The sequence below is a fragment of the Rutidosis leptorrhynchoides genome, chromosome 6 (assembly GCF_046630445.1).
Source record: "Rutidosis leptorrhynchoides isolate AG116_Rl617_1_P2 chromosome 6, CSIRO_AGI_Rlap_v1, whole genome shotgun sequence".
NCBI classification, from domain to species: domain Eukaryota; kingdom Viridiplantae; phylum Streptophyta; class Magnoliopsida; order Asterales; family Asteraceae; genus Rutidosis; species Rutidosis leptorrhynchoides.
Window position 1 is genome coordinate 83,340,726 of NC_092338.1, and position 72,089 is coordinate 83,412,814.

The 72,089-nt window shown below is 34.7% G+C and overlaps 3 protein-coding genes and 2 long non-coding RNA genes across 12 annotated transcripts; 3 read left to right on the plus strand and 2 right to left on the minus strand.

The window, feature by feature from the left end:
* Window positions 1-12,261: 12,261 nt before the first annotated feature.
* On the plus strand, window positions 12,262-16,853 carry LOC139851748 (importin subunit beta-1-like). Its single transcript, XM_071840910.1, has 3 exons — window positions 12,262-12,398; window positions 13,468-15,886; window positions 16,515-16,853. The coding sequence occupies exons 2-3, from the start codon at window positions 13,473-13,475 to the stop codon at window positions 16,717-16,719; spliced, it is 2,619 nt and encodes an 872-aa protein (XP_071697011.1). The 5' UTR covers window positions 12,262-12,398; window positions 13,468-13,472; the 3' UTR covers window positions 16,720-16,853.
* A 5,469-nt stretch (window positions 16,854-22,322) lies between these two features.
* Window positions 22,323-24,718, minus strand: LOC139855760 (uncharacterized). Its single transcript, XR_011761548.1, has 3 exons — window positions 24,299-24,718; window positions 23,228-23,311; window positions 22,323-23,137 (listed from the first exon to the last, which is right to left on the minus strand). It is a non-coding gene; the product is annotated as an uncharacterized lncRNA (long non-coding RNA).
* A 264-nt stretch (window positions 24,719-24,982) lies between these two features.
* On the plus strand, window positions 24,983-28,481 carry LOC139852518 (uncharacterized). Of its 6 annotated transcripts, XR_011761105.1 has the most exons (6): window positions 24,983-25,538; window positions 26,239-26,329; window positions 26,417-26,693; window positions 27,161-27,229; window positions 27,414-27,545; window positions 28,361-28,481. It is a non-coding gene; the product is annotated as an uncharacterized lncRNA (long non-coding RNA). The 6 variants fall into 6 exon arrangements; XR_011761104.1 differs by lacking the exon at window positions 26,417-26,693 and having other exon boundaries at window positions 26,239-26,355; XR_011761102.1 differs by having other exon boundaries at window positions 26,417-27,229.
* Window positions 28,482-30,262: 1,781 nt separating this feature from the next.
* On the plus strand, window positions 30,263-31,726 carry LOC139853826 (protein NODULATION SIGNALING PATHWAY 2-like). Its single transcript, XM_071843175.1, has one exon. It carries the CDS (start codon window positions 30,263-30,265, stop codon window positions 31,724-31,726), a length of 1,464 nt encoding a protein of 487 aa, XP_071699276.1.
* A 1,850-nt stretch (window positions 31,727-33,576) lies between these two features.
* LOC139851609 (ubiquitin-activating enzyme E1 1-like) lies at window positions 33,577-41,264 on the minus strand. Of its 3 annotated transcripts, none has more exons than XM_071840696.1 (7): window positions 41,142-41,264; window positions 40,292-40,638; window positions 39,959-40,176; window positions 38,473-39,267; window positions 37,107-37,975; window positions 35,184-35,616; window positions 33,577-34,363 (listed from the first exon to the last, which is right to left on the minus strand). In XM_071840696.1, exons 2-7 carry the CDS (start codon window positions 40,620-40,622, stop codon window positions 33,767-33,769), a joined length of 3,243 nt encoding a protein of 1,080 aa, XP_071696797.1. In that variant the 5' UTR covers window positions 40,623-40,638; window positions 41,142-41,264; the 3' UTR covers window positions 33,577-33,766. The 3 variants fall into 3 exon arrangements, with proteins under 3 accessions (XP_071696797.1, XP_071696798.1, XP_071696796.1); XM_071840697.1 differs by lacking the exon at window positions 41,142-41,264 and adding an exon at window positions 41,070-41,138; XM_071840695.1 differs by lacking the exon at window positions 41,142-41,264 and adding an exon at window positions 40,925-40,977.
* Window positions 41,265-72,089: the final 30,825 nt, after the last annotated feature.

Sequence of the window (72,089 nt, forward strand, 5' to 3'; positions counted from 1 at the left end):
TTTTATGGTTAAAGAAGGCATCGTTCTTGGTCATAAAATTTCAAAAGAAGGAATTGAAGTGGATAGAGCTAAAGTAGATGTAATTGCTAAACTTCCACATCCTACCAATGTTAGAGGAGTTAGGAGTTTTCTAGGGCATGCCGGTTTTTACCGACGTTTCATAAAAGATTTTTCTAAAATTGCCACTCATATGAATAAACTCCTAGAAAAGGATGCTCCATTCATCTTTTTAGATGAATGTATCAAATCTTTTAATATTCTTAAAGAGAAACTCACTAATGCGCCGATCATGATAACACCAAATTGGAATCTACCATTTGAACTAATGTGCGATGCAAGTGATTTTGCAATAGGAGCCGTTTTAGGACAAAGGATTGAAAAATGATTTCAACCTATATATTATGCTAGTAAGACGTTACAAGGAGCACAAATGAATTACACAACTACTGAAAAAGAACTCCTTGCTATTGTCTTTGCTTTTGACAAATTTCGATCATATCTCGTTCTAGCTAAAACGGTGGTCTATACCGATCATTCTGCTCTTAGATACCTATTTTCGAAACAAGATGCCAAACCAAGATTAATCCATTGGATCTTACTCTTACAAGAGTTTGATATTGAAATCCGAGATAAAAGAGGAGCAGAAAATCTCGCCGCTGATCATCTTTCTCGTCTTGAAAATCCCGAATTAGAAGTTCTAAATGAATCGGCCATACAAGACAACTTTCCTGATGAATATCTATTGAAGATAGATTATAATGAAATTCCATGGTTTGCAGACTATGCAAATTACTTAGTTTGTGGATTCCTTGAAAAAGGATTATCGTACCAAAAACGAAAGAAATTCTTCAGTGATATAAAACACTATTTCTGGGAAGATCCACATTTGTTTAAAAGTTGTCCAGATGGAATAATACGCCGATGTGTATTCGGAGATGAAGCTAGTAAAATTTTAAACCATTGTCACACAGGACCAACAGGAGGGCATTATGGGCCTCAACTAACAGCAAGAAAAGTTTATGATGCTGGATTCTATTGGCCTACAATTTACAAAGACGCACACCTTCTTTGCAAATCCTGTGATGCTTGTCAAAGGGCCGAAAAAATAAGTCAACGTGATGAAATGCCACAAAATGTCATCCAAGTATGTGAAGTATTTGACATTTGGGGTATTGACTTTATGGGTCCATTTCCAAAATCTCATAATAATCTCTATATTCTCGTAGCCATTGATTATGTATCTAAATGGGCGGAAGCACAAGCTCTCCCAACTAACGATGCACGAGTTGTAGTCAACTTTTTAAAACGTCTTTTTGCAAGGTTTGGAACACCGAAAGCTTTAATAAGTGATCGGGGAACTCATTTCTGTAATAATCAACTTGAGAAAGTTCTTAAAAGATATGGAGTAACTCATAAAATCTCCACCGCATATCATCCACAAATAAGTGGACAAGTTGAAAATACCAACCGAGCTTTAAAACGTATTCTAGAGAAAACCGTAGGATCAGATTCGAAGGAATGGTCCATTAAATTGGAGGATGCACTCTGGGCTTTTAGAACAGCCTACAAAACTCCAATTGGAACCACACCTTTTAGACTTGTTTATGGAAAAGCATGTCATCTTCCAATAGAAATTGAACACAAAGTATTTTGGGCTTTGAAGACATGTAATCTTGATTTACATGAAGCTGGACGTCTACGATTAAGTCAACTAAACGAATTAGAAGAATTAAGACATGAAGCATACGAAAATTCGTTAATCTATAAAGAAAGAACAAAGAAATGGCATGATAAAAGAATCAGAAGTTCAAAAGAATTTAAAGAAGGAGACAGAGTTCTTCTTTTCAATTCACGATTCAAGCTATTTCCTGGAAAATTGAAATCAAGATGGTCTGGACCATTCATAGTCAAAAGAGTTTTCTCATACGGAACGATAGAATTAATAAATTCAAATGGGATTGAATTTAAAGTTAATGGTCACAGAGTTAAACATTACATACATGGTCCGATGGAAGTTGACAATGAAGTTAATCATAATTTCACCACCAAAGAAAACCTTCAAAATGAAAACATAAATATGTTATCAACAACATATGAAAAATCAAAATTAGAATATAAGGAGGATTCAAATTTGAGTGATGAAGAAAAATTCTTATACAAACCTCCCATTCCAAGAAACGAAGAAAAATGTGAACAAGAAATTCAAATAGAAGTGAAAGAACCAAGGAAAGAATACCCGAAAAAGGTTTACAAACCAACTCGACTTACTAAAGCAGGAGACCCGGGTGAATTTATCATTTCTTGCTTACTTAATGATGGTGTTGTATATAATGGACTCGCAGATTTAGGAGCAAGTGCAAATATTATGCCTCTTTCCTTATACAAAAGATTAGGCATGGGTAAATTAAAACCAACCAAAATAGGTGTTCAATCATTTGACCAAACCATTAAACACCCGGTTGGAATAGCAAATAATTTACTTGTTAACGTGAGAAGTTTGACCTTTGTTGCAAACTTCATAGTGATTAATATGGAGGAAAACCTTGATATTCCTCTAATTCTAGGTCGCCCATTTTTAGCAACCACCGAGGCATTCATTGATGTAAGAGAAGGTAGAATGACACTTAGGGATGGTGATACATCGATCACCTTTGTTAACCGAAAGTTTAGATCTCCACCAACCAAAACTGTTAGACCAATAAAAACGCATAAGTGTGGGGAAGATGAAGAAACACTTAATGATGATCCAATCACAAAGAATGCCGTTGATGATACGAAATTAGATGAACCCATTTTTAACAGTTCAACGAAGAAACTTTATAAACGGATTCACGATGCTAAGATTAAAGGAAACTTTAAGTTATATAACCGATTAATATCCAATTTATCGTCAAAAGAAAAGGCGATGTTAGTTGAATTTGTGAAAGTTACGGAGGAAATCAACAAATGGATTGAAGTAAAAGTTAAAGATATACAAGTTGTTGATGATTCAATTGAAAATAATGTTAATCACAATTTCAACTAAGTATAGGGAGGTTTATGTATTTCTATTAGAGTTAGATTGTCTGTTTTCGTGTAGTTCTCGAAAATAGAACCCGAATGGTCTTTCCCTAGCAGACCCTAAAGAACTAGTCTTCTCCCCCCATTCTGAATTTTTATTTTTTTTAGGTTTTTACGAAATGAAGACTGCCTGTGAACTAAACCATGGTCTAATGCTACACGCTTTGATCACTAAACGTAATAATGACACACTTCTGAGTGAAATAGTATCAGTAATCAGAGAAAGATTGGACGGAGTAAGAAAAGAATCCAGATGCGAAGATAATAAGTCACAATTTGGTAAAGGAAAATCAAAATCCGCAGCGAAAAGAAGAGCACGACACCTAGAAAGATGTCACAAATGTGGAAAATGGTCACATGGAGGTAAATGTTCAAATAATCAAACCTATTCAAACACCGAATTTGTTACTTTATGCAGAGACGGACCGTTCATATGTTTAGAAGAAAAAACACTGAATGCTCGAGGTTACGCCTATGTAGCCATGAAAAACCAATTAAACCGACTATCTTATGAATGGAATAGATCGTATAACTAAGAATACTATCTCACAGGTAAGTCTGTACAGTTTTTTTTGTTTTTATTTTTATTTTTAACCTTTTGATAATAAACGCTAATTTGTTCGCTATAAAGTATTAAATTGGTATTGAATAAAATTAGGTTTGGCGACCGAAATTATTGATATCATTCAAAAATTTATTACATCACTGCGAAATTTAACGTTTATTTTTAAGGTATAAATATCTTTAATTAATCAACACAAAATATTTCAAAAATTCGTCATGAGTTAAATTAAGTCATGGAACCGAAATTACTTTACCGAAAAGAGGGGCGCATATTTTTGATAATATTTGATTGATTAAAGTGGGATAAAAAGCCAAAAAGATTTTTAATTTTATTTTTACCATGTTTTTAAAATTAATATATAAATCTTAAATTAATATTGTAAACTTTGTAAAAATAATATATTTAAAATTGTAAATATTTGAAAAATTAATATAAGTTTGGTGTGAATTTATAATATGAATTTTTAAATTAAGTTTGGTGTGAATTTTTAATTTTTAAAATATGAATTTTTAATTTTATGCATTTCAAATTTTAAGTTTAGTGTGAATTTTTAATATTAATTTTGAATTTTATGTATTTTTAATTTAAGTGGGTGTGAATTTAAAAACAAAAATTTACTTTATCTCATTAAGTTAAAAATATGATTTTTAAAATTCGTCGTAAGTTGAAGACTAGGTCGTTGAACCGAAATTGTTTTACCCAAGGGAGGGACGAGAACTTTTATTATCATTATTTTTAATCTTATTGAATTAAAGTATGCCAAAAACATTAAAAAAACCCAAAAATCTTAGCTTTTAAAACAATCGCTACAAAAAGACAAATTTTAAAATTTTGTCGAGGGACGGACTAGGACATCGATCCGAAACGACTTCGTCCTAAAACAAAGGAAAACAAAATTTTAAATTTATTTTATATTTGTTTTACAAGTTAAGGATTGTTTAAAAAAAAAAAAAAAAAAGGGCCGCGACTCGCGGAGTTTGAAGAGTCAAACACCGCGACTCGCGGAGCTTGCAAAATCCAGAAAAAATAAAAACGTAAAGAACAGCTCAGTTGCACACCACAACACAAAAATACTGCGAAACAAACCCGAAAAAACACTCCCAAATTCACAATTTTCGACCGTTAATCATCAAATCTTTTACTAAAATCATGTTAAGAAGGATGCTATCAAGGAATTACTCAAGAAAAACGGTAAATTTCTACACCTAAACACCATTTAATCCGAAAATTAGTGTTCTTGAGCAATTTTATACCCAATTTGATTTTGATACTTTTTAGTGTAATTATGCTTAAATTGTTTATGTATTATGCTTGTATAACCTAGATTGATGCTATTTAACATGATTAGAAGCCTTAAACTTCAAATTTTGAGTAATCTAGGGTTTGTGTTCTTGAGCAAATTTGGGGCTTTTTGATATAAACAGGTTATGGCCGATTTTTGTCATGAATTGTTGCTAAGTTAAGTAGTGTAACATGTTTAGGTAGTTAAATGATCCAAACTTTGAGCCTAAGCATGATTTTGAGAATTAAAGTGGACTTTTTCAAGTCTAAAATTAATGAACTTGATTTTTAAGAGATAATGTCATTTGAAACTTGTTTAATTGCTAGTAATGATTATTTTGACATGTTATTTGAGTTGAATGCTTATGAACTTGGTGAACATTTTTGTATATGCTTATTTGAAAAAGTGTAGATTTGATAAAAATGTGAAAATGAGCTTATGTTTGATATAAATTGAACATGTCATTGTAATTATTTTGATTGATGATTTTGCTGACACTAATGCATATTTGAATGCACAAAAATTGTGTTTGATGTGTTTTGCAGACTGAAAGGGGTGAATCTTCATCCCAAGCTCGCAATGCTCCTACTGAGAATACGGAACAACAGGAGGTGGATAACTACTACAAACAAGATATACCTCATCCAGTCATGACATTTTCTGATATGCACTTGGAAGATTTGCACCCGAACCTGAGATTTGACAGACTTTGGATAGATTATCCAAAATACCAAAGGGGTTTGCATACTCTTCATTCTAAAGCTGTTGAAGTACCTAGGGTCATAGAATGGGGACCATTAGAAGCTGTAGAATTGGCCTGGCCAATTAGAGAATTACTTGCACAGAGGTATGGTAATTATACTTTTAATGATTAGGTACGGTTATTCAACATGCGTAGACCTGTATATAAAGTATGGTGTGAAGAATTGTTGTGTAGTATAGAATTAAATGATCGGGTAGCTAGTTTAACCGATCGATATTTTATTAGATTTTTGTTAGGAGGTTCGATGCGCTACATGTCTTTACTAGACATGGCTCAGGCTTTACGTATATATACGCCTGAGGAGTTAGCATCTGCCAATTGTAGAGGGTTGATACTAAATGGTAGAAAGATAGACGAAAATTTTGATACGCATGGTGTATGGAGTCAAATGACTAGCCATCACCGATTTAAAGGGGGAAATTACTCTTATTTGGATATAGATAGAGCTGAATTAAGAGTAATTCATAGGTTTTTAGCCAATTCGATTACACAACGAGGTAAGAACAAGGAAAAGGTAAATGAACAGGATTTGTTTTACCACATGTGTATTCGAGACCCACAAAGCGCTGTAAGTATACCTTATTGTGTGGGTTATTATTTATCAGCTATGGTTAGGGGGATGAGACCGCATAGCATAATAGGAGGTGGTATATTTATTACTTTGATTGCTGAATATCTCGGTGTGGATATAAGTCGGGGAGGATTACTAATCGAAGAACCAGAACTCCGAGATACAATAGGTTTAAATGTATACCATGGTGCGAAAGTTTTGAAGAGGCGAAATAACGCCGCAGTACGATATAATGGTAGACATCCACAGGTTGAGAGAAACCAACAGCAAGGTAATGTAGGAGGGGGAAATGAAATGGTAGAAATGCAAAGGTTTATAGCTTCACAAGAGTATGAAAATGCTAGACATAGAGCATTTGAAGATTGGCAAGTTCATCAAAACCAAATCATAGCTTATTGCCAACATATAGGTAGAAACTATATTCCTACTCCATCGCCCATATTCCCTCCCTGGTCTATAGAGATCCAACCACCGTATCCTACGTATAACCCAGCCGAAGCATTTTATAGCACCTATGGTTATGCATGGAACCCCTACTGGTATCAGTATCATCCCTAGTCTACTTAGTTTTATTTATTTTATAATTTGTAATGTTGATACATTTAATACTTATGTTAATATTGTAATAGTTTTTATAATTTTCTAACTTTTATTATTAGATTTTAATAATTTTTGAATGTGGGGTAATATACCAAACTTCAAAAATATGTATATATGTTTGCAGTTTATCTTATGTACACAACAGGGTAAAACAACGCATTTTCAAAGACTGGCATTAAGTTCAGCAAAAGCAACTAATTTTGACGACAAGATGAAAAATAAATGTGATATAACAACAAGACGGAATGAACAAATGATATGCACCATTTATCATTCAGCAAACAAACGCCAATATGTTTGGAAAATTTGGTAAAATTTAATCATTTTCACACAAATCACCCTCAATAATTTAAATTGTTACTGATTTCTTGCAAATGAGGGCATTGCAAGATCTTAAGTGTGGGAAGGGGTTAAATTCTTTCGGATTTTAAAATTTTTACTTTATACACTTGGTTACCATTAGAAATACTAGTAAAGTAGTAGTTGTATTAGAATCTAGTGCTCTCTGATAATAAAGAACAGCCCTAGTCTTATATACTGACTACCCAATTCTAGTAAAATTTTTCAAAATTTTCAATGAACTCAAAATCATGTTTATACATATTTATGAACGATAAAACTAGGTTTTAACACCGAAATTATTGTTACCTCGGAAAGGACATAAATTGAGAAACAAACCATAATGTTAAAATTCATTTAAGAATGGAATAGAGGAGAACAAAAAGGAAGAATACAAGCCAAGTGTGGGAAAATTCTCCAATTTATTCAAAACATATGTCACATATTTTTGTACAAATAACTGAAAATACTTTTGCTTTGGACTAAACTAAAAAGTTTTACCTGATTTACTGTAAGAAAGATGGATCTACACGATGAATCAATTCCATCATTAAAAGGAAGTAAAGTCTTCCGAAAAAGAAACGCGCTTCTTGATTTAGGTCAGGGAGTTGTCGTCCAGACCAGCTGTAGGTTGACGAAAAATCTAGAAAAGTCATCACTAAAATCAGCAGGAAATCCACGGACCTCAGCATAAAACAGGGTCGCCAGGTGGTCAGATTTATCCTAACCATGAGAAGGATTTATCTCGTACAATGGGGGGCACCGTGCAAATTAGCTTGATAAGACTAATGAATCAGATCCCCAGAAAGGATAATCTCCTTAAAGATTAAAAATCAGCTTTTAAGCCTGATATTACTCAATCCTTGAGATTGACCTTAAAGATTGAGAATTACAAACTCATGGAATTCAATGATATCTAAACTCGAGCTTGAACGAGAAAATATTTTGATCAAATTATAAACCGATTTGTTTTCTGAAAACCCATTTTCAATGCGTTCATTACCATTGAACGTAAAATCCTAGGAATTCACCTGGAATTCATTAGGTCACCCGAACTAAATCGGGTGTCAACCGTAAGAACGGTGGTTGCATAGCATGGTCAAAGACAGGACCTTGTACCAGACCAGAAAATTATAAGGGTGAGCTTTACTATTGCTCCTACCAAGGATAGTAATTGCGTCCGACACATTATAGACCATAATTAAAAGCATGTCAGGGGACATTGCCTTAACAGTTGCTTGTTCAACGCTTTCCTTTACAACCGGACGGTAGTTTACCAAAAGGTAATATACGAGACAAGTAAACTGGACGTGTTGCTTTCCAAATACAAGGTTAGCAAGTGGGTAACACAAAACCGCAAGTTTTGAGCTAAAATTTTCAAATCTGAAACCCACCAAACCCACAAAAAGAATTTGCAAACACCGGTGAAGGGTTATTCCGGAAAACTTATCTAGGGTAAAAGCTAGATTTAATTTTCAAAAGATCAAATGTTTTCATAAAGATCCAATTTCTTTAAAGGATCTAAATTTTATAGTCATGTGGGACTGTAAACCATATCGTTACTACCATTGTTTATACCGCCGTATAGAAATCACTGATGTACAGAGTGTGAAGAATAAAGAAGTGATTCTAGTATTTCAAGACTATATTGCTTGAGGACAAGCAACGCTCAAGTGTGGGAATATTTGATAATGCTAAAAACGAACATATATTTCATAGCATTATTCCCCAAGAAAGACAAGCTTTTAGTTGCAATTGTTCTATTTACAAGTGATATTCGTTTAAATATTAAAAGGTGAAGACAAAAGACAGATTCGACGAATTGAAGACGCAAACGACCAAAAAGCTCAAAAGTACAAAATACAATCAAAGTGGTTCCAATTATTGATAAGAAACGTCTCGAAATTACAAGAGTATAAGATTCAAAACGCAAAGTACAAGATATTAAATTATTCGCAAGGACGTTCGAAAATCCGGAACCGGGACCAGAGCCAACTCTCAACGCTCGACGCAACGGACTAAAAATTACAAGTCAACTATGCACATAAATATAATATAATATTTAAATAATTCTTATAATTATTTATATATTATATATTATAAACCGTCGGAAAGAAAGGCTCCAAACTTGTGTGAGCTGTAAAAGCAAACTCCGCGAGTTGCGGAGTTTGCAGTGCAAAAATTACGCGAGTCGCGGAGACCCCCTGAACTCAATTCCCTATAAAAGCAAACGAATTATGATCATTTTAAATCATAATATATATCCATCCATCTATCTATACGTAATATTTATATTTTTAATTTTAATTTTAATTTTAATTCTAATAATAAGGGTATGTTAGCGAATGTTGTAAGGGTGTAAGTCGAAATTCTGTCCGTGTAACGCTACGCTATTTTTAATCATTGTAAGTTATGTTTAACCTTTTTAATTTAATGTCTCGTAGCTAAGTTATTATTATGCTTATTTAATCCGAAGTAATCATGATGTTGGGCTAATTGCTAAAATTGGGCAATTGGGCCTTGTACCATAATTGGGGTTTGGATAAAAGAACGACACTTGTGGAAATTAGACTATGGACTATTAATGGGTTTTATATTAACTAAACAATACCTTGTTAATTTAATATACAAACTTATAATTCGACGTATTTATATATAACCACATACGCTTGACTGGGTACGGTGGGCGGGATATCTATAAATACCAATAATTATTCATTTTACCGGACACGGAACTGGATTAATAGTTAATAGACTTGTTGAAACAGGGGTGAATTACATTCAAGGGTAATTGGTGTAATTGTTAACAAAGTAGTAAAACCTTGGTTTACACGCAGTCGATAACCTGGTGTATTCATTAAACAAAGTATTAAAACCTTGTTACAATTCGAATCCCCAATTAGTTGAAATATTTGACTTCGGGAATAAGAATAATTTGACGAAGGCTTTCGCTCTTTATATTTATGACTGATGGACTATTATGTACAAATCCGTATGGACATATTAAATAATCCAGGACAAAGGACAATTAACCCATGGGCATAAAACTAAAATCAACACGTCAAACATCATGATTACGGAAGTTTAAATAAGCATAATTCTTTTATTTCATGTTTAATTTCCTTTATTTTATATTTAATTGCACTTCTAATTATCTCATTTTTATTTATTGTTATTGTATTTAATTGCACTTTTAATTATCGTACTTTTTAATTATCGCAAGTTTATTTTATCGCACTTTTATTATTCGCAATTTCATTATCGTTATTTACTTTACGATTTAAATTAAGTCTTTTATTTAATATTTTACATTTGGTTTTAACTGCGACTAAAGAATTAAAATCGACAAACCGGTCATTAAATGGTAAAAACCCCCCTTTATAATAATAATATTACTTATATATATATTTGTATTTTTATAAAAGTAAACTAATATAGCGTTAAGCTTTGTTTAAAGATTTTCCCTGTGGAACGAACCGGACTTACTAAAAACTACACTACTGTACGATTAGGTACACTGCCTATAAGTGTTGTAGCAAGGTTTAAGTATATCCATTCTATAAATAAATAAATATCTTGTGTAAAATTGTATCGTATTTAATAGTATTTCCTTGTAAAATTTAATAATATTTTATACCCCTTAGCTTTGACATCAACGAACATGCATTCACGTAACATATATAAATCACACTAACCATTTCATAGGGATTTTTGTGTGAAATTTCCCATATATACTAATGGGGACCAAAAATTTGGTCGTTTTGGTCCCATTCCCACCCAACTTTGGGTAAAAACGACAACATTCCCACCCAACTTTGGGTAAAAACGACAACATGGGAAAAAGAGGGGAAAAAACCAAATACCCCCTCACACTATTTCAAACTTTTTAAATTCGGTCCCCCTATTAGGGGTATAAAATGAAACTTATTATTTTAATTAAAAATCTTAATCAAACTTCACCCGTATTTTTAACGGGACATATCTTTCCGCTCGCCTCGCGTTAAATTTTTTCGAACCCACCGTTCAACTCAAAAAAATCTTGCGAACACAACGGGACTAACTATACGCGAAACGGACACTTCTAAAAAAAACGCTAAATACCTCAGATATATTCAATACATATACACACCTATACGATAACGCTCCGTTAACTATGAATACGTAACCCGAAAGGCCCCGCGGCATCGCGCGGGCCCATTTTACTAGTTTAAAGTAAAACACAAAGATTATCAAAGTAGTTTTTTTAATAAATATATACGAGAATTTATATCGAACACGCTATTCGCACGTGTCACATTTCAAAATTTGTTCATCTCAATAGAATACTAGGGTTTTAGAAAACCCGGGTCGGCTATCTGGGGCAAGTTCAGTCACCTGCCCGTTTTGCAAATTCTCCCTTCACCCTCCCGCTCCCAATTCATCCATTCGAAATATATACAATTAGGGATGGCAATGGATCGGATATGGATCGGGTGAGGCCGTATCCATATCCATTTATTTTTTTTACTTTTCATCCATCCATATCCATATCCGTCGGGTGAAGCGGGTTAATGGATAATTATCCATATCCGTTTAAATTTATTTTATTTTTAACAATTTTAAGCGGTGGTTCACTATATACGATCAAAAGTAATATTTTTAATAGTTTATTCGACCAAAAGTCACATTTTACTAATCTATATAACAAATATTCAATAGATAACCTATTAAATGTGTAAAGATATCGACATGTAAGTTGGTTACTTTTAGTTACATGGAATCACATTTGAACCACCATAGTACGATAATACATTTGATTATTTAAACAAAGCAAAATATAAGAAGAAAGTTATATTTTTAGAGAAAATATAAAGAAAGATGAATATGAATATAATTAATGAAATATCACTACATAAATGATACTAATTTGAGTGATAAATTTATATATTTAGTTATTTCGAGTGAAAGCGGGTTTATTCATGGATGAAATTTTTTCATCCACGTCCATATCCATATCCATTTAGATCGTCCATATCCATGAATAATCGGGTGAATCGAATGGATATCCACCAGATAGGTATCTATTGCCATCCCTAATACAGTACACCCCTAAAATACACCTTATAATAAATCACGTATAAACACACACGTTTTGCCTCCATACGCTCATATACTTCATTTCAGTGTATGCGGCACTTGAAATTGATTCTATTATCATCCGATTACCCCTAAATTGAAGGTATTATCTGTTCATAGTTGTTTTACTTTCAACTTAGGGCTTTTTAATGTTTACTTTTTAAACTGCAGATCTACCTTTAGTTCGTGCTTTAATATTACCGCAGTTAGGGTTTTTTTGTCATTTATGTTTATCGATTATGTCTGCCACTGTGTGTTTAGCTTAGTATATACTCCGTACTATATGTGCTGCTTGCAGATCTTAGTCCATTTGTTAATTGATGGTATTAGTTATAAGTTCACTGATGTTATCACTTGATTTACTTAATGTTCCGGAGTAATAGTATAGTTTTTTATTTGTTATATGATTTGATTTGATTTATGTAACTGTTTGTTTGATAGATTTTTAGTATTTGAAATTGCGATATATCTTAGCGGAGCTAACTCGATTATACTAAGTTTCTTCAATGACTTGTATTCTTTCATTTGCTGAAGCCCTACACAAAGTGCGATGAATGAAGTTTATTATTTTAATGGAATTATGGTACAAATTTTGTAAAATATAAATGCTATAGTTTTGTGATACAGAGTAAAAATGTTAAACATGATAACGTTATGGTACAAATTTTCAGTGAGTAATTGGGAAGGGGGTGCAATGACGAAGTTGAGTTTAACATTTTAACATGGATGATAAAAGAGTGCCTCTTTGAATACAATATGTGTTAATTATTTGAGTACCTTTAGACGCATATGTGATATTTATTTTAGAAATTTAAGACGCATGCTTGTAAACCGCCAGTGATATCAACTTTTGATCATAGACCTTTTATCTTATTGTTACTCTTCTTCTATTGGTTGATTTTGAGATTCTGCGTGTCATAGTTGTATACTTGACTGCTAACTTACTAGTCTTTGGAAACATTGTGTTCATGTAATGACATTATATTTTGTAACGGCATCACTTATTTTGTTAACAAACATGAATACTTGATTTTGTCTCTTATGCTCTTCTAAATTGTTTCTTAACACATGTTTAACCTATCCCATGGTTCATTAAGGGAGCTCTTGATTGTTTAAAGAGATGCCTGTCAAATATAAAAGTTATAGTTTATAATTCATGTGTTCTTTCACAGGAGAAATGGCTGTGGAGATTACGGAGTTCTTATTATCTGCTCAATCAGCAGATACACAAGTTCGAACTGAAGCAGAGGGTCGGCTTCGGCTGTTTCAAGAACAAAATCTTCCTGGTTTTCTTTTGTCTTTGTCACTCGAGCTTTCTAATGATGGTAAACCACTCGAGTCTCGTAGATTGGCTGGTATTGTGCTTAAAAATTCCTTGGATGCTAAAGATGCTGCTACAAAGGAACTTTTAGTGCAACGGTGGGTGTCAAATGACATGTCATTCAGATCTCAAATCAAAGGCTTGCTTTTAAGTACTCTTGGCTCATCTGTTTCTGAAGCCGGTCATACTGCTGCCCAAGTTATAGCCAAAGTTGCGTCAATTGAAATTCCAAGAAAAGAATGGCCTGAGCTTGTTGGTTCTTTACTTGGTAATATGACCCAACAAGGTAGGCCAGTTTCGTTAAAGCAAGCAACTTTGGAGGCACTTGGTTATGTTTGTGAAGAGATATCTCACAATGATCTTGTTCAAGATGAGGTCAACTCTGTTCTTACAGCTGTAGTCCAAGGCATGAATGTTACCGAGCAAAGTTCTGTTCGTCTTGCAGCAACTACAGCTTTGTATAATGCGCTTGATTTTGCTCAAACCAATTTTGAAAATGAAATGGAGAGGAGCTACATTATGAAAGTTGTTTGTGAAACAGCCATGGCTAAGGAAGCAGACATCAGACAGGCTGCTTTTGAATGTCTTGTTTCAATAGCTTCAACATACTATGATGTTTTAGAACCGTACATGCAAACCCTTTTTGAACTAACAGCAAATGCTGTCAAAGGAGATGAAGAAGGTGTTGCTCTTCAAGCAATTGAGTTCTGGAGCTCAATATGCGATGAAGAGATCGAGCTTCAAGATTTTGGAAGTGGTGAAAGTGGCGATTCATACCCTCATTCACGGTTTATTGAGAAGGCTCTATCTTTGTTGGTTCCAATGTTACTTGAAACTTTGTTGAAGCAAGATGAAGATCAAGATCAAGAAGATGGTATCTGGAATGTGTCAATGGCTGGAGGAACGTGTCTTGGTCTTGTTGCCAGAACTGTTGGGGATGCGATTGTGCCGTTAGTTATGCCTTTTGTACAGGAGAACATTTCAAAGCCTGATTGGCGATCTCGTGAGGCAGCTACATATGCGTTTGGATCAATTCTTGAAGGCCCAAGTGTTGAAAAGCTATCCCCAATGGTGATATCTGCATTAGATTTTTTGCTTAATGCTATGAGGGACGAAAACAGTCACGTAAAAGACACTACTGCTTGGACCCTTAGCCGTATTTTTGAGTTATTGCATAGTCCAGCTACCGGTTTTTCTGTTATTTCCCCTGCTAACCTTCAAAGAGTTATGGTGGTTCTTCTTGAAAGTATCAAAGATTCATCCCATGTTGCAGAAAAAGTCTGTGGAGCAATTTACTATCTTGTTCAAGGATATGAAGGTTTTGAAACTGGTTCATCTGTTCTCACACCATATCTACCAGATATTATATCTTCTCTTATTGCAACTGCTGAAAGAACAAATGCTGGTGATACAAAATTAAGGTCTGCGGCGTATGAAACTTTGAATGAGGTTGTTAGGTGTTCTAACCTTGCTGAATCATCTCAAATAGTAACACAGCTTCTTCCTGTTGTTATGACCAAACTGGGACAGACGTTTGAGCTTCCGATTTTGTCATCAGAGGATAGAGAAAAACAAGGAGATCTTCAAGCTTTGCTTTGTGGTGTTATGCAAGTAATCATTCAAAAACTTAGCAGTAACGATGCAACCAAGCCGATTATATTTCAAGCTGCAGACCAAATTATGATGTTATTTCTTAAAGTCTTTGCTTGCCGTAGCTCCACAGTACACGAAAAAGCAATGCTCGCCATTGGTGCTCTTGCGTATGCTACTGGACCCGAATTTGAAAAGTATATGTCGGAGTTTTACAAATATTTAGAAATGGGTCTTCAGAATTTTGAGGAGTACCAGGTTTGTTCCATCTCGGTTGGGGTTGTTGGTGATATATGCAGGGCTTTGGATGACAAGATGTTACCTTATTGTGATAATATTATGACGCTGCTTCTTAAGGATCTTTCTAGTGCTGACTTACATCGATCCGTTAAGCCTTCTATTTTTTCATGCTTTGGTGATGTGGCACTTGCGATAGGGGAGAACTTTGAAAAGTATGTTCCTTATGCAATGCCAATGATGCAAGGGGCTGCAGAAGTCTGTGCTCAGATAGACACTAATGATGAAGAGATGGTGGAGTATGGTAATCAGCTCAAGCGGAGTATATTTGAAGCGTATTCTGGTATCTTACAAGGATTTAAGAATTCGAAGGCTGAGCTCATGATGCCTCATGCTCCACATCTGTTGAAGTTCATAGAACTTGCTGTTAAGGATGCCCACAGGTACGGTTTATCAAATATAGGGTCCACTTTTTATATTCTTGTTGACATGTTGAACAATGTGTTTCATATACCAATTGGAGTGCTATATGCTTATAACCAAATCAAGTTTACTTTCAGTACAGTAAGTATAGTTTCGTGTATGTCATTATGTCCATTTTGTGATGAAAATACATATAAAGTGCATCATGTAGATTGTCATCGTTACATATTTATGTTTCTTGAACTTGGGCTCATTTTGTTTTTTTCTGTTTAGCTACACCATTCAATGTTATTGAATTCTAAGTAATTCAGTTGTGATATCACCACCACCACTGAGTTTTAGAGCTGTTTGTTTATAAACATAATAATGGAACATCAGAATTTTCCTTTTGACCGATTATATCATTCAGCCTAGACTGTAATTATTTTGTTTTTTCTTGCTTTTGAGAGTATTGTTACTCAAATTTTAACTCGAATCATTTTTACTTGTTTCATTAATTGTATAAAATGTGATGCATGCTTATTCGATCTTTTCGAAGTGATATCTGATTTGTTGATGAGCAAGTCAAATGGCCACCTCAACTACAGATTCAATATATTTGTGTGCTAAACCTGAATTTGTTGTCTGATAATCATGTGCTTTGTGTAGGGATGAGACTGTGGTAAGAGCGGCAGTAGCAGTGCTTGGAGACCTTGCAGATGCACTTGGTTCAAAGGTTAAGATGCTATTCAACGAGCTGGCATTCTGTAGCGAATTACTAGGTGAGTGCCTTCAATCTGAAGACAAGCAGCTCAAAGAGACTGCCACGTGGACCCAAGGGATGATTGGCCGTGTTTTCTCGGTATGTGGGTAATCAATACTCAGTTGTTTCTTCTTTACTGAAAAAGCACCTTTACAGTTACGCTATAATAGAAACTCGAAAATCTAGGGTTGGTCTGTCAGGTCGGATGAAGTCAGGCGGGTCAGGTCGGGTGAAGTCAGGGCGGGTGAAGTTAGGGCGGGTCAGGTCGGATGAAGTCAGGGCGGGTCAGGTCGTGTCAGGTAAGGTGTTGTTTCGCCTTGTGTCCTTTTGTACTATGAATTAAGTACAAAATTTGTTCGAAAGGTCATTTTGTGAACGAGACTTGGCGCTAAGGCCACTAAAATGGTGGCTAATCATTTTTATGAGAAGCCTTTTTGGCATCAGGAAATCATGTTTGCTTTGTTTCACCTTTATTACCTGAAAATTGCATTTAGATTTTAGTTACCTATTTGTCCGTGGTTGCCATCGTAAATATGTGCTTTGCTTTGAAAAAAAAAGAATGTCACATTTACAAAACTTCCACAAATTGTTTTGTTTTAAAGTTGTTTAGTGCTAAGGATGGTAAAAGTAGTATATAAGTTTCAACCATCTGCTTTGCAGTCATCTCTATTTTTTTGGATAAAAAAATACTTTTATTTATTTATTTATTGTTTCACTTTCAAATTTCCTTTTTTTTTACAAGAAAGCCATAATATATTAACACGAAAAGGGCCAAGGGGCCCCAGCCCATTACACGAAAGAGTATAGCTCGAGATTATATTACAAGGGCAAACTCAAAATACAAGCTGCAGAGAATGCAACTGTAATTCTCAACATGAAATATTAAACTGAACAGGACCAAGTGTTATAGATCCAGGTTAGCCACCCATCTTTCGATCCTTGTTACAGTTTGAGATCCATTCGAACGATTTAAGTTGTTACTCCATTAAAGCTCTTGCACCATTCCAACAACGATTTTTGAAGACTTTTTGGTTTCGATTACCCATTATTATATCCCATATTAGAGAGCTCCCAACGGTCCGTCCACAGGGCCGCCCACAGTCGCGCCCAGGTGGACGCCGATGGCACCACCTCCGCCCAAGTGCCGCCCAGGTGCCGCCCACACCCCTCCGTCTCTCCACTCGTCCATTTCAATCAGATTTGTGGACGGAAATCTTGAGTTTATTATATATATTTTTTTAATTTTTCTGAAATGGAGAATAATGCACAAAGAGGTTGAAGCTTTAAGAAAATGGAGATGATGGTGATGGAATCAAATGAAGAAGATGAAATGTGGTGATGGTGATGGTATAGAAGATGAAGATATTTTTAAATAAATATTATTATTGTGGGTCCCTAAAATTTGTGGCCAAAATAATTTACCAGTACTTTATTTTACATTTTTATTTCATTTTATTTTTTGATATTTGATTAATTTTTAAGTTTTAATTAAATGTAATTTTATAATTAATAATTTTTTTAATATTATTAATAAATATAAGATTTATTTAAATAATTGTAATTACCTGATATTATAAAAAAAAATTAAAAAAGAAAATAAAAATATGGAAGGAGGAGTGTTGAAAGTGATTATGTGGCGTTGAATGATTGGCTAGTCCTGGAAGAAGTCATGTCTTGATTGGGAGCACCCTTAGATAAGCACACATCCATTTCGAAGCTTGCCATATACACGAATTCAATGGGGATAGGACAAATTTTATATGGAAATTATTTTTGAAGAATGTTACCTTAATGTCTTAACATATGCATCCTAAAACCTTATTAATGATACTTACTGAGTTACAGATCAATAAAAAGCCCATTGCCCTCATGGAAATTTTCTTGCTTCATACGGTAATGTAAAGTATTGATTTTGACTAAGTTGCTGTACAGTAAATGGAGCCTATTTCTCTCTCCGTACAGAATGGCCTGCCTGCCCAAAACACCAACCCAAAATCCAATTCTGATTTCTTGCACACCCCCAAATCACAAACAAATATTATCAATTTATCTCCTTCAAACAGTCTCAAACAACCTTCTCATACTTATGTTGACGCATTAGTAGGTAAAAGTCCATCGATACAGACGAAGGAGGCCACTGGAAACAAGACAAATCAAACCGATCAAAGGCAGAGTCAAACTGGAGAAAAACAAAGCCAATATAGTCATGATCAAGGACGACAAATCTCTACGGTTTATTTGGGCAACTTAGCCAGGAAGACAAATCCCATGGTGATAAGCAATGCTTTTAGGAGGTTCGGTTGGATTCAAAACATCGCATGGAGGGATGGACGTAATTATGCTTTCATCAAATTTGACAACAATGATCAAGCTTCTAAGGCAGTGTGTTATATGAATGGCAGGGCTCTTTTGGGCAACAAGATAAGAGTAGGGTTTGCAAAATTTGACAAAACAAATGCATGAAAAAGCAATAACAAAACATACCATCATCAGGAAGGTATGCATGACTTCAAAAAGAGCAGTTATCCCCCAAAGAAGGATCAAGACAATTATTTGGTTTCCCTCCAGTTGAATGATGAAATCAATGAAGCTATGGATCGAACAGTGATGTTTATTGATAAAGTGGACTTTTCCACTAACAAATTGGCTGAGTGGTTGATATCTCGAAAGGTGAAGATAGAGAGATGTGCTCTTTGGGGCAAATATGCTTGTTTAGTCACTTGTGCCGATGAAGAAAATTTTCATAAGGCGTGTCATAGTGTTAACCATGGTTATATCAGTGGTGAATTCTTGAAAACGTACCCAATTAAAGAAAGAAGAGGAAGGTTTTCTAGAGTTACTTGGATAAGTAAGAGGTATACCAGTCGAATATGGATGTATGGAAAGTGTTTTGGCTACGGTTAATAAGATGGGTGATGTGTTGTATTATTCGAAATCTTCGTATAACCTAATCCAAGCACAATCTTTGTTTGTTTTATTGGAAGTTCAAGATGCAAAGCAGATCGATACAATGATTTCGGCTGAGTTAAAAAATAAAGAGATTGTTAAGATATGGATCCATTAAGTGGATAATGAATTTGATCCTCAAGATCACATTGATGATGAAGGCAATGCAGATTTCATTGACGGTGTTAATGAAAAGATAAGGACAATGGATGATGCAAAAGAAGAACATGGTGCTTTGGTGGGTAATATCAGTCCTGTTGCATCAGAAAAAGTATCCTCTCCGGCAAAGGGGTACAGTACGCCAGTGAAAGAGTTTGGTGGGGACCATCAGACACGGGCTTCAAGCATACTTAGTCCATTGGATCATAGAGACACCCCTAATTCAAATTCAAATTTGAATTTGGAAGTTTATGAAAAATACAAAGGTAGTGTGCTAAAGAGCAATTCGGCGACTGTGATGGCAAAAGAGAAAGTGCAGTGTACTTTTAATGAAAAGATGCCAAACATCACTAGGGTCAACCTTGAAAGTTCATTTATGGAGTCTATTCCTAGTACGGCTGTGTCACCTTCTACAAAACAACTCAAAAAGAATATAAATGGGCTTCCAAAAGTAAACATGTCTAATGTTGAGCCCAATAAAGTGAGTAATGGGCCTGTTGTGGAAAGACCTGATGCAGTTTTAGAGACCCAAAAAGATAATCCTTTTGATGTGGAAAGGGCAGACGATTCATCTTTCTTTCATTCTGCTCGGTTTGCACACGCAAAATTAGATTCACTTCCATGTCTCACAGTCGATTGCAGATCTTCTTGTGCGTATTCAAAGAAAAAGGCACAGAAATCCAAAGGAGAAAGCCATAATAATTTGTCAACATGTGGTTATCGTAGCCCTGCTAAAGCTTGTAAGAAGGGTAAGGCTAGGGATTTTTCTGATGATGTAGAAGCTGGAGAGGTGGTTTTTTCTGATGATGTTCTGAACGATCATGATGAAGATTCTGATGACGAGCCCACTCCTAAAATTGTTAAGGTTTATGGTAAGCTCTTAAATTCTAAAGGTACTGTTATTGATAAAGATGAAATGGGGGTGTTTGGGAGATTTTTAGAGGGCATGTTCGATAGTAGCGAACGGCCCAACAAAAACAAGCAATAAAAGTTGCTACGTGGAACACGAGGGGGTTGGGCAACAAGCATAAAGGAAGAAGAGTGTTTAGTTTGATTGATAAATTTTAAGTTCAATTTATTGCAATTCAAAGCTCCTAAGGGTGTTGTAAAGAAATTAGAAAGGTTAAGGCGTAATTTTATTTGGAATGGTGATGTGGATGTCAAGAAGATATTCGGTAGATAAAATGTTCTCGGTTAAGGAAGGGGTTCGGGTTATGTTGTCTCCTTATTTAGATTCGGAGTTTGATTGGGTGAAAGTTGTGTGGAATAAGAACGTCCCGTCAAAGATTGCTATATTCCATTAGTTAGCTCTCCTGGTTAAAGAATTTTTAAAGGTTAGACATTGTCTTTGAGATGGATCGGACGATAGGTGTGGATGGTGTACTATTCATGTCGAGTCGATTGATCATCTTCTTTTGCATTGTCCATGGTCTCGAAATTTTTGGCCGGCTTTGTTTACATGGTGGAGCGTAGAATGGGTTATGTCGTCGTCCCTTTTTGTTTTTTCTCTTGATTGTTTTCATGGGCTAGGGTTTAATGCAAAAAAGCTTGGAGGTTGATAGCTCCGGTTTCGTTTTGGTTAATTTGGCTTGCTAGAATCGATTTTCTTTTAATGGATCTTATAAAAGTTGGGTGGGAGTAGTAGAGCTTTTAAGATAAAGGTGTTTCAATGGTTGGTAAACGCTAGCAAAGTCGAAAGTCACCAGCTAGACGTTTGGAAATTGCAGCCATGGTTATTGATTTGATCAGTGTTGGGATTCTGTTTAAGAAGGATCTTCTTTTTGCATTTGTATTGTATGTTGTTACATGTTGGGCTGATTGTTTTTTTATTTATGGGGTTTTTTTATGGGTTTTGTCCATAAGGCCTTTAATGTTGTGATATGGGCTAACAAGCCTGCACTCATATTGTATCATTTATTTTCACTTTTGGTGAAAAATTTTAATACATTCAGTTTTTTGCCAAAAAAATAAAAATAAAATAAAAAGCCCATTTGGATTTCATATTTAAATACATATATTATATTATTCGTATCTTCGATCAAGAGATATATAACCTTTGCTAAAAACCCATTATATCTCTATGCCAATTTGAGATGAACAGCCATTTGACTTGGTCAACTGGACGTTTGCGGGGCACCCTGGCCACCCAGGCTATGCCCGGATGGTTATATCTCTATGCCAATTACTCGTAGTAATTTAAATATATGTGTATTCCCAACAATTGGGTCTCCCCCCACCAATGAGAGGAAGACCAGTGGACCCAAGTGGACTACTAATTACAACATTTACCATAAAGTTGGAGTTGTATTATAAGAATGAAAGTTACATGAATTGACATTAACTAGTGCTGTGGTACGGGCGGTGCCGCGGTTTTTTCGCAAACAATGAGAGGTTAACACATTGGATAATAATATAGTACCTACTACTTAGAGAGTGAAAATATACCTATTGCTCGTAGAGTTATGGTTGTTTTACAAATTATTTTACTTACAAAAGATAAATGTGATGGTTGTTACTGCATCTTGTTTGATAATAGAATCTGTTCTTTTTTGCTGCAATCTCCTACAGCCTTCACCATAACCCAAATTGCTTAATGATACTGTATATGTTTAAGTAAATGATACTACAAAATAAGCACACCAAAATCTGCTACATATAAGTTCCAATTTTTAACATGCTAATTGTAAAAAGATATGAATTGTATTTAACAATATAATACCTCAAGAGCAAATGAAGCATGAACAATGCCAAATATGAGCATTGTGGATTTTTATTTTCCTTTGAAGATAGCCAAAGCCACTTCATTAATAGATAAGGGTTCATAAAGGAGCCAACTCTAGTACACAGATAAATAAGAAGGTCAAAGAATGACGTGGCTTTTAAAATTACTGAACTGGAGAACTTGGCATCCAGTGTGTAAAATGACTATACAATAACAAATTACTCTGAAACTTTGAAAATAACTTCAACTCACAAAATCATTTCCACATTGAAGACTAAAGATATGACAACCGTGTTTGCAACCATTGTTGTGGGGAATGACAGTATACCAAATGTCATAAAATACACTTATAAAGTATCAGCACACAAAAAATGATTGTCAAGGGTATAACAAAAACATCTATACTCATGTCAAACAATCTTAATTAAAAGCACGTCTACTAACAACGTGAAGCAGTACTTACATAATACATAGAAAAAGAAAAAGTGGATCTTACCAGTGATATCACTGACTACTGACAGGATAAAGTCTTTCTTTTGCTCCATCTTGGTGCCTTGTGGAGTAATCACATCCGAAAACCATGTCTACACCCAACTAAGCAACATATCAAATCACACACACATATATTCCAAACAACCCGTGATATTTCTTACCTTCAGACTATTTCGGAAGAATGTTCAAATCAAGCGATCCTTGATCAGCCTGCAAAGCACAGAGATTCACCATTATATTATACATTACATATTAATGGAGAAAATAATTACATATATAAGATGCTAATGGTTGCAGTACCAGAATGGACTTATTAGTAGTTGGGTCAAAGATGTATTCACTAATATTGTGTCCAATCGTCAGATTGTTATAAGTTTGAGTTCCCTTTTCTCAAAAAAAAAAAATAATAATAATAATTACTAATAATAATAATAATAATAAAAAATAAGTAAAATGAAAAAAGTTGGAGCACTAAAAGTGTTCAAAATGTATAAAGCACAAATGGGGACCGAAATTTACAGCAGAGCAATGGAAATCTAGGAAAACAAAATATATTTAAACAACCTATTTCCTTTCATGATTTACTATATAATAACACAACTAAATATAAAACCCTCATATGAAGACATCGACAATCCCAAACCAAAAGTAGTGATCATGATAAGGCAGATAAAGAACCAAACAAACTATTGTGCTTTATATGTGACATAAATTCAAAATCAGTATTAAGAGTAACACCTAAATAATGTTATATTCAAACAATGATAGAATATTACAGAGTTATAACAGGTATAATACAAAATCAGTAATTAAATAACTTGCATGGATTACAGGAAGCAGATTTGTTCTTTTACATAGATTTAACATTTTCAGGACACACATAAGTTTTTGATAATCGTCAACGATCAATTACAAAAACAAAAAGTGAACAAAAATAACAGCCATTAAGAAGATTGTACAAAACCAAAGCACTAAGGATAAAAACAGATTATATCAGTGCAAAATAATTATTAGCTCAAGAAACTACATATGCAAGCACTGTGAAATAAACATAAACATATTATTATTATATAACACAATAAACAAAAACCAAACTCCAGCTAAATAAATACCTTCATATTCATCTGTTATAGAAGGTTGCCATGGTAACGAAGACCCAGAATGTGACCCACATACAGTTAATTAATCAAAACTGATGGATCCAGAATTATCTTCCGAACAATATTCAATAAGAAATTTTCAAATGCAAATAAACAGTCATGTAACAAAAAGAGATAAGCATAGAAAAATAAACTTAAATAGAAATCAAACCATAACAACAAGTTACGAACAAAGAATTAATAAGATGGCAGATTTAGTAAAAAAATTTACCTTGATAAAAAGTCGATAAATCTTCAATCGATTCAAAGATGTCAGATTGGAACGCTAATAGTGAAAACATGTCGAAATCAAATTGGCAACAAACCAACAGATAAAAATGAATTAAAGACAGGATGAAATCAAATTGGATTTCGAACAGGTTTAAACGACCAAATAATCAGAATCAAACCATCGATTCCTTGGCCGTCGAATGTAACGCAGTGATTAAAATCTCCGCAAACCGTCGGCTGAAAACTTCGATTAAAGCCAATGGTACGATGATGGTGGTTGCGACGATGGTGTTGGCGACGGAGACAGTAATAGCGATGGACACGGTGGCGATGGAGACGGGATAGCGATGAACAAAGGTGAGGTGGAGACCCTAAAAATCGCCAGAAGTTTCTGGGAGGAGGAAGCAGAGAGTGTGATTGAATTTTTTAGGGTTTAAAATGTGACCTTCAAGCCCTACAGTCGGAGTTTATTACGGGGTAAATGGGTCGGGTCAGGCGAGAATTTGGGTTTTAATAGCAGTTACTGTTAACGATTGGCATTATATTATATTATATTATTATTATTATATTATATTATATTATACTACACAATAAATATGGACACCGGAAACCAACAATATCTCGCCACCTAGCCTAAACTCACTTTAGCTACTGTACACTTTTTTCCCGGTTCACTCTTCCAAGAACCTCGCATTTGCCTAATTTCTCTCTTCATCCTTCCCCTGTTACTCCGGCTCCTCCGGTTCATCATCTTCAACTCTTTCACTAACTCAGTCCTCCCTCCGGATTAATCGCCACCATCACCCCTGGAAGCGAGCATCACCACACCGCCAAAAAACAACCGCCCGATTCCATTAATCCGCAAATAACCCCAGTTTCTCTGTCCTTCTTGCTGTTGGTTTCATCTTCATCATTTTCACCATCTGCACTCCCACCAGATCTCTCTATCGAAACCTTCACCCGGTCCTTTCCTTTTCGATCGTTTATGGTTTGATTGATTTCATATTTTTAGATTTGTTCTATTCGATTGAAGATTTAGGGTTCAAATTCGGGTTTGAGCAACTGACCTCAACCCGGCCTCCATCGCGTCTTTCAATTGATTTGCTGTTGGAGGTAAATTTTTTAAGAAAAATATCGTTTTTGTCTGTGTTATATATTTGGTTTGTGGTTTTAGTCATCGGTGTTTAAGTGGTTCAATGAACTTGCTGTTGCTAACGCCATTTCTTTAAAGCTAATCTAAGGTATGTATTTGGTAGAATGTGGTTTTTTTTAGGTCAATAATGTATTTTTGCATTGAGTAATTAGATCTTCAAGTTGTGTAGACTTCAGTTGTATGTTTTGCAATTATTTTTTTTTTTTTTAAATACGTTCATTTTTTTAAATAACCAGTTTTTAAATTTGTTGAAGATTAAAGGAAATATTAGGGTTTGGGGTGTTAAAACTTAACAATATATACTCATCTCGGTTGGCGATTCTTCGATTAGATTGCTTAAGTACGTTAGATAATATATACTCATCTCTAATCATCTGTTTTTTTTTTACATCTTTCTTTATATGTGTGATGATAAATTCTTTTCGAACAACAGTAAACACATGTTACTATCAGTTGTGTTATTAAGAGAATAAATGAATCTTATGCTACATATATTGTGAGAGAAAAAAGGCAGACATAATGGAGTCTATTAGTTATGGCATTAGTGATTATGAGATAGAAAAGGTAGATGGATTAAAAAACTCTTGGATAATCACAGTCGATTGAAGTTAATAGATAGTTACGTAATTACGGGTTCAACTCAGCAATTATAATATCTAAATCCATTTTTGGTGAACACCTCAGGATTGATTTCCAGTGGCAACAACCACTTTAGATGCATATCGAAACAGCCTATTGGTTACTCTGCTAATCACATCATCTTATGACCTCCCTTTATGTTATTGCAGATTTGCAAAGAAAATGTGATATCTAAGGTTACATGCTCAAAAGGAACGAATATCGATCTCTATGTACAGATTTTGCCAAGCCGCTCAACAGGTAGTCGAATAATCATCTCATAACATGTATTTCAACTTGAAATGGTTCTATTAATTATGATATATTGATTATGCTATGTTCTTGCAGTTGTGCCCATATGACTACATTACAAGTAGATACAAGATTTGAGGGATTCGATTATTTCTTACATGTTGAAGTGGCAATTTAGGCCATATATCGCTATATGAATGGATCTGACTTTTCATCTAAGAAATTTTGTCGAAATGTAAATGGGTTGAACGGGTCAAGAGGGATATAAGAAATGCATAAAATCTTTCAAGGCCATCTCCAGTGTATGCACCAAAATAGTAAATTTGGTGTAAAATTTTAACTCCAACCAACTCACTATAGATACTACAATTACGTGAGTACACAAAATTTTTGGGGATTTTGCACCAATTGTGGTGCAACGCCAAACTTTGCACTACATTATGTAATGTTTACTTTTACTTCTCTTGATTGAAATGTTTATGTGTTATATTGATCCAAAAGTAATAGATGAAACTTTAAGAGTTACCGAGTTACCTTCGTAGACAAAAGTAATAGATAAAGCTAAGTTACAACTAAATTAATTGAATAAATTCTTTGGCTAGAACGAACAACTTACAACGATTTAAATGCATATGTTCAGTTGTTGTTGATGTAGGTCATGTAGGTGTAAAAGTTAAAGAAGAATGTCTTATTATACCAACAACTTTCTATATTGTGTAACAAGCTGTGCAGCCAATGTTTTTAGCCATCTTTAATAACTTGACTACTATTTATGCGAAAATGTGTCATATATCTTTGTTGTTGTTGTTATGTCATATATCTTTGATTTTTCCCATGAAGGTTTCTCGCATAAGGCTGCTTGGAGATAACATTCATTCAGCCTGCATTGCCTTTGTTGAGTTTTTAATGGTAAGTTTGTTTTATTTCATGTAGGGATTCAACGCCGCCACAAGAGAGTGCATTTTATGGCTTTCATTGTTGTGGATGTTTTATTTTCAAGAAAGGTGATAACGTAATGCATATAATGCCCCATTTTTAAAAATTAAGTACATAATTATAGATTGATCGTGATTTAATTAATTAATATATGAAGGTAAGAGAGGTATTATAACCGTCGTGAAAGTCGGCTCTCAGGTTGATGGAATTTCCAAGATTGATACTATTGTTTCTACATCTACCCCTCTGCAAATTTTGCAAAATTGGGAGAACGTGTAAATTTTTTCAGGTACTTGAAGTAGCCCTTCTTTATATTTTGGATGTTCTTTTTATAATTTTGCTATTTTCCCTCCACATATTTGCAATTCAAAATCATATTTTTATTTGAATTTGAACCTTAACAATATTAAGTTAATGTATTTGCAGATGTTGCAACAAAGGGAGGATGCACATGTCATTGAATCCATTGATGTTCAAAAAATCAACATATTGAAGAAAGAGTAGGTAGGTTGTGTGCAAATGTTATCCTATATACTAATTGCGATTGGACAGTGTGCTGTTAAATATATTTTTGAAATATTGTTTGGAGTTGTTCATAAGGCGTAGGGTAGTAATTTCAAAAACTTTCTTATTCCTTTCTATATATTTTTTTGTCTTGACTATTCTAAAACCACACCTCTAGATCTTTGGTTGGTGTCCCTTTTAAAAACTATTCTAATATACCATAATTCAAGTATAATTGTTATAAGTCCTATATGGGGAAAAAAGGGGTTGGTTTTATAGTCGAACATCAACCTGTGTATAATTGTAAAATTTATCATAACCAGTGAATTCTAATTCAGATTTTGGTTTAAGACAAGTACAACTATTGGTTGTTTGATGGTCCTCAAGTTATTTGTAGATAGATCTGCTGCATTGTACTATGATCTGGTGTAGTTTGGAAATTTTACAAGTTTTAATCTACTGTAGTGCATATAGATATGTTACAGATAGATTTGACTATACTTGGTTTCTTATTGAGTTGTAACAAGTTCTTTTCAGACCAAAACTTTATGGATAAATAGTACAAATTCTAATTCTAATTAACAAGTTTTGATCTTGCAGGTGAGATATGACATAATCGAAAAAAAAAAGAGTAGAACACCGCACCTTTTAACCAACGAAACAAAGGCTACAACAGCGGCTACAAATATCCGCCGCATCGCGCGGACCTCTTACCTAGTTATCCAATCAAATGCTGACACCATTATATGTATATAAATATTAATAATATTATTTAATATTTAACTAATGTAAATCTGAATTTCTGATTGAATAGTATCTTAAATATACATCTCAGCTACTTCCAAGAAAAGAAGATGTTTTCTCTAGGAAACCTTGGACAAAAACAGAAGATGCAGTAGTTTCATTTGGTCCAACTCTTGCTTTAAAATTCAATAGATTTGCCTTTTTCTAACTCTAAAATATCAATAAATGTAACAATCCAAATGTTTAACTGCATAAATTTAACGATCCAAATATGAGTTTACAATCCAACTCATATTTGGTGTTTAGTGATATCTTATTCATAAAAGTAAGTACACCGAATCAGTTTAACTAATCATCCTTATTGATCATGCTCACTTTCAAGAATTTGGTCCTGATTGTCAATTAAGAACTGTTCTGAGGCTGAAACTATATGTTATATAGAGAAATTTAATAATTTTTATCCAGAAAAGAATTCGATCTTATCGGATGATCGATATGTTTCATGTGTATCTTTAGATACTATTTTTCTTTGGATTCTAGTTCGTGACTTTTATGTCTCAATGCTAAAAATAGACCATCTGCTAAAGAACTTATAGATCTATTCAACAATACTTTGACTTCATTTGTCTTTTCCATTTCTAATGGCATAAAACACCCAAAACATTCTCACGATTATTTGAGACGAAATGATAAGTTGAGTTTTTGTTCAGATTCTACATAAACGCCTAAGGATCTTAAACACGCAAATTATACTTACATTAGTAACTGCGACCAGATAATACTCTGTAATCTATATGAGTTCAAAACCAAACAGATCAGTTACAGTAACTTAATCTTCCTGGTTGTTACGTAAGTATTGACTCCCAATACTTGTAGAAAATTATATGAAAAACAGAATCCTCATGTATGACAAATACGAGTAAGATATTTTGCTTTATAATAGGACATGCACTATTTATAGATGTATTCTGATATATATACTACTCCGTAGCAGATTAAAAGTCAAGTACAGCTGCAGTATTTTATCACTTAATGGACAAACAGTAACATAACGATTTCTTCTAGCCAAATAAAATTATAAAAAGACTATATGATATCTATTATCTATTATCTATTTGATTTGATCCACCATTGTATTTGTATGCATATTTTCCTAATGTTAATGTCTCAACTCTCAAGGATTGGTAAGGGACAAAGCAAGACATAATTAATCATAGAATTGAAATTTCAAAGAAAAATAAGGAAGTTTTAACCAAAATTAATAGTTAGTTAGCATATCTACATGAATGGATGATGATAATATTCAATTTATTATTATATTATATATGTAATATGTAATATGTATATAAAGTTAAGATAGACAGCTCACCCACCTTCAAGAACTTCCAAGAAATGAAGATGTTTTAAATTGGGAACCTTACTGAAATAAGATAGAAGGTGCAGTTGTTGTAATTGGTATAACTCCTGTTTTAAATTTCATATAATTTGACTTTTTCATACTCTAAAATATCAAGAAATATGATGATGATCCATTGGTTTAACCGCATAATAAAATATGATCACAATTTATAATATTATGAGTACTATGGTTAAAGTCAGAGGACCACTCTTTTCCAAGATAATGAGAGTAATTTATCTTTTAATTTTTCCATTTTCATATCATCATCATCTATATATAACAGGGTACAGGCTAAAGAGTTCCACCCAACATACAAAAATAAAAACAACTCTTGCAAATATCTAAAAACTATAAATAAAATGATGCAGCAAGAATTGTTTGAATCACTTGTTGAACAAGAAGTAAGTCAATATGGTCTAAACATGGGATTTTATGCATGTGATGGTATCACCACCCCCGAAGGATCGACCGTAATCTCGTCAGACTCATACTTCCACTCGAATCTGCCTAGTGATTTTAGTCCTTTATCTAACTATGATGCCGTTATGATGTCCGAAAATGTGGGAGACATTGCAGGCCTTTCAGCCACCTCAATAGAAGATGTATTGAGTTGGTGGGCTGAAATTGAAGAAAAATACAACATTTCCTCTGATTATTCCATTGAAAATGAGGGTGTATACGATACGTCATTTTTAAATGCTACAAAAGCCTCGATAGTGATGTCACCAGAAGATATGGAAGTTGAAGGCGAAACGAGCCTTTTTCATATGCTAAAAGCTTATGGAGAAGCAATGGAGATGGGACAAAGAGAACTAGTAAATGTGATTGTGGAATACATAAAGGAGAAAGCTAGTCCAATTGGTAGTACAATTGAACGTATCTCGTTTAACTTGTTTCACTCTGGAAATCAAGTTGAGTACATAAAACAGGAATCAATGAAGAATTTCAATGTAGCATTCAAAGCTTTCTATGAAATTTTCCCGTACGGAAGATTTGCTCATTTGGCAGCCAATTCAGCGATTATTGAAGAAATTATTAGGGATTCGAGGAAGGTACACATTATAGATTTTGACATGGGTGAGGGGATTCAGTGGTCTGCAATGTTGGGGGAATTTGGGAAGTTTAGAAAAGAATTGAAGTTGACATCCGTTAGAACGAACATGCAAATTTGTAATTTTGAAGTGACAAAAAGCCACCTTCTTGATTATGCAAATGGTTCCGGATTAAAGTTGGAAGTAAACGAGATCATGATAGGAGATTTGGTTAGAGAAATTGAAGGATCAGAAGAACGTGAATTCTTGGCCTTCAATTGTATGGTTGGACTGCCACATATGAGGAGGACTAGTGATAGAAATCAAGTTATGGAGTTTTTGATGATCGCCAAGCGATTATTATATTCGAAAAAAGGAATTATAACGTTTGGCGATGGGGAAGATTTGGAAAAAATGGACCGGTGTAATGGGTATGGCTCGTTTTTTGATGAATGTTTAATGCACTACCATGCGCTTTACGAGTCAATGGAAAGAAACTTCCCGGATCGTTTAACAGAAGCTAGAATAGCGATGGAGTTCCTTTTCGTGTCACCGTATGTTTCATCTTTGTATTGGTGTCAAAAGTGGCAGAATGTTAAGGATGAAGCTGGATTCAATGAAAATTTAGGGTTAACGGAGTGCAGGTTGAGCGATGAAAGCGTAATGGAAGCTAAAGAATTAGTTGATGAGAGACAAAGTTTGTACAAGATAAGGGTTGAAGGGCAGCAAGGGAATGAGATGGTTCTTGAATGGAGAGGAACTCCATTGGTGAGAGTTTCAGCTTGGAAGTGAAAACAATCTCTAATATATTATTCGATGTTGTTTAGATTCATTATTTATTAATGTAAATACTACTGTATTAATATTTAGTTCTAATTTAATTGGATCTATGTATCTATGTTTGTATACATTAACATGAAAGAATGTAAGGCAAGCATCTTGTGTATATGCAATATATATTCAGAGGCGAAGCTAGGATTCACGAATAAGGATGCATTTCACAAAATTAAATATTGTCATAAAAATTTTCATATATACATCGTAACTATGACATATGTTAATCATATTAAGGGATGTTTGTGTTTATTATTTGAGGATATTGACAACTAATATACAATTTTTTAACACACTATAATTAGTTTATTTGAAGAGTTGGGGGATGCAAAACATCCACATGCATCCCCGTGTCTCCGCCTCTGTATATATTATAAGCAATTTTAGTTCTCATTGAACTTTAAGCATGCATTTTAATCAGCAATATATAATATGAATATGAATATGAATGAATGAAGTGTTACAACTCTCGATGGATCTTTCTTGTCTACTCTTATCATGATGATTCTTATTGGAAGTATACAAAGAAAGGAAAAACAGTTGGATGATGCATTCAACCTGTTCACTTTAGATAATGGTATTAAAATCCATCTGGAAGATACAATTTAGTTAATAATGTTGTAAGAGATTTATCCTCGGTATCATAATTAAAGGAAGGATTGAAGTCATATTTTAAGGAATCCATTAAATTTATTGGCTTTTTACCTTTGGCATTACACAGAACAACGACAAATTCTTTGGTTTCTAAGTTTGAAACTAAAAAAGGAAGGAACCTCTTTTTAGTACAGAACTTTTAATGCTAGGATCATTCACATCTGATATCTGATCCACATTTGAAACATTAATAAAACAAATACTTAGAAACTTCAATTGAAAGTGACTTCAACGGATTCACACATTTCAACTCATACCAAAAAGTACCCATTGTGACACAGAGCTTGTTAAATTAAATAATAATAATAATATTAATAATAATATTAATCTTCAAACTTATATATGAATAAGTTATATTATTTCCGATGTAGATTCGGGTAATGTCAACTATGGGATGGCATATGTTACCAGGGGCCCAGCAGGCCCAGTAACTTTGTGTAACTATATTTTGGATTCTGACTTCAAGCCCAAAGCACGATTCAAATATCTTGGAGTTTTTGATGATCGCCAGATAAAATGAATTATAAGGTTTGAATGTTTGATGATGGAGAAGATTTGGAAATAATGAACTAGTGTAATGGACTAATGGGTATGGTTTATCCTCATTATATTATCTACAAAGAATGATACACCAGTTAATACATTCAACCTGTTTACTTTAGATAATAATGGTATTAAAATCCAGCTAGAAATTCAATTGTATTTAATAGAACAGCCATTCTTAGTTTTTTCATGCAAAGATCAGGGTATTCTACATCTTGTTAGTTTCTTACTTTATATCTAGTATAGGTCCGAAATCAGGGTATAGAACAGCCAGCTCCGAAATCAGGGTATTCTACATCTTGTTAGTTTCTTACTTTATATCTAGTATAGGTCCTCGAGTTTCGCTCAAATTAGTGTTTCTCATGTTGTAATCCTCGTTGTATCATTTCCTTATCAATAAAATTATCTTGCTTTTCAAAAAAAAAAAAAAAAAAAAAAAAAAAAATAGAACAGCCATACATTCTTCGGTTTCTAAGTTTTGGTTGAAAAAGGAAGTTTTTTCATGCAAAGATCATTTGGATCTGAGTTCTGATCTACTGATCTACTTATGTGAAAAGACCGCAACATTGACAATCAACAACATACCAAAACTTGAAAATTTCAACACAAAGTGAACGCCATGTTGAATCAAGTTTTTTAAACATAATCTTATACACGACACCAAGGGTTTTAGTAGGATGATAGATAATTCACCATAAATTGTATCAGATTACACTGTTTTAAAAGCAACAGTAAACCATGATCAATGACTAGAAGCTAGACATCACGCCCTCTCGATACTAATCAAACGACCAATAACATTTACCTGAAGTATATCGAGACCTGAGGAATATCAACGTCATTATCATCTTCATCCTCACAAGCCACCACCACATCAAAATGTCGTCGATTTGGCGGGAGATCAGCTTTAGCCACTTCAGTTGCAAGTTGTACCATCTTTTTGTCCATTCTATCTTTATGCCTAGGGAACATACTGTTATACAACAAGCAGCTTCCAAAAGAAATGCTATAAGCATTCAGCCCTTTGTTTTTAAGCCATTCAAGAAGCTCTCTCAAAGTGGGGTCACCTCTCAGGATCCAACGGTCCCAAACGGTCCAGCTCAGGTCCTGGTGTTTGATCACTTTTGGTGGAACGGGTTCAGCCATTGAGAATAGAGGAAGTGCCAGGTTGACAAATGTGTTTCTGTAGTCTTCCACTTTGTGGCCCCCACTTAAAACCTTGTAAAGCTCTAAACAGACAAAACCGGTGGCCATGGCTGTGGCGGTTGCTATAGCAGGGATGATTCTACCAGCAATAAACTTGGCTTTAAGCTTATCGACTTCTGGGATGCTGTAATTTCTAGCTCTCATATTAGCAAGCCCGGCTATCAGGTCCATGTGATAGTTTGTATCATCATCCTAACCAAAATATATCGATTATTAATAGATTGTATTGCACTGATAAGACATTTTGGAAAACTTTTGACCCATTTCCTTTTTGGCTATACGTTTATCTTACCCATTAACAAAGTTGCAAAAGACGTGAGACAGAGACGTGTAGATTGTATTGCACTAATAAGACATTTTGGAAAAATTTTGACCCATTTCCTTTTTTGGCTATACGTTTATCTTACCTATTAGCAAGGTTGGAAAAGACGCGAGACGGAGACGGTTGTTAATGACCTTGAAAGGTCGAGTCGCTCGAGACAGTGTCAGACGGACGTTGACCAACGTTTACTTTTAGATAAAATAAAAATATATTAATATAAATATTTCAAACATAAATACTTTAAAAAGAAACGATTTACAAATAAGATGATTTGGTGTTGTTTGTCAGATATATAGGTTTTTTATAGTGTTTACTATTTTATTTACTATAACTATAATTATAGTGTATTTATTAAACTATCATGAAGGAATACTATGTAAGTCCGTGTTTTTCTCAGCTAATTTTAAATCGGCTTGGGATTTCGTATACACTAGAACAAGGCCAGACAAAAAGTCAACTTTTGACCAACGTTACTGACTTCGACCCGACTTTGGCCTGAATTTTTAGTGTTGGCCGGCTAACTGGACAGTTTCAGGCAAAACGGGCCGGGCTAGACACCAAACCGCCGCAAAGACCGCCACTAACATGCCCATTAAAAATAGAATGTAACCTCAACTGACCCATTTCTTCTACTTAGACAACTAAACACGCATTATTAAAAACACGTAAAGAGATGAAGAGAGGGCGCACCTTCTCAAACTGAATCGGGTTCATCTTGAAACCTTGTGGCAGCTTCTGGTGGCACGATGTTAATTTCTTGACTAAATCATTTATAACAGCTGAATCATCAATAGATGCAGTGGACAAACTAGTGGCTTTTTCATCCGTTACAATCTTTACATCCTTCTTTGGTTCAAAATCGGGTACAATGACTTTGCCAACAGCATCAGCACACTTGTTTGGAGACTTGACCCAATCAGGAATTGAAATACCATAAGTTTCAGCCCTTAGTATAGATGCTGCTATCACGAATTGAAGGTGACTCTCGTCTTCAACAGAGAACTGTAGGGGTCGAGGGAAACGTTTTGGGGCCGACCAAAAAGGCATCCCACTACTGTTATTAGCATCTTCGGGGAAAGTGAAAGTGAGTTGTTTAACGCGGTTAGCAAAGTAGTCTTCAAACCTGACATAATATATAGAAAAATAAATAAAGATCATTTGAAAATTATGATGACAAGATTGTAAATTGGAACTGTGGAAGGAAAAAGATATATGCAGCAAATTAAACCTTTTTAACTAATGAATGGGTTAATTGGGGTTATACTTGATCTTTAACGGGTCAAACAGGTAGAAACTATTTAATATATATATATATATATATATATATATATATATATATATATAGTGGAAGGATCAAGAGGGAAGTAACCAATCGGGGGGAAGCGGAGGGAAGCAAAAACTTTTTTTTTTTTTCGTTTTTTGAAAAAACTTTGTTCACGAACATTATAGATGAGATGAAAATATGAACATTTAGTAGAGACGCTTTGTGATAAATGTTTTTATTTTGGTGGGAAAACGCCCGACGAAGTAATATATAACAATTATCGTGTTTTTCGAGCCTATGTTGAGGTTTTAGCTATTGGGGTTTAGATATTAGGGTTTAGATATTAGGGTTTAGAAATTTAGGGTTTAGGGTTTAGATTTAGGGTTTAGATTTAGGATTTAGATTGAGTTTTTAACACGAACGGTTTAGAGCATAAACCCAAAACACCAAACCCTAAACCCTAAACCCTAAACTCTAAATCGGACTAAATTTTACTTCACAAAACATGAAGAAAAAAAAAGTTCATATTCTTCACGAACAATATTATCTTGAATGTTATTTTTGTCGATCGTTTTCCCGCCTAAATAATAACATTCATCACGAAGTGTCTCTTCTAAATGTTCATATTTTTGTGTGATCTTGATGCCGGAAAAAAAAAATTCAAAAAAAAACGGAAAAAAAAAAAAATTTTGCTTCCCCCCGCTTCCCCCCGATTGGTTACTTCCCCATTGATCCTGCCAATATATATATATATATATATATAATAAAAGGAAACTGTTTTGATTAGAAAAGGTTGAAAGTTAAAAGTGCAGTTTAATGAATGAAACCTCTTGCATGACTTTTTTTATGAAATTATTCAAGATTATTGTTGCAATGCTATAACTTTTTAAAACGCATTTGAATAACTAACAAATAGATAATTACAAACTTCAATTGAAAGTGATACATGTCAACAAAACTTCACAGTTCAACCCATACCAAAACTACCCAATGTAACATGGAACTGTTCATAGATATGTGGACCAATTTACTTTATAATTTGATTCTGGTTCGAAGTATTCAATTGAAAAGGTAAAAAAAATAAAAAATAATAAAAAAGATACAGCTAATGTATGAGTGTGTCAAACAGGCTAAAAGTCATCCGAAGTGTAAATCTAAAATCTGTACTCAACCAAAATCTCCTGAATCATGTTACTTCACCATTAATTTGTGGACTGTACAAAAAATTTACCCACGTTAACATGGGTATTTTTTGACGATTAAATTTAAACCCAACCTGAGGTACTACCCATTTTTACCACCTCTAGAAAATATTAGACATGATGACTAATATGAAGAAAAAAACTTACTTCAGGCGGGCCCACGTTATGCAGTCTGTGAACGTTTCACAACGCTCCTTCTCAAGACATTCAAGGACTCGTTCCAAATTATCCCTTGCCTGTGCATCACCAGCCTTTTCCATTCCAGAAGCATACTCACTTGGATTAGAGAGATACGCATTAGCTTCAGCTGGAGTCTTCTCAAGCAATCCTTCAAACGCTGACCGAGCCCAAGTCAAACAGTGGTCAATGTTATGCGGAAATGAATGCACCGTACACATAGGAGCTTGTCTCTCAGGTGGGTCCCTAGAGGCACCATAGTTCTCAGTTAGGTGTGGAATCACCATTTGTGTGTTACACTTGTCACCTAAAGTTCCCGACTCCAAAAGTGGTTTTTGAAAATACAAGCATCGTTGATCAATATAAAGACGTGCATTCACATTATCAAGAGCATTGACAACAACGCTAAGATTCTCCCAAAAAGTATCATCAAACACATTTTCAGTATCTGGGCTGGCCCGATTTTGAAGTGCTTCAACATGAAAATTAGGGTTTATCAAAGAAGCAACAGTTGCAGCCACGGTTGACTTAGCTTGACCGATGTTCCAGTTCCGAAAAAGAAACTGCCTGGTAAGATTGCTTTTCTCAATAACATCATCATCGGTAACTGTTAACTTCCCCCCATTACCACAAGAAACGCCCATCAATGCTAGATTTTTCAAAAATTCACAGCCTAGCGCACCAGATCCCACAACAAAAACTTTAGCTTCCTCCAACTGTTTCTGAAGTTTAGCCCCGAAGACCGAGATCTGAGCATCATAACGAGTATTCAAAGGCTTCAGGTCATTTGGATCCAAAGGCTCGACAGGAAGGGACTCGAGAGAGTCAAAATAGAAAAACTGCCCACAAGAAAAAAAATCAAGAAAATATGTTAAGATGGACTACACACTAAAAGCTTACAATAAATATAAACATATAAAGTGGGTATTTGGTTGTGCTTTTCAATAGTTATTATGACATCCGAAAAGGAATACATCTATATAAAAACTGACTGAATTCTGTTTAGGGTTATATATCATTCACTTATTGCTTTGTATATTAACTTGGATGTTTCGAGCCAAATAAACTAAGAATAGAGAGCAGGTCAAATGGGTTGAACAGAATAAAAATCTCACAAAGTCCATTATTAATGCTTACAACATACATTGTTTTTAATAAATAATATTTTAATAATTCAATATTGATATATCAATAAGAACAATTCAAAAAATTGAAAATACGCAAGAGTCATGAAGGTCAACCATGGTCTGTCAAGATTTTACTCATACCAAAATTGGCCCATTTAGAGTACTCATTACCCAACCCTTCCATTAAGCAAACTTTAGAGAGAACTGACCTGAAATAGTGGATGGTACTTTCCAGAGCAAGCTTTCACTACTTCTTGACCAACAATGCCCCCAAACATCGCTGCCATTGGGTTCAACACAGCCCGTGCCCCAAACGCGAAACTTCGTAAGATTTTTTCATCGATCTCTTCAACCTTTCCATCTTTTAGTTCATTATTCATCTGAGTGACAACAGAGATAAATTTCCGAGCATCGTCTTCACTACCAGCAACAGGATATCTTCCCAATTCTGATACAAGCTTATCCAATGCTTGAAACAACAAATGCAATAGTGGAGGGCGGTCAAATTTAGAGAAATCACTAAGAAGAAATTCACCAGGATCCTTAAGTGCCTCTTGCAATGTCTTAAAGTTTAACACCTTTGGTTGTTTCAATTGTGTAACAATCCCACCCTTCATATATGGACCATAATTTGTGGTATCTTCTTCTATGCTAAATGAATATGGTTTTGCATTTATTACTTTTCTTGGTTTCCCATCATTGAGTTCCGACATACCTTCAACTTCAGAAAATACAACTAGATCACCATCTTGAAACTCAATCCTTTCATCATCAACACATGTGACAAGTGGATGATTTTCATTGCTTATAGATGCAATAATGCCTGTGTAAGGATCATTTCCATCAACATCAGAAACAGTGAACTTTGGGCCGAAGTCGCAAAACAAACTACCGAAAAGGCCTCGGACTTCAGATTTAATAAAAGCAATTGGAGGTTCATGTCTGTGGCAGAAATTATCGAACTCGATAGCTTTCTCGAGGCTGATATCTGTGAACACTACAGCCTGAAGCAAAAATTGCACATTTAAGACGTCATTAACAAATGAACAAGCATTATATACAACTTTCAGTAATGTACAATAGACGAGAGTACATAGAAGCAAGAGAAATCAAATATCTCTAAGAGAGGATACAACATGTAAACATCAGAAAACCATGTGTGCAACTGAAAATGGATTTGTGGTTGTTGTGAAAACAATATATTTCGTATACAACTTGAGATGATGGAGAAGTGCCGACCAGAATAATATGATAATATACCGAAAGTAGCATGCCTTAGAAGGTAACCACTGATTAGCATCTTTAGAAGAATCAAAAGTTTGAACACTCAGAAGAATAGTACAAGAATAGTACAGTTGGTTCATTTATTTAAATACAAAGTGACATCCTAAATAGTAACTAACTGAAGAATTGTCAATGAGATGCATGTGTAGTGTTTTTAGTTTAGAGGCATATTGTTTTCTGATTGTATGTTGGTTAGGTGATGGTTTAAGAATCATCACTTGTATTGTACTTTTTGGCAATCAATAAAATCATCTTTTTGGTTAAAAAAAAAAAAGGTCTATGTTACCCAATGAGATGCTACTTAGAGTGTTTTTTTTTTTTTTTCATAAAATGAAAAATTAAGTACAACAGCCACTACATTATAACAAAACAAGTGGAAATTTAGATACTAAAGATGAGGTAACTAATCACCTGAAATTCAGACAGCTTCTTGGTGGTTATATCAGTAGTTAAAGCAGAAACCACCACGGAATTATTCAATTCTTGCAGTTTCTGGATCGAAGCAAGAGCTCTGTTCTTTCCCAAATCTTCCTCCGTGAAAATAAAATTGCTAGATAAATCCCACAACTCAACAACTCCCTGATCATGCAAAGTCACAGATTTTACACCAGCAAGAATAAGGTTCTTTGCTGCAAAACGTATAATAAAACTTGTTATAAATACGCATATAAGTAAAACAACGGTATGTTATTAATTATTAAAACCAAGACACAATTACAAATACAAAATGCTAAGTAGGCTCACCAATTTCAGCACCGAGGCCCTGCATCCCAGAGATTAAAATGTTAGACGCAAATAGCCGCCTCATTGTTTCTCGACCATAAACTGCAAGTTGTCGGCTATGAAGATCCTCGTCAATTTCTGTTTTGTTCGATTCAGCACCAGCTGGCAATTTACCATTAGTAGAACCATTGCGGTTGTTTCCTCCTCCCATCGATGCAACAGTCAAAGATGTTCCGGTGCTTGTACTAGAAGCGGCAGCGGCTGACGAGATCAAGCAGTCAATCTTAGTTCTCTTGATCAAAGAATCATCCACTACTACCTCTCCTCCAACTGGTCTCTTTCCAGGAAGCATAAAGTCCGATGGTGAACTGTTTACACAAATCCATTAGATAAACAATCTCAAAACCAAATCCATCAACAAAATATGATCAGGTAATATAAATTCAAATTTGAATATCAGATATAGATCATCAGATTATTAACATCAACATATCAAATTGATCAGAATATAATAATTGAATCACACATAAGAAGATGAACAGCAGGTATATACTAACATATATATACATACATGCAAATAAGTGATCTAACAAGTATAATTCGATAAACGATAAACGATAATAATTGTACTAAAACATATATTGATAACCGTACGTGCACTGAGATGAACTGCTTAAAACCATATCGTAATTATATATAAAATAAAATAAAAAATAAAGTCTAAATATATGAAGAATAAACAAAGAGTTAATTGAATATACGTAACGTGTATATATATAATGGATTGGAGAATGCGTACAGCAAAGGATTAGAAGGTCAAATACGAAGAGTATAAAGTAAAGAATAATAATAAATTGAGTGAAATTGCTACCGATGGATGAGGTCTTCGAGGATGTTAGCTGTGAGGATTGGTATTAATGGAGGCTGAGTTTTGATTTTAGGGTTTGATTGGATGAATTGATAGTGACAATGGCGTAATTAGAGAGGTGGCACAGCACACACACTGATTGATTTTAAGCCTATAAACCGAAAGAAATACCACATGGTTTGCTTCATTTGGGTTGCTAGGCTAGTAAATGGGCTCGTGAAGAAACCATTTTGGTTACTTTAATTGGGTTATTAATCAAAACGTCCATTTTCAAAACTAACTATAACGATACGTCCTAAAAACCTAAATTTACAAAATGCCCTTACAAATCGTAAGCCAACCTTGTGACCTTGTGACTTTGTGAATCGTGATTCCTCGGTCATGACCGACAAATTGCAAGTCGCGACATGAAATTTAGGCTCATGACCAAGACTCACGGTTACACCGACCTTGGCACCTTGCGACTGGCGACTGATCTCTCATACGCACGTCGCAAGGTTCGCAAGATGCGAGTCGCATGTGTGGCAAGCCAACCTTGCGATTTGCATTTATTTGTGTTATAACGGTGATACATCTGTGAATTATCTTATACTAACTAAACAACATAATCACGATTTAAGCATGAATTATAAAAACACATAATATAATATTATATTTAAAAAAACCAATCATGATTCACAAAGCATGATTTGGGCACACTTTCTTATTTTAACACACGAATCGGACATTTTGATTAGCAGTATCAATGGTATTCTTCGTACCCGATGTTTTTCGCCATTAGCAACACGCATATGCTATATCGTTGTAAGCCTCGTCCTATAAGGGAATGTGCACGTCCCATCCGCTTCAACATCATGCATTATGTTTGCTATAATGAATTCCATATCAAACTGAATTTCGTTGTTAATCCATAACAACATCGTGTTGGGAAATTACGGCCTCACTAATTCTCACCACCCAGCCCAACAATAACAGTAAATAAATAAGAACAATCCACAGCACAAGAATTTAACGTATAAACTCCAAAACATGAGAAAATCATGGGCCTCCAAAGAGAGAAATACACTATATCACAAATTGTTACAATGACATAGACAACTCTCTTAAGCCAACTACACTCTCCAAAGTATTTAACTAATACAACTCTCAAACAAGGGTAAGAAAGAAAGAAATAATCAAATACTTAAAGTGTATTAATCGGTGCAAGTTGAAAGTATGCCCATGACCTCCTTTTATAACCAAGGGAGTCACCCACACTTTATTCCACCCACCGTTGTGGGTAGGGATGACAATGAATCGGATATGGATCGGGTGAGGTCATATCCATATCCATATACATTTAGATTTTATTCATCCATATTCATATCCATATCCGTTTAATTTCAGGTCATCCATCCATATCCATATCCAATGGATTAGGCGGGTTAATGGATATCCATTGGAAATTCAAAAAATGTTATAATATTTACTAATATGTGATTAAAATAAAACGTAATATAACAAAAATTTATACAATATGGCATAACTAAAATCTATCCATAAGAACATATAATATTTGTCGAAGATTAAACATAATTTGTTAAACTTACTATTAAACATAGATTATGACATATTAAATGTGTAATTTTTATGTTTATTTGATTATATGTAGTGTTTTATTGTAATATTTTATGGTTAATTCATTGTATAATTTCAAGAATATATATATATATATATATATATATATATATATATATATATATATACATATATATGTATATATATATATACATATATATACATATATATATATATATATATATATATATATATATATATATATATATATATATATATATATATATATAACTGTAAATCCATTTATTATAGTAAATGTGTTTGCATGTATCTATATTTATGTATTTAAAAATAAATGTATTTCGGGTGTATATGGATATATCCATGGATGAAAGTTTTTCATCTATATCCATATCCGTATCCATTTAGGTTCATCCATATCCGTATTCATATCCATTTATATCATCCATATCCATTATGTATCGGTTGGATTGGATGGATATCCATTGGATCGGGTGGCCATTGTCATCCCCAATTGTGGGACAACTTCATTTTATATTCAAAGAGGTTACTCCTCTTTTTTTCCATCCACCAATGTGGGACAAGTAATCATATCATTTTTCAAGCAAAAATAAACCAACAAATATCCACCTTTTTTATAGAAAAAGATAACCATACTTCCACATTGCAAAGATAACCGACACAGATGCTTCCTCGATGACAACTTCAAGATCCTCATCTCCATGTCGTTAACATTATCTCCCAAGAGACAAAACTTTGCATCCTCATCGAACATTGTCAAAACCAGACAATCATTGTCTTCACATACAATCATAATTCTTAACCAGAATTATCATAATCCACCGTAAAAGTATAACCACTTAGAATATCGCATTCTAAGAATTTCACCTAGGCACATGTTAAATAACCAGCTGAACATTTACGGTGCAACTTCCTCGTTTGGCTTTCCCGGAAGTTCCATCAGCTTCAACATCAGTTTTCACCACACAACCTGCACCAATGCCAAACCAGTGCCCATGTGCAATTGTGGAACCGCTAACGAACATCCCTTTCCATGGTGGCGCGGACACACCATGAGGATGACGTGACTTCAGAGGAATTCGTCACTCTTCGTAACAATGGAGACATCATTAGAGCCTTTGGATCCATTTGCCGAATTAGCTCCACCTGGACAATTAACCCTTACATGTCCAGTCTTCCCGCACTTCCAACATACCATATTCTTTATGGAGTTTTTCTTCCGCCTATCCGAACACAACAGTACCGAACTTTCTGATGACGAGACCCCGTTACCTTCCAGTCTTTTCTCCTCGGATAGGAGCTTGCTAGTAACGTCTTCAAACTTTAAAGTTTCCTTCCCATACATCAAAATAGGTTTCATGTCCTCATAGGACGATGACCAAGATAATATCAACCTCAAAGCTTTATCTTCATCATCCACTTTAACTTCGATAGCCTCCAGTTCCGAAACAATACCATTCAGAATGCTCACATAATCTGAAATATTTGAACCCCCATTCATACGCAAAGTATGAAACTGTTCCTTAAGACACAACCGGTTTGAGATGCCCTTGCCCTGGTACAACTGCTCCAACTTATCCCAAAGATCCTTAGCCGTTGATAACCCGTGCACATTTGCAAGCACATTCTTTGCAAGACACAAACGAATCGCACTTGCCGCCCTCAAAATCCATATCATCCCATTCTTCTTCATCGAACTTACAGCTGGAATCACTGCCGAAAATAAAGGTGGGTTTACCTTTCGATGCCTTGTGTAAACCGGATTGAATTAACACATCCTTGACTTGAACTTGCCACAAGCCAAAATTGATCCTCCCATCAAATTTCTCTACATCAAACCTCACTGCACTGAACTTCGACATCGTATCCGTATCCTATAAACAACACTTTCTCTGATTTTGCCCACATTTTGACTGGCTGACAGATGTAGTGGAGTGGCGCACAGGATCCGTTAAATTGGAAAATCCAACACCCGGCCAACTACAAATTCTTGACACCACTTAAACCAGATACCCTATACGATCAATAGAACTCGTTTCTGATATGGACGATCCACTCCAATGGCAACCACAGAGCATACTCCGACTTCTATAACCGAGACCCCCCGTCAAACTTGACGCTCTGATACCAGTTGTTGGGAAATTACGGCCTCACTAATTCCCACCACTCAGCCCAACAATAATAGTAAAGAAATAATAGTAAAGAAATAAGAACAATCCACAACACAAGAATTTAACGTGAAAACTCCAAAACAGGAGAAAAATCACGGGCTCCAAAAAGAGAAATACATTATATCACAAATTGTTACAATGACATAGACAACTCTCTTAAGCCAACTACACTCTCAAAAGTATTAAACTAATACAACTCTCAAACAAGGGTAAAAAAGAAATAAATAATCCAATACTTAAAGTGTATTAATTGGTGCAAGTTGGAAGTATGCTCATGACCTCCTTTTATAACCAAGGGAGTCACCCACACTTTCTTCCACCCACCGATGTGGGACAACTTCATTTTATATTCAAAGAGATTACTTCTCTTTTCTTCCATCCACCAATGTAGGACAAATAATCATATCATTTTTCAATCAAAAATAAACCAACACATTGATGTGTCGATAAGTTTTCTTTAAAGAAGTGTAGTTAAACTTTCTTAGCTTACATAATTTAGTGCATCACGTATATCCTCTATCAACTCATCTATTTCTACACCCATAAATCGTCAATTAACATATCTTATAGTCACATCACTCGAATAAAATCACATTTCACTTCTTTGAACCATTAGCAAAAAGCTAAATTGATCCATAATAAACTCTGTCGCCCATCCAACCAACACCTAACCCACTTGTCAGAGTCATTAAACCAATGGTGTATCAGATGTGAATTGAAAAGAAAAATAAAGTTTTGTCACACGGTCAGGATAGAACATAATCATCTTGTTCAAATAGTGTTCTCATTCTTAACGCCTGAAATTTTTGCACCACATTTTTGTGCTAAAGGAAATATTCCTTCCATGAGTAAAGCGGTATTGATATCCATATTCTTGAATGTGGGTATTAGTTTATTAGTGAAGAAGAAGGATACATGATGAGGAAAGTTATGAAGAAGGATGTTGATGAAGAAAGATAATAAAGATTAAAATCCCTTTTAATGCAAGAGTGTTGGTAGTTAGACGGTTTGGTAGGTGGAGTTATTAAAATCCTTTTTAATGTTACTCATTTGGTAGTTGAAACAACTTTATGCGTAACACAGAGTAAAATTTTCAGTCTGGTTATGAACTTGTGATCTTGCGATTGGTAGTCAGATTTTCAGGAAAAGATCATAAGTTTAGGAGAAGGTTTTATGACGATTTCAAGATTTTTCAAGATAACATTTTATCAGGGTTCGCTCGCGACACATGCGACTCACATCTTGCGAACCTTGCAACGTGTATATGATTGAATTTTGCTCAATCAGTCGCAAGGTCGTTGTGACCATGAGTTCTTGGTCATGAGCCTAAATTTTAGGTCCCGATTTGCAATTTGTCAGTCATGACCGAGATATCATGAGTCGCAAGGTTGGCTTGCTACGTGAGATGACATTTTGACAATTTCGTTTTTTTAGGGCGTATTGTTATAGTTAGTTCGAAAAATGTAAGTTTTGGTTAATAGCTCATTTTAATTTATGGAAAAAGGTAATAATTAAATGGTTGTAACAATAAAGAGATCAAAGAGATGTGTAGTTATAACAAAATATAAAAAATAAAAATCGAACGACATGTGTTATTAAAGTGCATAAAATATAATCGTCATGTATTACTCATTTATGTACGTTAACGACAACTCGTATATTAGAAATTTATGAAATATATCGAGTTTTATTTTCTTTACAACTAACGTGGAGGAATCGGATTAGTTTTATTTTTCAGGTTTATTTTTCTAATACTGGTTATCATTATGCTGTGTGTTCAAATGTTTTAAACGACAAAGGATAGACGTGTTTTTTACATTTGCATTCGTTACCAAATTACAAGCCTCGCATAGTGTTGGTGTAGACGATTGATTTAAAGGCACAGACTTCAAGTGTCCAAAATATAGAAGAAATGAACTTCAAGTGACCAAAATATAGAAGAAATGATCACTGAAGCTTGACTTGAGTGGTATGGTGTGAGATCCAACTTGGGGTACTGCCAACTCAGGCTCGATTCTCGCTCTAAACAGGGAGTTTTCAAACTTCGATGGTACTGCCAACGTCGTCACAAATTGAGTTTTCTCCTAACGCGTGTGTGAGTAACAAATGAGAACATTCGATGTTGATATCGTCGTTAAAAAAAATAGAGAAGAAATTTTGTTTATATAAGGTCGTGTTTTATGTAAGTTATATATATGAGTAATTAAAAAAGTTATATACGAGTAATTAAAAAGGTCGAGGATGGAGAGAGTTGAGAGAAAAAAACACCTCATACAACTATATTCATCGAGGGCCGCTTATATTATACCATGTGATGGTTAAGCATCTTTAGGCCCAATGTTGAGATATGGGTTGTTAACTTGTTATTATTTGGTTTGAGTTTTCGACTCACTTTACACGAGCAAACTAATTTGAAGGTGACAACCTGCTTTGCAAGCTGCTCGAAGCCGTGTATTATGAATCTCTTGGCAATAAGAGGTTTTTTGATGTTTCATGGATGACTTTTTTGCTCCGTTGGTCCCTCTATTATACCCAAAATCGCTAACAGCGTCCCTTAGTTTCTAATTTGGCCTTTCGAATCCTTTGTTTTTCTTAATTTGGTCATCCGCATCCCTCCGTCTAAATTAAGTTAAATAAGTCCGTTAAGTCATGACATGTGCCTTGCATGTGAGGGTATATTCGTCTTTTTACTCTTTTCTTCACTAAAAACGAGGGACCTCCCTCATCAGCTCCACCAAGTGAATGTTCCAACAAGCGAGATCAGCAATAAGAAATGATATTGTAATAGCAGGACCTGTTTGGTATTTAGCAAATGTTCCAACAAGTATATATGCACCAGGCCACCAGCTCCAATCGTGGGTCCAACTCTTAATATATACTGTAATAAATTTCAACTTAATCAATACATACATTAAACATCATGTTGAGAACAGATTCAAAATAGGGACACTAATATGATTGGATTACATCAACAACTTCCCGTTCACAAATCTTGACTACCCAATTCAAAACCCATTTTTCAAACCCCAAATCGTTTCATTCCATTTACCGAATCACACCCAAAATATCATTACGAAAATCGAATTAGTTTGAAAATTTGATTGTGTTAGTTGAAAAGTAATATCGCAGTTGTGTTTAGATTATTCAAGAGCAACTTTCTGCAAATTTTGGGGTTCTAATTTTAAGTTTTGAAGTACCTCCGCGGTGAAACCACCGTAAACCGCCACTTTGCAACCGGAAACTGGATTTTGCACGAAGAACACCTTAATCGATTGATTTTCTTGATCTGAAAATCGTTCTTGATTTGAAAATTGTAATTCTTGATTACGGATCTGAAAATGGATTTGGCTTTTTTGGATCTGTAACTTGATTACGTAAGTTGATTTACTCTTTATTCCATTTTACATTGGATTTGTACTCGATTTGTAACTTGAATTCAAAATGGTTCAACATTTTAAATGCAATGTACATGAAGAAGATGGAGAAGAGTAAAAAAGACGAACATAAATAATACTACGTAATACATGAAAGAAAAGAGTTGGAAAACTGGAAAAGGAAAAGAATGAAAAAAGATAGAATGTACACTCTTGGTTTTTTTTTTTTTTTTTTTTTTTTTTTTTTTAAATAGAGTTTGTAATTTTTGGGAGGAACGAGTTGAGTAAGCTTTAAATTCATGAAGAATGGGTAAAAAGATGATTTTACCCTCACATGCATTGCATATGTAAAGACTTAACGGACTTACTTAACAAAAATTTGACGGAGGGATGCAGATTGCCAAATTAAAAAAAAAACAAAGGATTCGAAAGGCCAAATTAGAAACCAAGAGACGCTGTTAGCGATTTTGAGTATAATTGAGGGACCAACAGAGCATAAAGGTATTCATGGATAGATTTAACCTCCTCACCAATGATGAAAAGCGCATATGGTGATTAATGAAAAATCACATATGGTGATTAATGAAAAGCACATATGGTGATTAATGAAAATAATATTGAGAAAGAATCACCAATGTTTCTTGAAAGAATTCAAGGTTATATATATGGACCAATTCATCCATCATGTGGACCATTTTGATATTCCATGGTTCTAATAGACGCATCTAGCGGATGGTCTCATGTTTGTGTGTTATCAAGCCATAATATGGCATTTGCAAAGTTTCTTGCACAAATTATTAAATTGAGAACACATTATTCTGATTACACCATTAAAAGGATGAGACTTGATAATGCTGGTGAGTTAACATCTCAAACATTTAATGATTATTATATGTCTACATTGATTGTTGTTGAACATCCAGTTGCTCATGTGCATACACAAAATTGGTTTAGCTGAATCAATAGATAAACGCTTGCAGCTAATAACTAGACAATTGGTAATGAGTACAAAACTCTCAATATTTATATGGGGACATGTAAATTTACATGATGCGATATTAATTCGCATTAAACCAAGTGCAAGTCATAAGTATTCTCCATTACCAACTTAATTTTGGTCGAGAGCCAAATATTTTTCATCTTAGAACATTTGGTTGTGCGGTTTATGTTCCTATCGCACCATCACAACGCACTAAAATGGGTCCTCAAAGAAGGATGGGAATATATGTTGGATATGAAACATCTTCAATCATAAGATATGTTGAACCCATGACAGGTGATGTTTATACAGCACGTTTTGCTGATTGTAATTTTAATAAAATATTGTTTCCTAGATTGGGGGGAGAAATAAAAAATAAAGAAAATGATCTTTCATGGTGTGAACCTCAATTAATGTATCTTGATCCTCGTACAAAAGAATGCGAGATCGAAGTTCAAAAAATAATGCATATGCAAGAACTTGCGAATAAATTGCCTGATGCATTTACAGATATAAAAAGAGTGACTAAATCATATATACCAGCAGCAAATGCTCCAGCTCGAATTAAAATTCCAAAAGCTGGCAATAATGTCACTCTTGAGTCTTTGCCACGCCAAAAACGTGGGAGACCAATTGGTTCAAAAGATAAAAAATTCTCGAAAAAGAAAATTAGCTGATAATGAGGTAAAAGAACGTGTTCAAGAAGAACCACAAATCAATATTCCTTCTGCAGAAGATATTGACGATGTAAATACATAAATTGCAATAAATTATGCAATATTATGGAACCGAAACAAAATGACAAATATTGATTTTTCATATAATCTTACAATGACATCATGAATAAAGATGATGATCTGGAACCAAAATCTGTCATTGCATGTCAAAATAGACATGATTGGACTCAATGGAAAGGAGCAATACGAGCTGAATTAGAATCGCTCAATAAAAGAAAAGTTTTCGGATCAATCGTTATCACTTTTAAATATGTGAAACGTATGAGATATAAAATGAATTTTTATCCGAAAAAGAAATGAGAAAAAAAATGAAGTTACAAGGTAAAGCTAGACTTGTAACTCAAGATTTCTCTCAAAGACTATGAATGGATTATGAGGAAAACTTATTCTCCTGTTATGGATGCAATTACTTTTAGATACTTAATCAGTCTAACAGTTTCTAGAAAAAATTAGAAATGCATCTCATGAATGTTATTACTACTTATTTAAATGAATCACTTGATAGTGATATATATATATGAAGATACCTAAAGGATTTAAGGTATCAGAAGCATCCAATGCAAAATCTAAAGAAATGTACCCAATCAAGTTACAAAGGTCTTTATATGGGTTAAAACAATCGGGTCGCATGTGGTATAAACGATTAAGTGATTACTTGATAAGCAAAAGGTATACAAATAATCTTATTTGTCCATGTGTATTCATTAAGAAAACAACATCCGGATATGGATCATAGCCGTTTATGTCGATGATCTTAACATCATAGGTACAAATAAAGAGATACATTAAGCCATTCAACTTCTAAAGAAAGAATTTGAAATGAAAGATCTCGGAAAAACCAAGTATTGTCTTGGTTTGCAGATTGAGCATATGCCTAATGGTTTACTTGTACATCAAACAACATATACAAAAAAGATTTTAAAACGTTTCAATATGGATAAGGCAAAACAATTAAGTACTCCTATGATTGTTAGATCACTTAATGTTGACACTGATCTATTTCGTCCCCGTGAAGATCATGAAGATATTCTGGGACCAGAAGTACCATATCTTAGTGCAATTGGAGCTCTTATGTATCTTACATATTGTACAAGACTTGACATTTCTTTTGCAGTTAATTTGTTGGCAAGGTTCAGCTCAACTTCTACCAAAAGACACTGGAATGGGATCAAATACATATTTCGATACCTTCGAGGAACTACTGATTTAGGATTATTTTATTCTAACGAATCAAAACAAGATTTGATTGGTTATGCAGATGCAGGTTATTTATTTGATCCACATAAAGCTAAATCTAAAAATAGATATGTGTTCCTAAATGGAGGTTGTAGTGACCCGAACTTTTCCATGTTTATATATATTAATTTAGATTGATATTTACATAATTAAATGTTTCTAACATGTTAAGCAATCAAACTTGTTAAGACTTGATTAATTGAAATATGTTTCATATAGACAATTGACCACCCAAGTTGACCGGTGATTCACGAACGTTAAAACTTGTAAAAACTATACGATGACATATATATGGTTATATATATAGTTAACATGTTTTTATTATAAGTATGTATCTCATTAGGTATTTTAACAATGAGTTATATACATAAAAATGAGACTATTAATTTAAGAAACTCGAAAACGATATATATAACGATTATCGTTATAACAACGTCTTACTAGGTACATATGAATCATATTAAGATATTGATACACTTGGTTAATTATGTTAAATGATAAGTAAATATATTATTAAGTGTATTAACAATGAAATACATATGTAAAAATAAGACTACTAACTTAATGATTTCGAAACGAGACATATATGTAACGATTATCGTTGTAACGACATTTAACTGTATATACATCATACTAAGATATATTATATATCATAATATCATGATAATATAATAATTTAACATCTCATTTGTTATAATAAACAATGGGTTAACAACATTCAACAAGATCGTTAACCTAAAGGTTTCAAAACAACATTTACATGTAACGACTAACGATGACTTAACGACTCAGTTAAAATGTATATACATGTAGAGTTTTAATATGTATTCATACACTTTTGAAAGACTTCAAGACACTTATCAAAATACTTCTACTTAACAAAAATGCTTACAATTACATCCTCGTTCAGTTTCATCAACAATTCTACTCGTATGCACCCGTATTCGTACTCGTACAATACACAGCTTTTAGATGTATGTACTATTGGTATACACACTCCAATGATCAGCTCTTAGCAGCCCATGTGAGTCACCTAACACATGTGGGAACCATCATTTGGCAACTAGCATGAAATATCTCATAAAATTACAAAAATATGAGTAATCATTCATGACTTATTTACATGAAAACAAAATTACATATCCTTTATATCTAATCCATACACCAACGACCAAAAACACCTACAAACACTTTCATTCTTCAATTTTCTTCATCTAATTGATCTCTCTCAAGTTCTATCTTCAAGTTCTAAGTGTTCTTCATATATTTTGCAAGTTCTAGTTACATAAAATCAAGAATACTTTCAAGTTTGCTAGCTCACTTCCAATCTTGTAAGGTAATCATCCAACCTCAAGAAATCTTTGTTTCTTACAGTAGTTTATCATTCTAATACAAGGTAATAATCATATTCAAACTTTGGTTCAATTTCTACAACTATAACAATCTTATTTCAAGTGATGATCTTACTTGAACTTGTTTTCGTGTCATGATTCTGCTTCAATAACTTCGAGCCATCCAAAGATCCGTTGAAGCTAGATCCATTTTTCTATTTTCCAGTAGGTTTATCCAAGGAACTTAAGGTAGTAATGATGTTCATAACATCATTCGATTCATACATATAAAGCTATCTTATTCGAAGGTTTAAACTTGTAATCACTAGAACATAGTTTAGTTAATTCTAAACTTGTTCACAAACAAAAGTTAATCCTTCTAACTTGACTTTTAAAATCAACTAAACACATGTTCTATATCTATATGATATGCTAACTTAATGATTTAAAACCTGGAAACACGAAAAACACCGTAAAACCGGATTTACGCCGTCGTAGTAACACCGCGGGCTGTTTTGGGTTAGTTAATTAAAAACTATGATAAACTTTGATTTAAAAGTTTTTATTCTGAGAAAATTATTTTTATTATGAACATGAAACTATATCCAAAAATTATGGTTAAACTCAAAGTGGAAGTATGTTTTCTAAAATGGTCATCTAGACGTCGTTCTTTCGACTGAAATGACTACCTTTACAAAAACGACTTGTAACTTATTTTTCCGACTATAAAACTATACTTTTTCTGTTTAGATTCATAAAATAGAGTTCAATATGAAACCATAGCAATTTGATTCACTCAAAACGGATTTAAAATGAAGAAGTTATGGGTAAAACAAGATTGGATAATTTTTCTCATTTTAGCTACGTGAAAATTGGTAACAAATCTATTCCAACCATAACTTAATCAACTTGTATTGTATATTATGTAATCTTGAGATACCATAGACACGTATACAATGTTTCGACCTATCATGTCGACACATCTATATATATTTCGGAACAACCATAGACACTCTATATGTGAATGTTGGAGTTAGCTATACAGGGTTGAGGTTGATTCCAAAATATATATAGTTTGAGTTGTGATCAATACTGAGATACGTATACACTGGGTCGTGGATTGATTCAAGATAATATTTATCGATTTATTTTTGTACATCTAACTGTGGACAACTAGTTGTAGGTTACTAACGAGGACAGCTGACTTAATAAACTTAAAACATCAAAATATATTAAAAGTGTTGTAAATATATTTTGAACATACTTTGATATATATGTATATATTGTTATAGGTTCGTGAATCAACCAGTGGCCAAGTCTTACTTCCCGACGAAGTAAAAATCTGTGAAAGTGAGTTATAGTCCCACTTTTAAAATCTAATATTTTTGGGATGAGAATATGTCATAACCCGTCCTTAACCATAAGAACGTGTTAGATAACGTATGATTTCATTGCGAGGTATTGACCTCTATATGCGACATTTTTTAAAAAGGAAAACTGCATATATTATACATTACAAACCAAACCATTATTTTTGTTACAAGCTTTAGACAATAAAAAGATGATTATCGTTTAACGATAATCTTCGACTTACAAACTTTACAAATGATAATAACAACACGATTTCTAGCATATTTTACAACACACGTCCTCGGATATGCAGTTTTATTTTTGACACAAATATGAGTACGCATGATCCTGCTTAGATTCAACATAATGCAGCGGAAGCTTTAATTATCACCTGAGAATAAACATGTTTAAAAACGTCAACATAAAGTTGGTGAGATATAGGTTTAGTGCGCAGCAATATATATATATAGACCACAAGATTTCGTATATAAACATTTCAATAAAAATATTCTAAGTGGTTGAGCACTTGGTAACCATACTTAACATTTAATCACGTCGCATATTCCCTTTATTATGAAATCTTACTACACTGTACCAAGTGTAGTCACGAAACGAAGTACTGTGCAACCGTTGAATACTGGTCGTCCAGTCCGGTTGGGGTTGTCAGGCCCGATAGATCTATCAACAGGATTCGCGTTTACATTACCGCTGTAAATATTAGTTACCAAGCTACAGGGAAGTATGCCAGTGGTACAACTCAACGTAGAATATATTTTTCAGTTACTTGTGTCCATAATGTAAAACATAAAATACATGTATTCTCATCCCGAAATATTTAGAGTTTAAAAGTGGGACTATATACTCACTCTTGTCTTGATGATATATATAATTTGACTCGGTCTTCCGGTTGATATCACGAACCTATCCATATATAATATATCAATATGTTTTCATTTTAAAACAAACGTTATATATATATATACTTGTTATACTTTTAATACTTTGAATATTTCCTTAGTCCGAAGTTAGCTGTCCGAGGTTAGCAATTCAATTTTTAATGGTTCATTTTTTTAGATGTTTAATATACCCGCAATAAATAAAACCCCCAACGAAATAAATAAAACCCCATCGTATATGTATTGGTCGAGATTAATCTTGACCCATGGTACCGGTGTTGTCAAATGACGTGTTGCGTACATAAAGTACCGGTGTTGTCAAATGACGTGTTGCGTACAAACACGGGATCTTATGATTAATCTTCTCGTATTGTTTACGGGTGATCCTGAACCATATGAAATTGAATTATAAGTACATATATATAAAATATCATGTTATCTTAGAAATATGTGATTTATATCATTTTTTCCAATTGATCCCGTAGTTGAAATGATCTAGGATAACCAATTTTGTTTCGGTCATAGTTTCTTCGTTACAAATCCGTTTTCGTTGATTCAAATTGCCATCTTCTTGGATCGAGTTCTTCTTTAAGACTATGAACTGTAAATACCTTGGTTTGTATTCAAAATCATACGGCATAAGTGAAACATTAGTGAAACATATGAAGTTAAACATTTTTGTTACAACAAAATCATTTAATGACCATTTTTCTAAAAATACTTATACTTTGAAAAACCAAGTTTTACCTTGTTAAATTAGCATATACATAAGTTATGTTACATGTCTTGAAGTATTTTAAAAGTTAAGTTAGAAGGATCTATTTAGTTTGCAAACAAGTTTGAAAACATTCAAACTATGTTCTTGTTGTTAAACTTTTGTACCACAAAATAAGATAGCTATATATATATGAATTGAATAAGGTTATGAACATAGATTCTACCTCAAGTTCCTTGGATAAGATTGCTGTAAAAGAGGAGTAAGAAGCTAGAATCAAAAGGGTGATGGAAGTGGATGAAAGATTGGAAGTAAGTTGGTGTTCTTGGAAGGTTTTCTTGAAGTGTTTTTGTATGGTTTTCTTATGGTGTTTTAGTATGGTTTTTGAAGCTAGATCTTTATGGAACTTTGCTGGATTGTTATGGAGTTTAAAGAGTAAGAAAGAGTGTGTGTTTTTAGTTAAGAGATTGAAGTAAAAATGAATCAAAAATGATGATACATATATACTCCTAAAAATGTGATCTTTAAGGATAACATGACAAAATTCTAGTTTGTATTTTTGTAATTAGTCTTGCAATGATTCAAAAGTAATTACCTAGCTCTAAGGGCATGAATAATGGCTGGTTAGGTGGTGATTTTGATGTGTATTTACTATTAGTAAATACGTATAGAAGCTTGGTATGATACGAGTACAAATACTCTAGGTATACGTATAGAAATTTTGTGAAAAATGGAATGAGGATTCAAATATAGCTATCTTTTGTGAATACACTTATATGATTTTATGTATTTAAGTTCTTAAAAGTGATTAAATACATTACTTATACAATATATGTATAAACATTATAGTCTTAAGTATTTAAGTCAAATAACGTTACGTATTGTTATCGTTTTGAAAACTTAAGTTAGTAGTTTCAAAATACACATATAACTTGTTGTTATTAATACAAAATGAGATATTAAAACATTCTTTAATCATGTTAAATATGTATATATACATATATATACACAAACGTATAATTATCATATATTGTATAGTTCGTGATATCATCGGTCAAACTAGACGGTCAAACGTTGTGTAAAACTCTTTTCGGAAATATAAGTCTCGACAACTTGGATTGCTTATCATGTTGGCAAGGTTTAATTTATGTAAATATTAATCTTATAAGTATAGAATGATCGAAAAAGTGCGGGTCGTTACATTACCTCCCCGTTAAATAAATTTCGTCCCGAAATTTTAAAATTGTACCTATTTTGCGTCATCGAGAAACAGGTGTGGATACTTTTGCTTCATCTGATCCTCTCGTTCCCAAGTAAACTCAGGACCTCTTCGAGCATTCCAACGAACCTTAACGATCGGTATGTTGCTCTGCTTGAGCTGTTTAACTTCACGGTCCATGATTTCGATTGGTTCTTCGATGAATTGTAGTTTCTCATCGACATGGATTTCTTCAAGAGGAATGGTGAGATCTTCCTTTGCAAGACACTTCTTAAGGTTCGAGACGTGAAAGGTATTATGTACTCCGGCGAGTTGTTGCGGTAACTCGAGTCGATAAGCTACCGGTCCAATGCGTTCGATGATCTTAAACGGGCCTACGTACCTTGGGTTCAGTTTACCCCTTTTTCCAAAACGTATCACACCTTTCCAAGGTGACACCTTTAGCATAACCATGTCCCCGACCTGAAACTCTAATGGTTTCCTTCGGACATCGGCGTAGCTCTTTTGGCGACTACGGGCTGTTTTCAATCTCTCCTTGATTTGTACTATCTTCTCGGTCGTTTCGTGTATGATCTCGGGACCAGTTAAATGTCGATCTCCTACTTCATTCCAACAGATAGGAGATCTACACTTCCTTCCGTACAATGCTTCGAATGGCGCAGCTCCAATGCTCGCATGATAACTATTATTATACGAGAATTCTGCTAACGGTAGATATTTATCCCATCCGTTTCCAAAATCGATCACACATGCCCTGAGCATGTCTTCGAGAGTCTGAATCGTTCTTTCACTCTGTCCATCGGTTTGTGGATGATATGCGGTACTCATATCCAACCGAGTTCCTAGTGCCTCCTGTAGTGATTGCCAGAATTTTGAGGTAAATCTACTATCACGATCGGATATAATGGAAATAGGTATTCCATGCCTTGAAACAACTTCCTTTATATACAATCGTAATAGTTTCTCCATTCTATCCGTTTCCTTTATAGGTAAGAAATGTGCAGACTTGGTGAGACGATCAACAATCACCCAAATGGTGTCGTATCCCCAGGCAGTCTTTGGTAACTTCGTGATGAAATCCATGGTAATACCGTCCCATTTCCATTCTGGAATTTCTGGTTGTTGAAGTAACCCTGACGGCTTCTGGTGTTCTGCTTTGACCTTAGAACAAGTTAAACATTCTCCAACATATGTTGCAACGTCGGTCTTTAAGTTAGGCCACCAATAACGTGTCTTAAGATCTTGATACATCTTTCCAACTCCAGGATGTATCGAGTATCTTGTCTTATGTGCCTCATTCAATATCAACTTCCTTAATCCACCCAACTTCGGTACCCAAATACGATTTGCAAAATATCGAATTCCATCTTCCCGCATAACGAGTTGCTTCTCATACTTCTTCATTATTTCATTTCCTATATTTTCTTTAGTAAGTGCTTCTCGTTGAACTTCTTTGATTTGTGAGTTGAGATTCATGCGAATTTTTATGTTCATCGCTCGTACTCGAATTGGTTCTCGTTCCTTTCTGCTTAGAGCATCGGCCACCACGTTTGCCTTCCCGGGATGATAACGAATTTCACAATCATAGTCGTTTATCAGCTCGACCCACCTACGTTGCCTCATGTTCAGCTGTTTTTGATCGAAAATATGTTGAAGGCTTTTATGATCAGTAAACACAGTGAATTTAACCCCATACAAGTAGTGTCTCCACATCTTCAATGCAAACACGACTGCTCCCAATTCTAGATCATGCGTCGTATAATTTCGCTCGTGAATCTTCAATTGTCGGGATGCGAATGCAATAACTTTCTTCCGTTGCATAAGAACACAACCAAAACCTTGTCGCGAAGCGTCACAATATATTTCAAAATCATCGTTCCCTTCTGGTAACGATAAAATAGGCGCCGTAGTTAACTTCTTCTTCAATAATTGAAATGCGTTCTCCTGCTCCGAGGTCCATTCGTATTTCTTCCCTTTTTGCGTTAATGCTGTCAACGGCTTAGCTATTCGAGAAAAATCTTGAATAAACCTTCTATAATAACCGGCTAAACCCAAAAATTGGCGTATCTGCGTTGGTGTCTTAGGAGTCTCCCATTTTTCAATAGCTTCAGTTTTTGCTGGATCAACCTGAATTCCTTCGCTATTAACAACGTGACCAAGAAATTGCACTTCTTTCAACCAGAAAGCACACTTAGAAAATTTAGCATACAGTTGTTCTTTTCTCAACAACTCCAGTATCAACCTTAAATGCTCTTCATGCTCTTGCTCACTCTTGGAATAAATAAGAATATCATCAATGAAAACGATAACAAACTTATCTAAATACGGACTACAAACTCGATTCATGAGGTCCATGAATACAGCTGGCGCATTCGTCAATCCAAACGGCATAACCAAAAATTCATAATGACCATAACGTGTCCGAAAAGCAGTTTTCGGAATATCCTCTTCTTTGACGCGTAGTTGATGATAGCCCGATCTTAAGTCGATTTTCGAATAAACACATGATCCTTGCAATTGATCAAATAAGTCATCAATTCTCGGTAGTGGATACCGATTCTTGATAGTTAACTTATTTAATTCACGATAATCTATACACATTCGGAAAGATCCGTCTTTCTTCTTGACAAACAAAATTGGAGCTCCCCACGGTGAAGTACTCGGTCGTATGAGTCCACGGTCCAGTAATTCTTTTAACTGACTTTGAAGTTCTTTTAACTCGGACGGTGCAAGTCTATATGGAGCACGAGCCACTGGTGCAGCTCCTGGTACTAAATCTATTTGAAATTCTACCGATCTAAATGGAGGTAATCCCGGCAATTCTTCCGGAAAAACTTCGGAAAAATCTCTTGCCACAGGCACGTCATTGATGCACTTCTCTTCCTTTTCGACTTTATTAACATGTGCTAAAATAGCGTAACATCCCTTTTCTAAACACTTCTTGGCTTTCAAACAGCTAATGAGTTTTAGCTTTGAATTACCCTTCTCTCCATAAATCATCACCGGTATTTTATCCTTACCAGGAATACGAATTGCCTTCTTAGCACAAACAACTTCCGCTCCTATTTTGGACATCCAGTCCATGCCGACTATTACATCAAAACCTCCCAATTCTACGGGTATTAAGTCGATTTTAAACGTTTCTCCGGCTAAATTTATTTCACAATCACGACAAATTTTATCGGCTTCAATTAGTTTACCATTAGCTAACTCAATCAAGTACTTAGCATCTAAAGGTAATGATGAACAATTCAATTTAGTGTAAAAATTTATACACACGTAGCTTCTATCGGCGCCAGTATCAAATAAAATAGATGCTGATAAGTTATTAATGGTAAACGTACCCGTAACAAGCTCCGGGTCTTCTCGTGCCTCTCTAGCATTAATAACAAACGCTCTTCCACGTGCAGGTCCGCCATTCTGATTCGGGCACTGACTCTTATAGTGACCTTGTTTTCCACAACCAAAACAAGTAATGGTAGCCAAAGCAGTTCTATTTGCGTTGGTGGCAGGAGTCTTGTTGCCATTTGTAACGAGAGCCTTACAATCTTCCGCAAGATGACCTTGTCGATTACACTTGGTGCATAACACACTACAGTAACCAAAGTGATGTTTGTGGCAACGGTTGCATAAAGGACTTTGTCCTTTATAACCAAAACCTGAACCACTACTCGCACCTTTTGTGGTTTCTTGTTTCTTATAAGGTTGTTGTTGGTTACCTCGATCATAACTTCCATTCCACTTTTTCTTGTTTCCCAATACCTTCACCTCAGTATTGAATGCTTTCTTGTCCAAAATGACCTGATCCATTAGCTCGTTCGCCATGGTTATAGCTTCATGAATTGTCTTAGGTTTCGATGCTGTAACATTTGCCTTGACCTTTTTGGGCAAACCAGCTTTGTACATTTCAATCTTCCGTTCTTCGGTTGGAACCAATTCAGGACATAGCAAAACTAATTCCATGAATCGCTGGTTGTAGTTGGTGATTTCAGTACCAACCACCTTCAAACTTCGTAACTCATCTTCTAACTTAATAACCTCATTCCTTGGACAATACTCGGTGATTATCATTGCTTTGAATTCTTCCCATGGAGTATCATAAGCTACATCTCCTCCTACCGCCTTCACATAATTCTTCCACCATGTGAGTGCACTATCTTGTAAAGTGCACGATGCAAACTTGGTCATGTCTTTTTCATCACAACCGCTGATTTTGAACACCGTCTCCATCTTTTCTATCCATCGGGTTAAACCGATAGGTCCTTCCGTTCCACTGAATGATGATGGCTTGCAAGCTTGGAACGTCTTGTAGGAGCATCCTACACGAGGATTTGGATTAACTGCAGCAGCTCTTGCAGCCTCAACCCATAACATTCTGTCGTTCACTCGCTGGTTGATGAAGTCCTCGACTTCTTGTTCCGTCATTCGATTCAATCGCGCCATTTCCTAATGAAAGAAAATAATTATTCACATGGATTATTATAGATGTAGTGTGTATTTATAGTACATTATAGCTTATTAATAATATGAACTAGGTATTATTATAAAAGCCTTTTCTTCTTATTAGCGTTTTATAATTATATCTTGGGTAGTACCTACCCGTTAATGTTCATACTTAATAGCTTAGTACAGAATCAATTACTACAATCTAAATAATACTTAACCATGGAAAATTATTGCATTTCATACTTCAATATTTTACATATGCTTATCTTACATCGAACATTAAGCAAACCACACTATAATATTATACAAAACATTATTCGGTTCCATGGTTTGACACAGCAGCGCATCGTTTGATCTATTTTCTAGGACGTTTAGACACAAAGATTTGCTTAACGCTTATCCTAACTGTCTGCCTATATTTTGGCTGTGGGACTGAAGAACTGGATGCCGGGACAGAACGAATAGGAATAGCGGGGATAGGGGTGGTAGTGTTGAGTGGAATTGGTGCCACATCATTCTCATTAAACTCGGGATTTGGATTTTCTAATTCATTAGCCTTTCGTTTCTTTCCTAGTTCGAACTCGTCTTTTGTAATTTCCTGTATTTCTTCCTCGGGTTCACTTTCCTCCTCGGGTTCACTTTCCTCCTCGGGTTCACTTTCCTCCTCGGGTTCACTTTCCTCCTCGGGTTCACTTTCCGATATTTCTATAGTTGGTTCATCCGGAAATTGTGAGTCTTCCCCAAGGATATCATTTTCGTCATCGGACAGGTTAATGACTGGAACGCCATCTGAAGATTCTGATTCGGAGTCGTTGATTGTGATAACAATTTTTGAGCTCGACATCTATCACACAACAACTAACCCATTAGTACTTATATAATATTTACATATAAATTTTAACCAACAGTGATAAGCAATGGTTTTTTTTTTTTTAAATCAGACCCGGTCAAAGTCCAGACTTACTAATGTATCCTAACGGCTTCTCGGTTAGACACACTAATGCAGACCTGGTTCGCTAAGACCAACGCTCTGATACCACATGTCATAACCCGTCCTTAACCATAAGAACGTGTTAGATAACGTATGATTTCATTGCGAGGTATTGACCTCTATATGCGACATTTTTTAAAAAGGAAAACTGCATATATTATACATTACAAACCAAACCATTATTTTTGTTACAAGCTTTAGACAATAAAAAGATGATTATCGTTTAACGATAATCTTCGACTTACAAACTTTACAAATGATAATAACAACACGATTTCTAGCATATTTTACAACACACGTCCTCGGATATGCAGTTTTATTTTTGACACAAATATGAGTACGCATGATCCTGCTTAGATTCAACATAATGCAGCGGAAGCTTTAATTATCACCTGAGAATAAACATGTTTAAAAACGTCAACATAAAGTTGGTGAGATATAGGTTTAGTGCGCAGCAATATATATATATAGACCACAAGATTTCGTATATAAACATTTCAATAAAAATATTCTAAGTGGTTGAGCACTTGGTAACCATACTTAACATTTAATCACGTCGCATATTCCCTTTATTATGAAATCTTACTACACTGTACCAAGTGTAGTCACGAAACGAAGTACTGTGCAACCGTTGAATACTGGTCGTCCAGTCCGGTTGGGGTTGTCAGGCCCGATAGATCTATCAACAGGATTCGCGTTTACATTACCGCTGTAAATATTAGTTACCAAGCTACAGGGAAGTATGCCAGTGGTACAACTCAACGTAGAATATATTTTTCAGTTACTTGTGTCCATAATGTAAAACATAAAATACATGTATTCTCATCCCGAAATATTTAGAGTTTAAAAGTGGGACTATATACTCACTCTTGTCTTGATGATATATATAATTTGACTCGGTCTTCCGGTTGATATCACGAACCTATCCATATATAATATATCAATATGTTTTCATTTTAAAACAAACGTTATATATATATATACTTGTTATACTTTTAATACTTTGAATATTTCCTTAGTCCGAAGTTAGCTGTCCGAGGTTAGCAATTCAATTTTTAATGGTTCATTTTTTTAGATGTTTAATATACCCGCAATAAATAAAACCCCCAACGAAATAAATAAAACCCCATCGTATATGTATTGGTCGAGATTAATCTTGACCCATGGTACCGGTGTTGTCAAATGACGTGTTGCGTACATAAAGTACCGGTGTTGTCAAATGACGTGTTGCGTACAAACACGGGATCTTATGATTAATCTTCTCGTATTGTTTACGGGTGATCCTGAACCATATGAAATTGAATTATAAGTACATATATATAAAATATCATGTTATCTTAGAAATATGTGATTTATATCATTTTTTCCAATTGATCCCGTAGTTGAAATGATCTAGGATAACCAATTTTGTTTCGGTCATAGTTTCTTCGTTACAAATCCGTTTTCGTTGATTCAAATTGCCATCTTCTTGGATCGAGTTCTTCTTTAAGACTATGAACTGTAAATACCTTGGTTTGTATTCAAAATCATACGGCATAAGTGAAACATTAGTGAAACATATGAAGTTAAACATTTTTGTTACAACAAAATCATTTAATGACCATTTTTCTAAAAATACTTATACTTTGAAAAACCAAGTTTTACCTTGTTAAATTAGCATATACATAAGTTATGTTACATGTCTTGAAGTATTTTAAAAGTTAAGTTAGAAGGATCTATTTAGTTTGCAAACAAGTTTGAAAACATTCAAACTATGTTCTTGTTGTTAAACTTTTGTACCACAAAATAAGATAGCTATATATATATGAATTGAATAAGGTTATGAACATAGATTCTACCTCAAGTTCCTTGGATAAGATTGCTGTAAAAGAGGAGTAAGAAGCTAGAATCAAAAGGGTGATGGAAGTGGATGAAAGATTGGAAGTAAGTTGGTGTTCTTGGAAGGTTTTCTTGAAGTGTTTTTGTATGGTTTTCTTATGGTGTTTTAGTATGGTTTTTGAAGCTAGATCTTTATGGAACTTTGCTGGATTGTTATGGAGTTTAAAGAGTAAGAAAGAGTGTGTGTTTTTAGTTAAGAGATTGAAGTAAAAATGAATCAAAAATGATGATACATATATACTCCTAAAAATGTGATCTTTAAGGATAACATGACAAAATTCTAGTTTGTATTTTTGTAATTAGTCTTGCAATGATTCAAAAGTAATTACCTAGCTCTAAGGGCATGAATAATGGCTGGTTAGGTGGTGATTTTGATGTGTATTTACTATTAGTAAATACGTATAGAAGCTTGGTATGATACGAGTACAAATACTCTAGGTATACGTATAGAAATTTTGTGAAAAATGGAATGAGGATTCAAATATAGCTATCTTTTGTGAATACACTTATATGATTTTATGTATTTAAGTTCTTAAAAGTGATTAAATACATTACTTATACAATATATGTATAAACATTATAGTCTTAAGTATTTAAGTCAAATAACGTTACGTATTGTTATCGTTTTGAAAACTTAAGTTAGTAGTTTCAAAATACACATATAACTTGTTGTTATTAATACAAAATGAGATATTAAAACATTCTTTAATCATGTTAAATATGTATATATACATATATATACACAAACGTATAATTATCATATATTGTATAGTTCGTGATATCATCGGTCAAACTAGACGGTCAAACGTTGTGTAAAACTCTTTTCGGAAATATAAGTCTCGACAACTTGGATTGCTTATCATGTTGGCAAGGTTTAATTTATGTAAATATTAATCTTATAAGTATAGAATGATCGAAAAAGTGCGGGTCGTTACAGAATACATGCAGGTTTTATAAATGATTTACAAAATAGACACAAGTACGTGAAACTACATTCTATGGTTGAATTATCGAAATCGAATATGCCCCTTTTTATTAAGTCTGGTAATCTAAGAATTAGGGAACAGACACCCTAATTGACGCGAATCCTAAAGATAGATCTATCGGGCCCAACAAGCCCCATCCAAAGTACCGGATGCTTTAGTACTTCGAAATTTATATCATATCCGAAGGGTGTCCCGGAATGATGGGGATATTCTTATATATGCATCTTGTTAATGTCGGTTACCAGGTGTTCACCATATGAATGACTTTTATCTCTATGTATGGGATGTGTATTGAAATATGAAATCTTGTGGTCTATTATTATGATTTGATATATATAGGTTAAACCTATAACTCACGAACATTTTTGTTGACGTTTTAAGCATGTTTATTCTCAGGTGATTATTAAGAGCTTCCGCTGTCGCATACTTAAATAAGGACGAGATTTGGAGTCCATATTTGTATGATATTGTGTAAAAACTGCATTCAAGAAACTTATTTTGTTGTAACATATTTGTATTGTAAACCATTATGTAATGGTCGTGCGTAGATATTTTAGATTATCATTATTTGATAATCTACGTAAAGCTTTTTAAACCTTTATTGATGAAATAAAGGTTATGGTTTGTTTTAAAATGAATGCAGTCTTTGAAAAACGTCTCATATAGAGGTCAAAACCTCGCAACGAAATCAATTAATATGGAACGTTTTTAATCAATAAGAACGGGACATTTCAGTTGGTATCCGAGCGTTGGTCTTAGAGAATCAGAATTTTGCATTAGTGTGTCTTATCGAGTTTGTTAGGATGCATTAGTGAGTCTGGACTTCGACCGTGTTTACTTGAAAAATGATTGCTTAACAAGTTTTGTTGGAAACTATATATTTTTAACATGTGAATATTATGAGATATATTAATCTCTTAACGCGTTTGATATTATGTGATAGATGTCTACCTCTAGAACAAGTTCCATTGACTCACCTAATAATAATGAAGAGTCAAATGTAAATTGGAATGATTCGTGGACTGATTCACAAGTTCCCGAAGAGGAACCGGAAGAAGAGTCGGAACCGGAAGAAGAATCGGAACCGGATGAAGAAATAGAACCGGTGGGGGAAATAATAAAACGGTTAAGTAAAAGAAAATCCTCAACCAACCGACCAAGGTTAATTATGGTCAATGGTGTTTCCGCCAAGGAAGCAAAATATTGGGAGGATTACCAATTCTCCGATGAATCGGATTCCGACGAGAATTCCGATGATGTTATAGAAATTACCCCAACTGAATTTAAAAAGGCAAAAGAAAATAATAAGGGAAAATGCATAAAAATAGAGAAATCTAATTCCAACCCCGATGAACTTTATATGTATCGTCAACCCCCGAAGTCCTTAAGTTGTAACAATGACCCGGGAACCTCTAAACCACCAGGTTTTTCTAAACCAATGTGGATCACGACGGCTCGTATTAGGGGAACATCATATATCCCTAGAAACTTGGCAAAACGAACCAAAACCGAAGAAGAAGAAACAAACGAGTCGGAATAAGATAGTTGTATTCGTGTGGTGTAATATATGTAATATAGTGTGCTTATGCTTTATGATATATGTAAAAATTGCTTGTATTAATAAGTATTTTTTTTATGAATCTAACTCTTGTCTATTTTACAGTATAAAAACACAAAATGGATAGACAACCTAATATTTTAAGAGACCTACCCGGAGACATGATTGATGAAATCTTGTCTAGAGTAGGTCAGAATTCTTCGGCACAACTATTTAAGGCGAGATCAGTTTGTAAGACATTCGAAGAACGTTCCAAGAATGCCTTGGTTTATAAAAGGCTTTCGTTCGAAAGATGGGGGATATCACATTGGGAAACCCATAAGTTACGATGTGTTTACTTTGACGCATATATTGCGGGGAACCCAAATGCTATTTTACGCAACGGGTTAAGAAATTATTTTGACTCAATATATCCGAATATTGGACTTCGTGATTTAGAAAAAGCGGCTAACATGCAACATAAAGAAGCATGTTATGCTTACGGATTAGTAATGTTCACTTCTCACCAAAGTGAGAACAAGAACATCGGGCTACAACTATTAAACAAAACGTTTTCACAAGTGACGGAGTCGGTAATTGGGGTAAGAAATGAGGTTTTTAGATTGTTACGGGACTGTTGGACATTACATAACCCTCGTCCCTTTGACGACGTTACAACACGCTGTCTTATCAACGGCCATAACGGTTATGTTCCACAAGACCAAGGATGGGAAGTAATCCTAGTCAAACCAGAATGCATGACTTGTTTCTAGACGTATGAATTACGTGTCTTTATTGCCTTTACTGAACGACTTGTGTACTAGCTAGAATTATCTTCACAACCATCTTGTATCAAATTTATTGTGTGCTATATTTCATGCTATATGTAAAATAAGCGGTATTGTAAGTTTGTAAAATATTGTGTAAAAGTTTGAACGCGAAATATTATTATAATCAGTTTTTCATATAGAATTGTAGTAGTTGAATTGTATATTAGCTACTAAGTATGAACTTAACGGGTAGGTACTACCCGAATTTAAACTTATAAAATGCTAATATGAAGAAAAAGCTTTTATAAATGAGTTCATATTATGCTACGAAATACTATTAACTACTCTTAATATTCTGTATGATTAACTTGTTCCATTTGACTATTTTGATGGAAATGGCACCGACTACTCGACACACCGTGAATATGAATGAAGAGGAATTCCGTACTTTTCTAGCTTCAAACATAGCCGCAGTACAGGCTGCGCTACATACCAACAATAACCTTGGATCTAGCAGTACAGGAAATCGTGTAGGATGCACCTACAAAGAATTCACTGCCTGCAAACCTTTGGAATTTGATGGAACCGAAGGACCGATCGGATTGAAACGGTGGACCGAGAAGGTCGAATCGGTGTTTGCCATAAGTAAGTGTACTGAAGAGGACAAAGTGAAGTACGCTACGCATACCTTAACAGGTTCTGCGTTAACATGGTGGAATACCTATCTAGAGCAAGTGGGACAAGACGATGCGTACGCACTACCGTGGTCAGCATTCAAGCACTTGATGAACGAGAAATACCGTCCCAGAACCGAGGTCAATAAGCTCAAGACAGAACTTAGAGGGTTACGAACCCAAGGATTTGATATTACCACGTACGAAAGACGATTCACAGAATTGTGCCTATTGTGTCCGGGAGCATTCGAAGATGAGGAAGAGAAGATCGACGCTTTTGTGAAAGGATTACCGGAAAGAATCCAAGAAGATATAAGTTCACACGAGCCCGCCTCCATACAACAGGCATGTAGAATGGCTCACAAACTAGTGAACCAGATTGAAGAAAGAATTAAAGAACAGACTGCTGAAGAGGCCAATGTGAAGCAAGTCAAAAGAAAGTGAGAGGAAAACGGTGATAAGAATCACCAATACAACAACAACAGCAATTACAACAATAATCGCAATAATTATCCCAACAATCGCAATATCAATCGCAACTACAACAAATGGCCCAACAACAACAACAACAACAGCAACTACAACAATCATCCCAACAACAATAATAACCGCAACAACAACAACAATCAGAAGCAGCTATGCCAAAGGTGTGAAAAGTATCACTCGGGGTTCTGCACTAAATTTTGCAACAAGTGTAAAAGAAATGGTCATAGCACGGCGAAGTGTGAGGTCTACGGACCAGGGGTTAATAGAATGAAAGGAACAAATGGTGTCGGAATGAGTAATGGCGGAGCAAGTAGTGTCGGAGCAAGTTATGCCAATGTAGTTTGTTATAAATGTGGAAAACCGGGCCACATTATAAGAAATTGAACGAACCAGGAGAACACGAATGGACAAGGCCGCGGAAGAGTTTTCAATATTAATGCGGCAGAGGCACAGGAAGACCCGGAGCTTGTTACGGGTACGTTTCTTATTGACAATAAATCTGCTTACGTTTTATTTGATTCGGGTGCGGATAGAAGCTATATGAGTAGAGATTTTTGTGCTAAATTAAGTTGTCCATTGATGCCTTTGGATAGTAAATTTTTACTCGAATTAGCAAATGGTAAATTAATTTCAGCAGATAATATATGTCGGAATCGAGAAATTAAACTGGTTAGCGAAACATTTAAGATTGATTTGATACCAGTAGAGTTAGGGAGTTTTGATGTGATAATCGGTATGGACTGGTTGAAAGAAGTGAAAGCAGAGATCGTTTGTTACAAAAATGCAATTCGCATTATACGAGAAAAAGGAAAACCCTTAATGGTGTACGGAGAAAAGGGCAACACGAAGCTACATCTTATTAGTAATTTGAAGGCACAAAAACTAATAAGAAAAGGTTGCTATGCTGTTCTAGCACACGTCGAGAAAGTACAAACTGAAGAAAAGAGCATCAATGATGTTCCCATTGCAAAAGAATTTCCCGATGTATTTCCGAAAGAATTACCGGGATTACCCCCACAGCGATCCGTTGAATTTCAAATAGATCTTGTACCAAGAGCTGCACCAATAGCTCGTGCTCCTTACAGACTCGCACCCAGTGAGATGAAAGAACTGCAAAGCCAATTACAAGAACTTTTAGAGCGTGGTTTCATTCGACCGAGCACATCACCGTGGGGAGCTCCTGTTTTGTTTGTCAAGAAGAAAGATGGTACATTCAGGTTGTGTATCGACTACCGAGAGTTGAACAAACTTACCATCAAGAACCGCTACCCACTACCGAGAATCGACGACTTATTTGATCAACTACAAGGCTCGTCTGTTTATTCAAAGATTGACTTACGTTCCGGGTATCATCAAATGCGGGTGAAAGAAGATGATATTCCAAAGACTGCTTTCAGAACACGTTACGGTCATTACGAGTTTATGGTCATGCCGTTTGGTTTAACTAATGCACCAGCTGTGTTCATGGACCTTACGAACCGAGTGTGTGGACCATACCTTGACAAGTTTGTCATTGTTTTCATTGATGACATACTTATTTACTCAAAGAATGACCAAGAACACGGTGAACATTTGAGAAAGGTGTTAGAAGTATTGAGGAAGGAAGAATTGTACGCTAAGTTTTCAAAGTGTGCATTTTGGTTGGAAGAAGTTCAATTCCTCGGTCACATAGTGAACAAAGAAGGTATTAAGGTGGATCCGGCAAAGATAGAAACTGTTGAAAAGTGGGAAACCCCGAAAACTCCGAAACACATACGCCAGTTTTTAGGACTAGCTGGTTACTACAGAAGGTTCATCCAAGACTTTTCCAGAATAGCAAAACCCTTGACTGCATTAACGCATAAAGGGAAGAAATTTGAATGGAATGATGAACAAGAGAAAGCGTTTCAGTTATTGAAGAAAAAGCTAACTACGGCACCTATATTGTCATTGCCTGAAGGGAATGATGATTTTGTGATTTATTGTGACGCATCAAAGCAAGGTCTCGGTTGTGTATTAATGCAACGAACGAAGGTGATTGCTTATGCGTCTAGACAATTGAAGATTCACGAACAAAATTATACGACGCATGATTTGGAATTAGGCGCGGTTGTTTTTGCATTAAAGACTTGGAGGCACTACTTATATGGGGTCAAAAGTATTATATATACCGACCACAAAAGTCTTCAACACATATTTAATCAGAAACAACTGAATATGAGGCAGCGTAGGTGGATTGAATTATTGAATGATTACGACTTTGAGATTCGTTACCACCCGTGGAAGGCAAATGTGGTAGCCGATGCCTTGAGCAGGAAGGGCAGAGAACCCATTCGAGTAAAATCTATGAATATAATGATTCATAATAACCTTACTACTCAAATAAAGGAGGCGCAACAAGGAGTTTTAAAAGAGGGAAATTTAAAGGATGAAATACCCAAAGGATCGGAGAAGCATCTTAATATTCAGGAAGACGGAACCCGGTATAGGGCTGAAAGGATTTGGGTACCAAAATTTGGAGATATGAGAGAAATGGTACTTAGAGAAGCTCATAAAACCAGATACTCAATACATCCTGGAACGGGGAAGATGTACAAGGATCTCAAGAAACATTTTTGGTGGCCGGGTATGAAAGCCGATGTTGCTAAATACGTAGGAGAATGTTTGACGTGTTCTAAGGTCAAAGCTGAGCATCAAAAACCATCAGGTCTACTTCAACAACCCGAAATCCCGGAATGGAAATGGGAAAACATTACCATGGATTTCATCACTAAATTGCCAAGGACTGCAAGTGGTTTTGATACTATTTGGGTAATAGTTGATCGTCTCACCAAATCAGCACATTTCCTGCCAATAAGAGAAGATGACAAGATGGAGAAGTTAGCACGACTGTATTTGAAGGAAGTCGTCTCCAGACATGGAATACCAATCTCTATTATCTCTGATAGGGATGGCAGATTTATTTCAAGATTCTGGCAGACATTACAGCAAGCATTAGGAACTCGTCTAGACATGAGTATTGCCTATCATCCACAAACTGATGGGCAGAGTGAAAGGACGATACAAACGCTTGAAGACATGCTACGAGCATGTGTTATTGATTTCGGAAACAGTTGGGATCGACATCTACCGTTAGCAGAATTTTCATACAACAACAGCTACCATTCAAGCATTGAGATGGCGCCGTTTGAAGCACTTTATGGTAGAAAGTGCAGGTCTCCGATTTGTTGGAGTGAAGTGGGGGATAGAAAGATTACGGGTCCGGAGATTATACAAGAAACTACCGAGAAGATCATCCAAATTCAACAACGGTTGAAAACCGCCCAAAGTCGACAAAAGAGCTACGCTGACATTAAAAGAAAAGATATAGAATTTGAAATTGGAGAGATGGTCATGCTTAAAGTTGCACCTTGGAAAGGCGTTGTTCGATTTGGTAAACGAGGGAAATTAAATCCAAGGTATATTGGACCATTCAAGATTATTGATCGTGTCGGACCAGTAGCTTACCGACTTGATTTACCTCAACAACTCGCGGCTGTACATCTTTTCACGTCTCGAATTTGAAGAAATGTTTTGCTAAAGAAGATCTCACTATTC

Bases quoted from the DNA above. Each gene is read 5' to 3' on its own strand.
- LOC139851748 (XM_071840910.1), top strand. From the start codon at position 13,473: ATGGCTGTGGAGATTACGGAGTTCTTATTATCTGCTCAATCAGCAGAT. The intron at 15,887-16,514 runs GTACGGTTTATC...TGCTTTGTGTAG, and splicing joins GCTGTTAAGGATGCCCACAG to GGATGAGACTGTGGTAAGAG.
- LOC139853826 (XM_071843175.1), top strand. From the start codon at position 30,263: ATGATGCAGCAAGAATTGTTTGAATCACTTGTTGAACAAGAAGTAAGT.
- LOC139851609 (XM_071840695.1), bottom strand. From the start codon at position 40,953: ATGGTTTTAAGCAGTTCATCTCAGTGCAC. The intron at 40,177-40,291 runs GTGAGCCTACTT...TACGTTTTGCAG, and splicing joins GGGCCTCGGTGCTGAAATTG to CAAAGAACCTTATTCTTGCT. The intron at 39,268-39,958 runs GTGATTAGTTAC...TTTTTGCTTCAG, and splicing joins AGAAGCTGTCTGAATTTCAG to GCTGTAGTGTTCACAGATAT.